The sequence below is a fragment of the Esox lucius genome, chromosome 15 (assembly GCF_011004845.1).
Source record: "Esox lucius isolate fEsoLuc1 chromosome 15, fEsoLuc1.pri, whole genome shotgun sequence".
In the NCBI taxonomy this organism is placed as follows: Eukaryota; Metazoa; Chordata; class Actinopteri; order Esociformes; family Esocidae; genus Esox; species Esox lucius.
Genome location: NC_047583.1, coordinates 2,072,456 through 2,130,839, shown reverse-complemented (window position 1 = coordinate 2,130,839; position 58,384 = coordinate 2,072,456). Strand labels below are relative to the sequence as shown.

Sequence of the window (58,384 nt, the reverse complement as noted above, 5' to 3'; positions counted from 1 at the left end):
CTGAGAAGTGTGATCCCCCTGTAGTTGGAACACACCCTCCGGTCCCCCTTCTTAAAAAGAGGGACCACCACCCCGGTCTGCCATCCCAAAGGCACTGTCCCCGACCGCCACGCGATGTTGCACAGGCGTGTCAACCAAGACAGCCCCACAACATCCAGAGACTTGAGGTACTCAGGGCGGATCTCATCCACCCCCGGTGCCTTGCCACCGAGGAGTTTCTTGACCACCTCGGTGACTTCAGCCCGGGTGATGGACGAGTCCACCTCTGAGCCCTCATCCTCTGCTTCCTCAATGGAAGATGTGACGGCGGGATTGAGGAGATCCTCGAAGTACTCCTTCCACCGCCCGACGACATCCCCAGTTGAGGTCAACAGCTGGCCACCTCTACTGTAAACAGCGTTGGTAGGGCACTGTTTCCCTCTCCTGAGGCGCCGGACGGTTTGCCAGAATCTCTTCGAGGCCAGCCGATAGTCCTTCTCCATGGCCTCACCGAACTCCTCCCAGGCCCGAGTTTTTGCCTCCACAACCACCCGGGCTGCAGTCCGCTTGGCCTGTCGGTACCCGTCAGCTGCCTCAGGAGTCCCACAAGCCAACCAGGCCTGATAGGACTCCTTCTTCAGCTTGACGGCATCCCTTACTTCCGGTGTCCACCACCGGGTTCGGGGATTGCCGCCTCGACAGGCACCGGAGACCTTACGTCCACAGCTCCGAACGGCCGCTTCGACAATGGCGGTGGTAAACATGGTCCACTCGGACTCAATATCTCCAGCCTCCCTCGGGATCCAGTCGAAGCTCTGTCGGAGGTGGGAGTTAAAGATCTCTCTGACAGGAGACTCGGCCAGACGTTCCCAGCAGACCCTTACAGTCCGCTTGGGCCTGCCGAGTCTGTCCAGCTTCCTCCCCCGCCATCGGATCCAGCTCACCACCAGGTGGTGATCAGTTGACAGCTCCGCCCCTCTCTTCACCCGAGTGTCCAAGACATGTGGCCGCAGGTCAGATGAAACGACAACAAAGTCGATCATCGACCTGCGGCCTAGGGTGTCCTGGTGCCATGTGCACTGATGGACACCCTTATGCTTGAACATGGTGTTCGTTATGGACAAACTGTGACTAGCACAGAAGTCCAATAACTGAACACCACTCGGGTTCAGATCAGGGGGGCCGTTCCTCCCAATCACACCCCTCCAGGTGTCACTGTCGTTGCCCACGTGGGCGTTGAAGTCCCCCAGTACAACGATAGAGTCCCCAGTCGGAGCACTTTCCAGCACCCCTCCCAGAGACTCCAAGAAGGTCGGGTACTCTGCACTGCCGTTCGGCCCATAGGCACAAACAACAGTGAGAGACCTATCCCCGACCCGAAGGCGCAGGGAAACGACCCTCTCGTTCACCGGGGTAAACTCCAACACATGGCGGCAGAGCTGGGGAGCTATAAGCAAACCCACACCAGCCCGCCGCCTCTCACCATGGGCAACTCCAAAGTGGTGAAGAGTCCATCCTCTCTCAAGGAGTGTGGTTCCAGAGCCCAAACCGTGCGTAGAGGTGATTCCGACTACCACCAAGAATATGATGAATCAATCAAATTTATTTATAAAGCCCTTTTTACATCAGCAGATGTCATAAAGTGCTTTTACAAAACACCTGGCCTTAAACCCCAAGAAGCAAATAACAGTAGTGTTGAATTTCTGTGGCTAGGAAAAACTCCCTAAGAATGCCAAAATGTAGGAAGAAACCTAGAGAGGACCCAGGCTCAGAGGGGTGACCAGTCCTCTTCTGGCTGAGCCAGGTGAACATATTAAGATTACAATTATAATAATTAATAAATAGGTGTGGGCTGAGTCCAGAGTATATTTAAACTTAGTCCAGGTCAGAAGCATGACCAGATGTACAAGGACAGGGACAACACAGGGGAGGGGGAGGTGTCAGCACAGTGGCAGCTGAAATCGTCAGGCATCCTCTCGATCTGCAACACAACCAGGAGGACTCTGGACAGGGAGAGCAATGGGTCCCCCAAGCAAGGTACTCCGCAAATGTGGGCCAGGACCTCATGCCCTCCTACGTTCAAAGCAGGAGGAGGCTGGGAAAATTCAGATAATGCATTCCTCATATCAACAAGGATTTATAGTTGAGAAGGAGAACAGACCCTATACTCCTAGCACAATAATATAGCGGCATAAGAACTTGGGACTGAGACAGGGGGGTCCGGCGACACTGTGGCCCTACCCGGGGGAGGCCCACCTGACAAGACAGCAAGGGTGGACAGTATCAAGCCTACTGGTCACCTTCACGCCCCCGGGCCAGGCTACACCTAATTATAAACCGTGCTGTAGAGATGAGTTTTTAGTAGACACTTGAAAGTTTGCACTGAGTTTGCATTTCTAACCTTAATTGGCAAATCAATCCACACTAGTGGAGCTCCATGAGAGAAGGCCCTGCCTCCGGCTGTTTGTTTAGAGATTCCAGGTACAATTAAAAGGCCTGCATCTTGTGATCGTAGGTTATGTATGGCTGGATTATTTCAGCGAGGTAAGTAGGAGCAAGTCCATGTATTGATTTATAAGTTTACAATACAATCAGCCCTAACCCTAACAGGCAGCCAGTGTAAAGAGGCTAGTACAGGAGTAATGTGTTCTGTAATGTGTTCAAAGTGTTTTTTGTTCTAGTTAGGATTCTATCAGCCGTGTGCAGCACTAATTTAAGTTTATTTATTGATTTGTCAGGGTAACCGGAAAGAAGAGCATTTCAGTAATCTAGTCTAGAAGTAACAAAAGCATGGATTAATTTTTCTGCATCAGTTTTTGATCAAAAGTTTCAGATTTTTTATGAAAATATATGAAAATAAGCAACTCTTGAGACATATGTTCTTCAAAGGAGAGGTCAGGGTCAAGGGTAACACCAAGGTTTCTTACAGTTTTCTGGGATATGACCATGCAGCCGTCGAGGTTCACAGTGAGATCTGTTAACAACGCTCTTTGTTTCTTGGGTCCTAAAACTAGCATTTCTATTTTTCTTGAGTTCAAAAGCAAGAAATCTTTGGTCATCCACTTCTTAATATCTGAAACGCATGCTTCCAAAGTAATTAATTTTGGGGCATCTCCAAGCTTCATTGAAATATATAACTGTGTGTCATCAGCATAACTGTGAAAGTTGACATTGTAATTCCGGATTACATCACCCAGAGGGAGCATATATAGTGAGAACAATAATGGGCCCAGAACCGAGCCTTGAGGAACACCAAAACATACCTTTGACTTGTCAGAGGATATGCCATCCACACTAACAAACTGATATCTTTCAGATAAATAAGATTTAAACCAGGCTAGAACATGTCCACGTAGCCCAATATGGGTTTCCAGTCTCTCTAAGAGAAGGGAGTGATCAATAGTGTCAAAAGCAGCACTAAGATCAAGAAGCAACAGGACGAAGGCAGAACCTTTGTCTGAGGCCATTAGAAGGTCATTTGTTACCTTCCCGAGTCCAGTCTCAGTACTGTGATGGCCTCTGAAACGAACTGGAGCATTTCATAAATGTTATTTGTCTTCAGGAGTGCTTTCCAACACCCCTTTCTCCTTAAATATCGTGATAAATTCCATAGAATTTATCTTGAAGGCAGCAACATATTACAGCCATCTAAAAAAATATTTACCTCATTTTTCAAGAACAATTCCTGTCTGAGTTGTTCAGGGCAATTCTTCCTGGCTGTGTTGTTGGTGCATTTGACAAATAAACCTTGAAACTTATAATACATATAGACCACGAGGTAGGTCTATCTCCTATCACTGTTCTGAGAAAGATGTGTCAATCACATTTAAAAGGATCAGCTAATATCAATCTTTTTTTACTAATTAAACTAGCGCTTCAACAGTTACTGAACTGGTTATGCGCATCCACCTTTGCGCGTATGCTGATCACACACAACAACTGAGGTGTGCAATTGTTATTTTGGTTCAAATACGTAACTGTGTTTTTAAAAACAATAAATAAATAAAATCAAGCATGCAACTTGTCATCATTATTTTGCACACCTATTCTTTTTCAATTGAAGTAATCCAAATGTAATCATTATTTTTTTCAAAAGTATCCGTCATCTGATTTCAATATTTTGGTTGGTAACGCAACCGATTACAGTTTTTACATACTGTAATCTGTTACACCCCAAATCTGATTATATGTTTGGAATTTGTTAGATCATAATACAACTTTGGTTTGAAACCAAATTGTTGTCTCTGCAATTTATCTACTTTCCAGATGGAGAAAATATTCTACATGGGAACACTTTAATTTTGCAATGGCCCTCTGTGGGAACTTCAATGCAAAGAGGCTTTTTATCTGTGAACAATCATCACACAAGATTAACAGCAAATAGATTAGATTCATCGTTATTGTCACTGAACAAGTCCGAATACAGTACAACAAAATGCAGTTAGTGTCTAACCAGAAGTGCAAATAGAAGAGGGCAGAAAATGTACAAGTATTAAGTATATGTATATTATATACAGCTCTGCACCTTTATCTTTCCTTTCCAAAAAACTCAAAAATGAAGGTTTTGAGTGAGGAACAGAAGGGTTAGAATTAAGAGACCACTGAAAATTGAACGCTTCTGTTCCTCACACAAAACTTTTCTCTTCAACTTTTTTGGAAAGGAAAGAAAAAGGTGCAGTGGTCTCTTAATTTTTTCCGGAGCTGTCACAATTACTTGGCAATGAAAAGATAACTAGCAGTGCTACAAACTGGTTTTCTATTGGCTATCTAGTTTGTTTTTTTGTCTACCATTGGATAAGAGGTGTTTGGCAAACATACTACTGAAATAATATCTGATGTACAAGGTTTTTCAGACCCATGCACACTAAGTTCACCACACCAGTCGTCTTTGGATGAGACAGCCCAACAAACGTTTCATGAACTCTGACATATTGTTGATATTTGCATTTGTTCCCCTTTAATTGTTCATGTGTTATATTTTCACTTTTTTGTAACATTCTGAAAATCAGCAATGTTCTTGTAACAATTGTGCAGTGAATGTATGTGTCTATATAAACAACAAGAACAACAACATCAATGACTAAAAACCAAAAGCAAAGAGGTTTTGGCAGCAGAATAGGACTCTACTGCCCCCTGTTGGATTTGCAATTAAGCAAATCAGGCCTGGTTGGTCCCCTGGTAGGGGCAGTAGGGGGCACTCTTCCATCAGATCTAAAAAATCTATCCCAGAGTTGTTACATTTTGGTCATTTTGCATGTAGTGAAAGGATATATTTGAAATGTTGAAAACATTTCTTCATAACAGATGATTGTAGCGGTTAATGTCTTCTGACAACATCTGCAATTATCTAAAGCTGTGTTTTAGATTTTAGATCGCCTTGCATGTTTAAGATCTCTCTGCTCTATCACACCTGATTCAAATGATGAGCTCATTGTCAAGCCGTTGATGAGCTACATCAGGTATGTTTGGGCAGAGAGAGACATAAAACATGCTGGGCAGGGTGCCTCCAGGAGCAGGGTTGAAAAACACTGATCTAAAGCCACCACAATGCAACACTTTGGTGAAGAGCTTGTTCTTAAAGATGTTCATGGATGTTGACACAAGACAAGACAAAAACTCTCATCTGTAATGCACATCTACTTCCTGCAAGAATAGTGGCGTCCCAGGCAGGTCAGGAGGAGTCTCAGAGCAGTGTTCTAGACTTCAATTGCAAGAAATTAATTTGGATTAATCTTCTCACCAGTAACTGAGCCTCAATGTGAGTGCCCTTGTGTTCAGGAGGGTACAATATTTATTTTTAAAGGTTAATGGATGTTACTTAAAAACACAGTGATGTACTGTAGTATTCCAGGGCAAGACAGTGCTGTGTAATGATTGTCAACATCTTGTACAGTAGCAAGCAAGCTGGTTTATTTATCAAGCACAATTCATACATAGAAGCAATTCAATGTGCTTTACAAAGACAAAGACAATAAAAAAAAATACTATAGAATAAAAACAAATACTAGAGTAAAAACCTCAAATAGATCCTTCAATGTACTTTACGTAGAATAAGGAAATAGAAATAGAATAAAAACGAAATAAAAACATAGCTGGTAGAATCTGTAGTATATTCCATGAAGTAAGCTGTAAGGCTAACAGTGCGGTCAAATTCAAGAACTCAGTCACAGGCACGTGCAAAGAGAAGAGTTTTTAACCTCATACAGACGTGCTCAAATTTGTTTGTACCCCTCCACAAAAAATGAAGAATGCACAATTTTCCCTGAAATAACTTCAAACTGACAAAAGTAATTGGCATCCACCATGGTTTATTACATATTTAATAGAAATGCTTTTTACATTTTTTATTCAACATCATTTTGTAAATAAGAAAACAAATGAAAATGGCATGGACAAAAATGATGGGACCGGTAACCTAATATTCCGTTGCACAACCTTTAGAGGCAATCACTGCAATCAAAGTTTTCTGTAGCTCTCAGTGAGACTTCTGCACCTGTTAACAGGTAGTTTGGCCCACTCCTCCTGTGCAAACTGCTCCAGCTGTCTCATGTTTGATAGGTGTCTTCTCCAGACTGCAAGTTTCAGCTCTTTCCATAGATGTTCGATAGGATTCAGATCAGGAATCATAGAAGGCCACTTCAGAATAGTCCAATGTTTTGTTCTTATCCATTCTTGGGTGCTTTTAGCTGTGTGTTTTGGGTCATTATCCTGTTGGAGGACCAATGACCTGCGACTGAGACCGAGCTTTCTGACACTGGGCAGTACGTTTCGCTCCAGAATGCCTTGATAGTCTTGAGATTTCATTGTGCCATGCACAGATTCAAGGCACCTTGTGCCAGGCGCAGCAAAGCAGCCCCAAATCATAACCGAGCCTCCTCCATGTTTCACTGTAGGTATGGTGTTCTTTTCTTTGAAAGCTTAATTTTTTCGTCTGTGAACATAGAGCTGATGTGACTTGCCAAAAAGCTCCAGTTTTGATCAGAAACTGATGTGCCTTCACCTTGGAGTTCAGCTTGCATCTCTTTGGCAGTTATCCTTGGTTCTTTTTCTACCATTCGCATTATCCTTCTGTTCAATCTGGGGTCGATTTTCCTCTTGCGGCCGTGCCCAGGGAGGTTGGCTACAGTTCCATGGACCTTAAACTGTTGTCACAGGGACATCAAGCTGCTTGGAGATGGCCTTGTAGCCTTTACCTTTACCATGCTTGTCTATTATTTTCTTTCGGATCTCCTCAGACAACTCTCTCCTTTGCTTTCTCTGTTCCATGTTCAATGTGGTGCACACAATGATACAAACAGCACAGTGACTACTTTGCTCCATTTAAATAGACTGAATGACTGATTACAAGATTGGAGACTGGAGGTGATCATTGGAGGTGAGATACTAATTAAAGAAACGTTAGTTTGATATTTAACTATGATCCAGTTATTTATTATCTTTTGTAAGGGGTACCAACAAATGTATCCAGGCCATTTTAGAATATCTTTGTAGAATAAGCAATAATTTGCTTTGCTTTATTCTATGACATACCAAAGGCATGCAAGTATACATGATAAAAAAATCACACCTATGGGTTCAGAATTAGTCAGTAGTTAAAGTGTACTGATAACCCTGTATCATACTGTGTTGGTTAACTGTACGGACAACCCTGTATCATACTGTGTTGGTTAACTGTACTGATAACCCTGTATCATACTGTGTTGGTTAACTGTACTGATAACCCTGTATCATACTGTGTTGGTTAACTGTACTGATAACCCTGTATCATACTGTGTTGGTTAACTGTACGGATAACCCTGTATCATACTGTGTTGGTTTACTGTATTGATAACCCTGTATCATACTGTGTTGGTTAACTGTACGGATAACCCTGTATCATACTGTGTTGGTTAACTCTACTGATAACCCTGTATCATACTGTGTTGGTTAACTGTACTGATAACCCTGTATCATACTGTGTTGGTTAACTGTACGGATAACCCTGTATCATACTGTGTTGGTTAACTGTAAGGATAACCCTGTATCATACTGTGTTGGTTAACTGTAAGGATAACCCTGTATCATACTGTGTTGGTTAACTGTACGGATAACCCTGTAACCCCTGTATCAAAAATGTGTCTTTGTCCCCTGATTTAGAAAAACTGGATCCAGGCTAAGCCCCTGGTGTCTTTAAATCCCAGGAAAGAAATAGTCCCATCACATAATTCTGGTTCATAGACTTTTGATTTTCTATCTGGCAATTCTGGGCCTGCTTCATATACACCCATCAGCCATAACATTATGACCACTGACAGGTGAAGTGAATAACACTGATACACCCATCAGCCATAACATTATGACCACTGACAGGTGAAGTGAATAACACTGATAATCTCAAAAGAAAATACACTTTGAATACCTCTGTTTTACAACATTTTGTTTTTAACAGATTTACAGACCTCCACGATGTTCTGCAGATTTTATTAATGATTTTGCTGAACTACTCACTGTTATATCAGTTGATTATTAATTGTTTATTATTACAGGGGATTTCAACATCCACATAGACAATAATATGGACAATAATGCCAAATCACAACTTGACACTTCTGATCTCACTCAACATGTGAAAGAGAGTACACACACTCAAGGCCACATTCTAGATCTGTTTAAAGGTCTCAATATTTCCTCTGTCATGGTTAAAGACATGGCCCTGTCTGATCATTTCTGTGCCTTTTTTGAATCACTGATCACCGCAAATGTTCCAGTAAACAATAAGTGCTGAGTCAGTTGATGTATTCCTGGACAATTTTAATGCCAAAATATTGAGTGGCATGGTTTGTGTTGCACCGGTAAAGGTAAAGAAAACTATGTGCAAACAGAAAACACCATGGAGAACCACCATGATGGTAAGAACCCTGAAAAGAGAATGTAGGAAAGTGGAACGTAAGTTTAATTTCACTATGACATCTATAAACAAAGCCTTGGTAGCTTCAACTATGAGTTATGCAGGGCCAGACAGCAACATTTATCGGGAATGATTAACAAGAATATCAACAATACCCACACTCTATTTGTCATGGTCGACAAGCTTACAAACCCAATAAAGCAGATAGCATCCAAACTCATGTCCACTGCGAAAGGTAATGAATTTGCGTGTTTCTTTAGTGAAAAAAGTATAAGTATTAGACGAACCATCAGAACTACAGAGTCTAACAAGGACACTGTACCGTCACCACAACCACCAAGGCATAACTTGATTATATTTTATGTCGCAATTTAATACAATTGAACAAAAATCCCTAGAAGAAACAGTTCAACATCTTAAAGCTTCAACATGTTGTCTGGAGACACTGTTCAGACTTTTTTTTTTTTATTTTGAACACGGTAAAAATGGACCTACAGAAAATAGTTAATAGCATTTTCCCCATGTCTCTAAAACAGCTGCCATTAAGCCCCTTTTAAAAAAGAGAACACTGGATGCATCTATATTGAACAACTATAGACCAGTATCTCCCTTCTATAGCCAAGATAATTGAGAATCAATCAACTTCAATCAACTCAGCAATTTTGTGACTTCAAGTGGTCTCGTAGACAAATTTCAGTCAGGCTTCCGACCTCACCACAGCACTGAAACGGCCCTGATAAAAGGTAATAAAAAATTAAATCAAAATAAAACAGAGATTATTGTATTTGGCAACAAAAATGAAAGAACTAGTATTAGTAAAGAGTTGGATTCTCGGGCCCAAAAAACCAGGGATCAAGTGTGTAATCTTGGTGTTCTGATAGACTCAGACCTTGTATTTAAATCATATCACAGTGGTCACTAAAACAGCATTCTATCATCTTGAAAATATAACCAGAATCAAGGGCTTGGTGTCCTAAAAAGACCAAGAGAAGCTCATCCATGCTTTTATCTCTAGTAGGGTTGACTACTGTAATGGCCTCTTAACTGGACTCCCCAAAAAGACTGTAAAACAGCTGCAGCTCATTCAGAATGCTGCTGCTAGAATGTTAACCAGGACCAAGAGAACATGCTTTGCACTGGCTTCCAGTCAGTTACAAAATATATTTTAAAATTGTGCTTTTAGTTTATAAATCCATGAATGGTTTAGGCCTCAAATACATTTCTGATATGTTTGAAGATTCTAAACCAAGCAGGGCTTTTAGATCCATGAACACAGGTCAGCTAGTAGAGCCCAGAGTCCAAACTAAACATGGAGAAGCTGCATTTAGCAGTTATGCTGCACACAACTGGAAAAAACTACCAGAAGATCTTAGACATGCCCCAAACGTGTACATTTTTAAATCCAAGTTAAAAACACGTGCCTATGACTGAGCACTTAAACTTAACCACACTGTTTAGCCTTACTGCTTTTATATCTTCCTATATATATTCTATTTTCTCATTCTATGTTTTATTAAGATGCTTCCATTTTAGTATTTGTTTTTATGCTATTGTATTTTATATGTATATTTTTTTTTATTGTTAAGTACATTGAATTGCTTCTATGAATGAATTGTGCTATATAAATAAACTTGCTTGCTTTGCATTGATTTCTATTCTATGCTCTCTCCTGAACAAATCCTGCAAAAATATTGCTAAAAAAAAGCTTCCTCAAACCCATCCCTTCCTGTCAGATCATCTCGAGACGTCTTCAACCATTATTCACAAAGCCCCCACTGACACCAAGACAGAATTGCTCCCCTCCTCAGTAAATGAATATGTGATTTCCTGTGGGCGCAGTAAGAAACTGCAGAATGGTGTCAACTCCACAACAGGTGAAGGACGTTAAATTGTGCAGTTACTAATCCAGGTCATACTCTCAAATTCACTCTTTGTAGGGATCCATGTTTGTGCTAACAAACTGCTGCAACTTATCCAGTTGTAAATCCAGTTGTTCTCCCATGTCACCCCGCTTCTCTCAACAACCCAACTAGCTTCCAGTTGAGGTTTGCATGCCCTAGAAGATCATGGTGCTTTCTTCAGAACTCTGCAGGCTCTTTCAAGGTTGTTTTTAGTAAACTGAGGCCACAGAGCTTTTGGTGCTAAAATTAGCGTTTTAGCAACCAAATTAAATTAAGCATATTTAATTTCACTCAGTGTTTAATATAAAATCAAGCAGACACTTTTCCACAGCCTTTTTTGCTAATATTTGCCAGATTAATTTATAAAACACTTGCTATGTTAAGGGAATAATAATTGCAGAGAGGTCTCTTCTGTAAGTGCCCAACTTTAAAAATTATATAATTCTGTCCCAATGCTTTTTAAATAGAGTATGTATAAGGGGTTATAAAAACAGTCAAAACCGCTGAAGAACCTAAGATGTGGAGTGGCTGATAAGACGGAGTGAAACTACCCACTGCATCTCTGCATCTCTGCATCACTGCATCTCTCCTAATCTGTTCATCTCCCAACCATGACCACATCCCCATTCTGATCGAGCCATTTGGGTCATTGTTGTTGCATAAATACTTTTCTGTGATGCATAATTTATTTCATAATTCATGTTTTAAATCAGGGGTGTCCAAACTATTCCATGGAGGGCCGTTTGTCTGCAGGTTTTCGCTCTCTCCTTGTACTTGATTGACTAATTAGGTTACTAATTGGTTAGTTTCTACCCTCACCTGGTTTCTTAGGTGTGAACTGGGAACCAATTTATAGGAAAAACCAAAAACCTGCAGACACACGGCCCTCCGTGGAATGGTTTGGACACCCCTGTTTTAAATAAATGATTTGTAAAAAAATATGTATCTTCTGTTTATTGTTTATATTGGATGGAAGTAATGTTCTCTGTCGTTTTGAGGAACTGTGTACATGAAACGTGTGTGAATGAAAGCAGATAGTCAAAAATACTTTCAATGATTGCAGTACTCCCTTCATTGAACAGCGCAAACTGGCTCTAAACAGAATGGAAAGAGGAGCGGGAAGCCCTGATGCAAATAGCAGGATGACAAATACATTAGAGTGTCTAGTTTGAGAAACAGACACTTCACAGGTCCTGAACTGGCAGCTTCATTTAATAGTAACTGCAAAACTCCAGTCTCAATGTCAACAGTGAAGAAGCATCCATTGTCTGTGTTCTTTTGTCCATCATAATCTTTTCTTTTTATTGGCCAGTCTGAGACATGGATTTTTCTTTGGAACTCTGCCTTGAAGGCCAGCATCCAGAAGTCACCTCTTCACTGTTGATGTTGAGACTGGTGTTTTGGGGTGGGACATACCAGTAAAGCTACAAAACTCCCTCCTGCTACTGATGTGTTAATTCAACACATCAACAAACAGCGTGGCTCCACAAAACACTTTTAATGACAGAGCGGCTTGCTTCTAACAGGTGTTGTAGTACACATACTGGGGGAGGGAGAGAGAGAGAGACAGAGAGAAACCTTCTTGTGTAATTGTTCTCCTTCTCTTTCACACACTTGTAAAATTACCACTGTCACATTTACAAACCTAAATTAGGAATGCAACCAAGCTCAGAACCAATGTGCCTACAGGGCCGTACGCGAACAGCAATGAGCTCTACACCCCTGAAGGCCACAAAAGGAGCGGAAAGACAACTTTTTAGGGGTACAGATCCATTCTAGGACACCAACCTTAATAGATAAGCATGGACACACTGACACTCGTTACCATCTATATCAATCGATCCAGCACCAAAACATGACAGATGCACGGACCAGCACCACAAAGGCAGGATGATAAAATATGCTTTCACTCACCAACGCCAAGTCCTCTCTGACTCGGATGTCGTCATTGGTGTTGTTATGATAATTTTCAGCAGAGTGACGGTCTCAGCAAAAGCCTCCTCTAGGTTGTTCTCATGGATGGATCTTAACAGAGACAGGGCCGTCTTACCAGTGTGAAGCTCAGTGTGGCGGTACAGTGGTCAGATCAGACTTCAGTTTTCCTTGTTTCCTAGAGGCCATAATTTCACCGCACAGTCAAGCTCAGATGTAGGGAATGACAGGACAAATTGTGGGAAGAGTGAGCTGTCTACCAGCTTGGCAGCGATCAGGTGGTCACTTTGTGAAAACCTCTGCTCCACTTGGGAGATGACTGTGTTGCATGCCTCCTTCATTACCGGCGCTGTGTTGGTTACTCGGCCTGGCTCCTCTGTTCCATCGTGAACAGTGGCAGCCAAATCATCAGTTTGCTTCCGCATATTCTGGACATTCTCCTTGAAAAAGGGTGAGCGCACTGCTAATCCCAGATGCATCGATGCTCCGTTTTTGCAGTGTTGTATAAAACATCCAACTTCTGGCATAAGGAAGAAAAACAATTCCAGCAGCTGCAGAAAGACTCGGTCCCAGAGTTTTTTTGACAGGCCGTATGCCTCACTTATGGGGGCCTCATCCCATCCTGGCTGTGTGCCTATGTCCTCCATACAGAGGAGCAGCGCATTGCGGTTTTCCCAACTGCATTGACAGTTCTACTTTTAAAGCTCCATCGTACAGCGGATGGCCTTGGAATGCGTCTCTGTGTTGCCTTAGCAAGTGCTGCAACACGTTTTGGAGCGCCAGAGAAAAGGTGGCAAAAGCAGTTAAATGGGCAAAAAAAACACCTTGCTCATCCTTGCTGAACAAAGTTGCTGCAAGGTCAGGTTCAGCTGGTGAACATAGCAGTGAACAAACTGGGCATGTGGGTATGTCTCTTTAATTAGCGTCTGTACCCCTCGGACGTTTCCATTCATTACGGCCGCACCATCATACGTCTGAGCGATCAGCTTTTCTCCCAGCTTCAGTGGTTCCAGCACACCTTTGATGCTATTAGAGAGGCCGAGTCCAGTTTTATATTTGACTTCCACAAACTCCAAAAACCTCTCTGTCACTGAATTGTCAGGCAACATGTATCGCAACACAACCACCATTTGTGATTTACAGGAGACATCAGTTGTCTCATCTGCCTGTATGGCAACAAATGATGTATTGTCCACTTGCTTGGCTATCTCCTCCCTGTACACTTCCTACATACAGTCTAACAGTTTGTTTGGAAAGTGCTAGATGGGCACCAAGTCGCTTTACTTCAAGTTTATCCTCCAAATTAAGGGGTTCAATCCGATGCTCGAATATGTAATCCACTTTATTCATGTTCTCAAGTTAACTGGCGTGTGATGCTAATAAGCTAGCTACGACATAACCTCCTCGCTCTTCTTGCCGACTAATGTTGGCGCCAGACAGACAGCCAATCAGGTCTGAAATACGATTTTGTGTGGTCACACTAACCTTCTGAGCATGCGTATTAATATTTTCACACGTACAATGTACATTGCATTGTGAGAGGGGCTAGCCCCACATTCACACTTAGCCTATGGCCTATTACTGCAAACTCGAATCGGCAGAACGCAGTCTGAAGCAGCAAGGCAGGGTACAATGAACATGAAATAAAATCCTAACACAAATAACACAAATGATATGCAATTTAGGAATATGCTATATTCATAGATAATAAATTATAGGAAGTAATCTTCGAGAAATAAAAATAACATAATTTTGTTGCAGTTCGTTCTGTTGACAACAGGTGGGGGTGTGCCTACTGACCAGTCGCCCCTGGAGGTGTCTGTTTCTCAAACTGGACACTCTAAAGCATTTGTCCTCTTAGTTGTGTATCTTTCTATTATTGTTAGAGCCAGTTTGCACTGTTCTGTGAAGAGAGTTCTATGATATAATACAACATGTATTTCCATTTAAATGTATTTCACCATTGGTGAAATCAAGGTTTTTTTGTGCGTCTGAAAAATGCTTGTGTTGTCGGCCTACCCACACATTCACCTACTGTACATATAACAGATATATAGCTCCAGAAAAAAATAAGAGAACACTGCTCTCTGTTCCTCACTCAAAACTTTCCTTTTCAAATTTTTTGGAAAGGAAAGAAAAAGGTCTCTTAATTTTTTCCGGCGCTGTATTACACCTTGTTGGTAACATTCCAACAACTTCAGCATTAACTTGCAGGAGCAACACATAGATTTTTTTATTCAGAAACATTGATGCCACATTTATTGGCACCCCTACATTTAACACTTTGAGCACCCGCCCTTCGCCAGGATGACAGAAAAGAGCCAATAACTGTGGAGGACCTTATTGTTCCGGAAGCTTATAAGAGGATTCTAGAGTAGGGCTTCCCAAACGTTTCCTCAAAGGCCCCGTTTCCACTTTTGACAATATCACGTTTATTGAGTTAGCCTATATTAAATACACCAACGTCACAATGTTCTAGTTTTTGTTTAAGCCAAATACCTGTGATAAAGTCTGTGGCAGCTTTAAGTGGTCAAGATATCATTGATATGTATAAGAATGTGATGTTAGCATACTCAGCAGGTGTTGGGCCAATTTTTTAGTCATAGTGAAAGACTGACGTGTTTGTAGATATCTTGAGAAAACTCTTGTAGCCCACCCAACACCTTACCCAGTAGAAACAGTTAATGGTGAGAGGAAGGAAGGAAACCAGAGTGTGAGATTGTTTTGTCTTCACAAGTTCACCTCAAAAGAGTCTCAAAGTTTTGCTTTCCACCTCTACAGTTGCATGGGAGATGCAGGGGCAGTAGACAGACCTGGGGAGACATGACGCTATCTCGGCGTGACCCTCACTTCAGTCAGTTAGTCTGTTAATTTTGGTAGGAATCATGTCCAAAACGTGCTACTAAACATATTCCCCCCAAAATGACAAAAATGGGGGTCAGCCTGTGTAGGGGAGAGAAAGGATGGAATGTTCACTTGACTGTCCTGGGTCACGGGGTCAGACATTAATCGTGTGCACGTGAAACTAGTTTAGATAAGTGAAGCAGACCTGAACTCAATAAGTGGAACCTTCACACGCTCCCAGACAAGCTAGCAGTCATCAAAAGATGAAAGCGGCAGTAGCAAATGTACTACTTTATACTATGCACACAATTCTCTCACTCAGGGGGGGCAGGCTTTCCCTCCAAGCCCCCACTACTTACTGGCATAATTAACTCCTCTCTCCCCACAGAACTTGTACCATCTACTCTGAAGATACAGCTGCTGTGACCACTATCCATAAAAACCAAATGCAGTCCCTGAAAACATGAATAAGTTCTGTCCCATCTCCAACCTTTCCTAACTCTTCAAAACGCTGGAGAGGGCAGTGGCCCTACTAAGATTCCATTTGCAATCATACATTATAAGTTTACTAAAGTATGAAATAAGTGGTTCCATTTTAACACACTGAAGTATACTTACTACAATTAGAACTTAAATTCAGTTTTAATACTATTTAGTGTACTATATTCGAAAATCAGTGGTTCTAAATTCATAAGTATACACTTAAAGTATACTGCTTTGTTGGCTTGGATTTTTGTTATTATGAAAATATTAATCGTCATTATCCAGACAGTGTCTAAATGCTTGAAAATGTTTAAAGTGTTCCTTTTTCAAGTGTTAAGAGGACGTTCATCACTACCCTATCTTACTTAAAACCACAATAAATACTCATATCTGTGTCATCCTGTTGGTTATGTATGGGGGTGTACAGAGAAACGCCACTATAAATAACATTGTGTGAAGGCACTTGATCAAACACCTCTTCAGGTCTCTGTCTCTGCACATCATGAAGACATCTGTGATCCTCCTTGCCTTTGGGCTGCTGGCTTGTTCAGGTGAGCTTTCTATTCTCAACTAACGTTATGAATGAAAACTATAATATCAAAAAGCTGCTTCATCGAATACCAGAGCCACTCAGAGCAAATGTAAATGTGAAATTGAAAATAGATTCGATTGGATCTGGATGTAATAGGATTTGTAAAAGGGAGGTTTAAATTAACTACAATTAAAGCATCTATAAAATATTTGTTCCTTCAGTTTGTGAACACAGCCAAGACTTTGATGACCAGGAATCAATAAAATCACAGCCAGAGGAGCGCATGGTAACAGCATTGGTTAAATGTTTTAATTTAGCATCAATTCCACCTTTCAAATGTATTGAAACCACAAAACTGAATTTGTCTTGTCAAAACACGTCTTTTCTTGTCTTGTTTTGCTTTCTAAAGGAGCAACAGCTACCAGGAACTTGCTGGGCCTGTAAGTGGGCACTGAACAAAGTGAAGAAAAATCTCCCAGCTACATCCAACCAGGTAACTACCATCACCCTTCATGAGTGTCCTTTCAGGAAACTGCACTTTTCACTATTAATTTTCTTTCACCTGATGTTGTGTGTGCTTCTCTTATAGGAACAGATAAAAGGAAAGCTATTAGCTGTTTGCAACAAAGTAGGCTTACTTAAGTCTTTGTGTAAGAGTTTTGTGAATAAAAACTTGATGGTGCTGATTGAGGAGCTCAGTACAACTGACGACGTTAGGACCATCTGTGTCAATATTAAGGCCTGCAAGTGAGTACAAAACACTGTTTCTACAGACAAGACTATCAAAACGGTTTCTTGTTAAAACACTAGTCACATAAATGAACTGTCTTCCTTAAAAATCTGGGTTTTGCCTCTCGCATTGTCTTCTGTTTCTTTTAGACCGAAGGAAGATTTGGACCTGAGCTACTGATCAAGCAGCCAGGATTTCCAAATTCCATAATGAGAAGGTGACAAGACAATGCAACGCCACCAAGAGTACAATCTTTCAACACACAGGCATACTGTTATTCCCTGTTTATAAACCGCACCATTACTTTTATAGCTTTGTATGTATAAAAACCTGAGTATTAACTACACCCGTAGCCTATATAAACCGCATTTGCCCGGAGATTTATGACTCAAACATACATTCTACATTAATATTAAACATCTGTCATACGGCGCTACCAAAATGTATTTGTTGAAGAATAAAATGTTTTTGAATGAGTTTCTGAGACCTCTACATTATTAAGTAATCGTCTGTGAAAAGGTTTGCTGGTGGAAATGGTTTTAAAACTATAAAATCATGTATTAACCGCACCCAAGGATTAACCGCTTTAGAAGAAAAGGTTTTCAAAAAACGTGTATAAACCACAGATTTTAAACAGGAAGTTACAGGAATGCATGATTAAATTGCTGAAATTATTAATCTTTGCAATAATTCCACGTTTTAAAAGGCTGTATGTCATTTGCAGAACATTTTATTTACTTAATTTTCATTATAATGGTTGAAACAAGTGCTAATTTCAGAGTGTTTGTGTGTTTTTGTGAGGTGTTTGTCAACAGTTTATCTAGATTGCTTGAGTAGCTACTTTTGTCCAACCAGAATCCACTTTTTGAAAACTGTAAAATTGCAGGCTAGAACTGAAACACTTTTAGTCAAGTGGGACATTTCATTTCCTAAAGACTCATAAAAAATAAAATGCACAAAATCAACCACTTGCATCTCATGAAGTTACTTCAATCAATCTTTACACAATGGCCCAATATATTCAAACAACTATCAAGAACCCCCAAAATGGTGTTATGTCTGTGCCAGTTGATGATTCCATAATTACAGTACACACGAAAAGGGCAAGTAAGCATTATTATAGATTTGGCTGTCTTCCTTTCACCTAAACTTTTTTTAGCAAACATGATTAATGCACAAAGAAAATCACTCAAGGGCATGAGTATCCACAAAACCAAATACTTTATTTTACATCTTTACAGTGTTTTATGTCAGAATGTAATGATGCTGTATATACAACCTAGTTTCCCTTAAAGTTCAGACGCTGTGATAAATGTGAAGAAAAACCGAATCCAATGATGTGCAAATCATTTAAACCCTATATCCAATAGAACATAGTACATAGACAACATATCAAATATTGAAACTGAGAAATGTTATTGTTTCTTGAAAAATATATGCCCACTATTAATTTGATGCAGTCAACACTTTGAAAAATGCTGAGACATGGGCAACAAAAGACCTCGAAAATTTGCGTAATGCTAAAAATAAAAACCTGGTGGAACATCTCACAACTAATTAAGTTAATTTGCAAAAGGTCAGTAACATGATTGGGTATTAAAAACCATCTCAGATGGTCTGTGAAAGACTGTACAGGCAAACAGTGCAACAATTTGAGAATAACATTTCTAAATGTAAAATTGCAGAGTTAATGGATCGCATCATCTAACAAACATAATATTATTAAAAGATTCAGAAAATCCGGAGAAATCTCCGTGCGCAAGGGACTAGGCCGAAAACCAATATTGGATGGCTTTGATCTTCAGGCCCTCAGGGGGCACTGCATTAAAAACAGAAACCATTCTGTATTGGAAATCACTGCATGGGCTCAGGAACACTTCCATAAACCATTGTCTGTGAACACAGTATGTTGCTGCATCCACAAATTCAAGTAAAATCTCTAGCATGCAAACAAGAAGCTATATACAGTGGGGAGAACAAGTATTTGATACACTGCCGATTATGCAGGTTTTCCTACTTACAAAGCATGTAGAGGTCTGTAATTTTTATCACAGGTACACTTCAACTGTGAGAGACGGAATCTAAAACAAAAATCCAGAAAATCACATTGTATGTAAATAATTAATTTGCATTGCTCCTCCATAATTTGCATTGATCCAGAACCCAACTGTATAAACAAGATCCAGAACCCAAGATCTCTGGGCCCAAGCTAATTTAAGATGGACTGAGGCGGAGTGGAAATCTGTCCTCTGGTCTGACAAATCAAAATGTGAAATTCTTTGGGAATCATGGACGCTGAGTCCTCTGGATTGAATAATGCGCAACAGAGAGACAACAAGCCAGTGACTCTGCCCCCATGAGACATTGGAGGGAGGGCATCCCAATGGCGATGAGAGCCCACCTGGCAAGACAGCAAGGGTGGACAGCCTTTCTGGTGACCTTCACACCCCTGGGCCAGGCTACACCTTATCATAGACCATGCTGTAGAGATGAGTCTTTAGTAGACACTTGAAATTTTGCACTGAGTTTGCATTTCTAACCTTAATTGGCAAATCGTTCCACACTAGTGGAGCTCTATGAGAAAAGACCCTGCCTCCAGCTGTTTGTTCAGAGATTCCAGGTACAATTAAAAGGCCTGCATCTTGTGATCATAGGTTACGTGTAGGTATGTATGGCTGGATCATTTCAGAGAGGTAAGTAGGAGCAAGACAACTGCCACATCATCAACAACCTTGTCCTTTATTTCCACAGAGCACCGAATATACTCTGTGATGTGCTTCAGGTCCCTGCTATTGTGAAAATAGCAATGCCGACTGTTTTGAGTACAAGCTAGGATCCAGTATCTCTATTCCTGTGTTGATTAGAAATAGAAGAAAACGTGAGCATGAAACCTATAAAGTAAACTTGTCTAATCTGTTAACTGTAACATGTCAACCTACTAGTCCAGGAACCCCTATTATATCTATTAAGCTGTCTTTACTTAATATCAGATCTCTCGCCAACAAATCATTCTTGGTAAATGACATTATAATATCCTACAACCTAGATTTTATGTTTCTCATTGAAACGTGGCTAACTTAACGAGAGAGCACCTGAAAAATGTGGCTATATGAATACGTGTCAAAATGGTGGGAAAGGAAGAGGAGTGGCTGCCCTATTCAAAGAAAATACACTAGGTAATTTTATTTCTTTTGAATACCTGTTTTACATTGAACGGTACCCCCAACATTTCGTTTAACCATTTACAGACCTCCACGATATTCTGCAGATTTTATTGATGAATTTGCTGAACTACTCTCTGTTATATCTGTTGATTATAACTTGTTTATTATTACAGGGGATTTTAACATCCATATACACTGAACAAAATTATAAATGCAACACCCCCATTTATCACCTCACTTTTTGAGCTGAACTCAAAGATCTAAGACTTTTTCTATGAACACAAAAGGCCTATTTCTCTCAAATATTGTTCACAAATCTGTCTAAATCTGTGTTAGTGAGCACTTCTCCTTTGCCGAGATAATCCATCCACCTCAAAGGTGTTGCATATCAAGATGCTGATTAGACAGCATGATTATTGCACAGGTGTGCCTTAGGCTGGCCACAATAAAAGGCCACCCCAAAATGTGCAAAAAAAGGGTTAAAATCTATAGACCACTGCAAATTGAACGCTTCTGTTCCTCACTCAAAACTTTCCTTTTCACCTTTTTTGGAAAGGAAAGAAAAAGCTGCAGTGGTCTCTTCATTTTTTCCGGAGCTTATATAAGGTTTGCATATAGGGAAGTATAGGGAGGGATAAACGATTTGCACATTACTGCATTCTGTTTTTATTAGCATTTTACGCAGCCTCCCAACTTTTTAGAAAACGGGGTGGTACATCAAATTAAAAAGAAATACACCAAGGTAAAAAAACTGCTTCATGTAGTCTAGTATTGTAACTTAAGTATTATCATGCTTGAATGTTTGTATTATTGATTCAGACCTGTTTTTCTGTTTCCACTGGGCTGAACCCATTGAACAGCTTCACTCATGCAAGGGCGTAGGAGTGACTCTGATATTGGGGGGGGGCACATTTGACTACAGTGGCAATGTTAATGTATTCACCAAAATGTCTATTTAATATGTAGTTCTATGTGTTTTTACACTTCTAGGATCCACTTCTATTTCGATTCACTTTGTCCATGACCATGTTAGATATAGACAGGCTCTGGTTAAAACGGGTGTTGGTGTTATTGACCAGTGAAGTGCGAAAAGGACCGGTGTGACCGACACAGTTTCGTTCTGAGGTAGTCTGGTTGACAATACTGGGGGCGATAATTGTTTCCACAATGCTGGCTCACAATACTCACTACGTCTGGAAAGGTTGTAGCAAATAGACATTCACCTCAAACAATGTTGTCTTTCTGTACCAAGGCCTTGTGGGTGGTGACTCAAGCGTTCAGTGTGAAAATTCCAGGTTGACTTTAAGTAGTGATTTCTGAACATGCAATAGTCCTAACTAGCATTGGTAAATTATACTGTGTGAATTTTTTGCATGGTCAGACTTTTCAGCTGGAAAGGCATTTCAGATAGATGATAATGTAACCAGAGTGTATGTTTTAAAATGACTAATACTACAATGATGTTGGTAACATCTCAGTCAGGCATGTTATTCCAGCTTTAAGATTTCCAATCTGTTCCTATAGACCGCCTTGAACTAATATGTCTCACTATCTTACCTGTTGGCTTGTGGCCTCTCTCTGTCTGCCTGCCTTTCTGACCAGTGTTATTATGACAGCCTCTCTTCTGCATAAAGGAAACACACAGTACACCCCTAAATTCAGATGCGGTCCTTTTATCAGAGATCCTATTCAATGACTCTGATTGATTTACATGATGACAGATTAACAGTCTATCTTGGTGTGGCACTAATCAATGATTTACCTGTTGGTTTGTGGCCACTTTCTCTCCCTCCTTGCCTGTTTGTTCATGTCTATCACTTTCCTGCCATGATCATATGTAAATCAGCATAAACCAAATTCTTAAAATACTGAACACATTTAGCTATATCTAGATGATTCAAAACACCTAGTAAGTAAAAGAAATTGCCAGCTGTTGTATTGAGATTGTTACCAAGAACCATAGTTACGTACACTCCATTCTTGACTGGTGGTGGCTCGTCCATTACTTAGCTAACTACTTGCAGACCCTCTGGTGAAGACTAAAACACAGATTGTGAAAATCACTGAACTCAGTGTAATCTAGTAAGCAAGCTAATACTGTAACGTTTGTTGGATTTAACTTGAAAATAAAGGTAGCTAGCTTACTATGTCTTAACTATTTTGTGGCCAGAAGAAAGCTTATATTTTATCACGTTCGTTCGTTCTATAGCTATGAAAATGCATTGAGGCCGTAGCCATGGAGTCAACATTGGGGGAAATCTGCCAGGTCTAAAGCACCAGAGCACCAGAGTAAATAAATATTATCAGTAAACAAGTGGTGTTTCTTGCCATGAAGTTCAGAAACAGATTACTAACCATTTCTGATCTGAATGGCAATGATTATTGTATCAAGAAACATAGACTCATATCTTGTACTACTGTATAGTTCTGTCATCTCACTGGCACTCATTTTCTCACTGCTCTCAACTTTTCTGAGGTTGCTCAAAAAACTGACGAATGCACACTGCCGCGATTCCTCTAGCTCATTATGACAATCACGTTTAATGAAAGCTGACTGGAATCAAACTGCTTGCACTTTAATCAAACAAACATGAATAATGCTATTTATCATTAGCAAGTACAGCTATACAGTATAATATGAGTATACAATAAATGAAAGCTACTACTGTCTACATACATTTCACATGCAGCGCAACACTTTACTCAGACTTCACGTGGGCTTCTGACAAATATAACGTAATAAAGACATTACCGTTAGCTGAATACACCCGTGAGCGCCGTGCCTGTTTGCTGGGTGAATGTGTGGATAATTACCTTTCCAGGTAACTTAACTATGATAGCTAACGTTAGTGATGGTTGATTGATTAGCACTCGCAAATCATCCAGTTTTCACAAAATAATTTGTTTCCACATACAATTAATGACACATTATTTGTTTCCACAATTAGGCTACAGTTCCAGCAAAATGATATATTGACATTGTCGTTAAAACTATCACAGTCGACAGTGATATAGCCTACGTAACACATATTACATTTTTTTCCCAACTTTTTAATACAACTGAAAATAATGAAATAGAGAGACAGTACAGTGTTTGACATTAATGGTTGTATCTACTCACAGCACTCAAGCAACCGCTTCTGCTGGGGTACGGCAACACCACTTGGACAAACCGCATGCAGAACTGAAGTACACCACAATACTAATTGTAGTATAATGGCAATTTGTTATGATTATGATTACATTATATATATACATTATATTTTTTATTATTTTGGACGGCAGTGCGTGGTTGCCTGTCGTAGCACAGGACATTTGTATTTTATATCAATATCAATATTTTTTATATCAATATATTGGGGGGGAGGTTTGGGGGGGGGGGTATTTGGAGCATATTTGAATATTGGGTGGGGATGTGTGTGTCCCAATGTATATTATAATTACGGCCTTGACATTTATGCACGTTGTAATTACTGTGAAAGTAACTAATCCACTTAACCAACCTACATCATTATGATTTAAAAAGGACCAAATAACTATGTGATAATGAATTGCTTCATATGATCACTATCCTTAAATTAAAAAAAATAAAAATCGATGCCAAACCTTCACAGTATCTGCCAAGTAATGCAAACATATGTGCACAACTGTATCTATAATATTCAATAATTCTACCAATTGCCTCTAGTTTACACTGTTATGTATATTTCTGCCATACTTGCCATATCTAATTGTTCAATAATGCTACCCAGATTGCTGCTAGTTTACAGTGTTATGTATACTTTTGCTTTATTTTATTATTTTTGGACTGGCTATATTTTTGCTTATATGTTTTTCTTCTTTATTCTCACTATGTGTCAGGTGCCGTGTCACAAGAATTTCACTGTGCAGGTTGACACTGCGTTGTTCGATGCATTTGACTAATAAACCTTGAAACTGAAACCCCTCTCTTCCCCTTGTCTGAATCCATCTTCCCTTCTCCCTTCTTCCTGTCTTCTCCTACCCTTGCTTGGTCCATAATGTTATGGCTGATCGGTGTATGAGCCAGACCTTGGATTAGGGGGAAGATGTAATGTTATGGCTGATCGTGTATGAGCCAGACCTTGGATTAGGGGGAAGATATGCCGTTAAACAAGATGATGATCCAGAAACCAGCAGCCAAAGCTGTACTGCACCGGTTTTAAAACAAGAAACAATATGCTGCCCAGTCAAAGTCATGCCACAGTCCAATTGAGAATCCGTGGCGAGAAACCAACCGTGCCAATCCAACTTGCATGGTTGGTTTCTTGCCACATCTTAGATTCTGGTATGTAAGAAGAGCAAGTAGAATTTATCTGTCTCCAACCGATGCCATCATTAAATGCTGGCCAAATACCAAGATCAAATGTGAATCATTCAGGGGCAGGTTGGAAAACGACCCCCACTGCTCTCTGGGGTTTCAAGCTGGATCGACTCAAAAGGTGACCTGGTGTGACTAGGAACTTACCTACAGTGTTGTGCCCCCACCCAAGGAACTTTGCTGAGAACATCATGACACCTACCCAACACGTGAGGCCCACTATTGGAAACGAATTCAACAGAAATAAGACCTCTCACAGGGTTAACTATAGAAGGAAACGACAGCTACTGTGTCATTACAACACGTTCACACCAAGTAGAAGGAGACAGTTTTGCTCATGACACCCCACCCCCAGAGAAACAGCAGCAGAATAAGGTGAACAATAATTTCTCAGCTTGACTGTTGAGAGGCAGTTACATTTAGGGAGGATGGGTGGAAAAAACACAGAATGGTAATAAGCACAGTCCAAAAACACTGACAATAAGGTTCACTTTATTTTTTTTACATTTTTTTCCACAGAATACTTACAAAAACCATAGACAATACAAATGCACAGTAAAGACCCACAAGCAAACAAGGGAATCTATCTACATGATAAATACAAAACATGAATTCAGAGCCCCTCACATAATGATGCTTCAAATTAAGCAGCAACGTTTAAAAAGGTGTGAGAGTCCTCCTCACAGCGAGGGGGCAGCAGTGAGTAGGCACTTGGCGTCTCTGGAGAGGAAGCGAACTCCGGGCCTTGAGCCCCAGGTCTGCTGCAGCATCTCACGGTCCAGTTTGTTGAGCCTCTGGGAGCACAGCCGCAGGTCCTGGACCAGTTCTGACAGGCCATCCAGACCAGCGCTGTCCCAGGGACCCACTACCTGGCAACCTGAAACAGTGACAGATTATATAAGCCGTTTGGAAGACCCTTTTCTCCAACATCACTAGTTCTGAAGGCAGCCATTTCACATCTTGCGGGCCCCAGGAATCATACCCCAAATCCTGAGGTTACAGGCATCCAAATTCGCCAGAAAAAGCAAAGGGTCACAGAGAGAATGAAAGCCAGATTGAGAACCAATAGACCGTTTCCTGTACCTTGGAGGTTGAGATAGGTCAAAGGTCGCTGAGCATCACGAAGGGCGGAGAGGAGGCTGTGTAGCCCCGCTGAGGTCACCGCCGGGTTCCCCGACAGGTCCAGTGACACAATGGAGGGACAGACGAGCAAACACCTGGACGGCAAGACACAGAGACCAAGCCGAGGTCACCACTCAGGTCAGACAATCTGAAAACACTGGCGTCACCGAAACACGGGATTACGACGGGAATTCACACCAACAACACCAACCTGGCGAGGGTTGCCATGCCGCCGTCTGTCAGTCCGTTTCCAGCAAGACTCAAATGGGTCAGGGAGCACTCACCCTGCGGAACACACAAACAGTCAATGAGAAGAACCGTATCCACCGTAACCCCTCCTCCATTTTCAACAAAGGGTCAGATCATTAGCGACAGGGGTGTGCTGAACTCTAACAGTCATATTCATAATTACAGTGGGGAAAACAAGTATTTGATACTGGTCACCCCTCTGAGCCTGGGTCCTCTCTAGGTTTCTTCCTAAAATTCGACATTCTTAGGGAGTTTTTCCTAGCCACTGAAATTCAACACTACTGTTGTTTGCTCCTTGGGGTTTAAGGCCGGGTGTCTCTGTAAAGCACTTTGTGACAACTGCTGTTGTAAAAAGGGTTTTATAAATACATTTGATTGATTGATTGATTTGATAGGAAGCCCCGACAGCAGATACGATAAGGCCCAGGGAGGCCCGACAGCAGATATGTTAAGGCCCAGGAAGGCCAGACAGCAGATACGGTAAGGCCCAGGGAGGCCCGACAGCAGATACGATAAGGCCCAGGGAGGCCAGACAGCAGATACGGTAAGGCCCAGGGAGGCCCGACAGCAGATACGATAAGGCCCAGGGAGGCCAGACAGCAGATACGGTAAGGCCCAGGGAGGCCCGACAGCAGATACGATAAGGCCCAGGGAGGCCCGACAGCAGATACGATAAGGCCCAGGGAGGCCCGACAGCAGATATGTTAAGGACTAGGGAGGCCAGACAGTGAAGTAGAGGAAAATACTGCTGCTAAAATTATCAATTATTATTGTGTAATTGATACATTTCAGTTTTGCAGCAGGTAAGTGAATACGGCTCATTCCATGTCAAGCTGTGAAAATGTTCAACATGCCTCAAACGTGTGGTTAGAATTAATTTGAAACAACACAGACCACATTACCCTTTACAGACAAAACAGCAGTGTTGACTATAAACCACAGTGACATCCTCTGCGTTAAAACTGAACATGGCGGTTTCTGATAAACCTTACAGCCAGATGGCTGGACATCAGATGTCAAGTAATCAGCTGAACAAGTACATGGTGACGTGTTTTGCGGTAATAATTCTGTTAAGAATCAGCATTCATATGACGTCCATTTGTCTTGGCGTGTTGAAGATGTGTGAATAATTTAGTTGTCTTGGCGTGTTGTGGATGTGTGAATATTTCTGTTGGGGATCAGCATTCATATGACATCCTTTTGTCTTGGCGTGTTGTGGATGTGTGAATAATTCAGTTGCCTTGGCGTGTTGTGGATGTGTGAATACTTCTGTTGAGGATCAGCATTCATATGACTTCCTTTTGTCTTGGCGTGTTGTGGATGTGTGAATAATTCAGTTGTCTTGGCGTGTTGTGGATGTGTGAATACTTCTGTTGAGGATCAGCATTCATATGACGTCCTTTTGTCTTGGCGTGTTGTGGATGTGTGAATAATTCAGTTGTCTTGGCGTGTTGTGGATGTGTGAATAATTCAGTTGTCTTGGCGTGTTGTGGATGTGTGAATATTTCTGTTGGGGATCAGCATTCATATGACACCCTTTTGTCTTGGCGTGTTGTGGATGTGTGAATAGCAATGGAATCATTGGAATCATTGGTTGGAACATCATACAATAATGAACAAACAAAACAACATTCACCTGCTATTGGATCGACCATCACCAAACACCGGATTCATCACCAAACACCGGATACATCACCAAACACCGGATACATCACCAAACACCGGATACATCTTATTCCCTGAACTCTCTAACTCTGCGCTCGAATCCCAGCGACAACGGTGGCCCATTTGGTCACGTGGAGATTTGATGCTTGAAAGAGACTAAGACTAAATGTTAACAAGAAACCCGGCAAGCCTGGTTCTGCCGGCCCGCAGCAGAAAGTGTTGACCGTGATTGCCCTCTCGAGATTCGAACGCGAGTCGCCCACGTGAAAGGCTGTGTCGTTCACCACTGCACCACAGAGATATACACTCACCTAAAGGATTATTAGGAACACCATACTAATACTGTTTCACCCCCTTTCGCCTTCAGAACTGCCTTAATTCTACGTGGCATTGATTCAACAAGGTGCTGAAAGCATTCTTTAGAAATGTTGGCCCATATTGATAGGACAGCATCTTGCAGTTGATGGAGATTTGTGGGATGCACATCCAGGGCACGAAGCTCCCGTTCTACCACATCCAAAAGATGCTCTATTGGGTTGAGATCTGGTGACTGTGGGGGCCATTTCAGTACAGTGAACTCATTGTCATGTTCAAGAAACCAATTTGAAATGATTCGAGCTTTGTGACATGGTGCATTATCCTGCTGGAAGTAGCCATCAGAGGATGGGTACATGGTGGTCATAAAGGGATGGACATGGTCAGAAACAATTCTCAGGTAGGCCGTGGCATTTAAACGTCTGCCAAGAAAACATCCCCCACACCATTACACCACAACCACCAGCCTGCACAGTGGTAACAAGGCAAGATGGATCCATGTTCTCATTCTGTTTACGCCAAATTCTGACTCTACCATCTGAATGTCTCAACAGAAATCGAGACACATCAGACCAAGCAACATTTTTCCAGTCTTCAACTGTCCAATTTTGGTGAGCTTGTGCAAATTGTAGCCTCTTTTTTCCCTATTTGTAGTGGAGATGAGTGGTACCCGGTGGGGTCTTCTGCTGTTGTAGCCCATCCGCCTCAAGGTTGTGCGTGTTGTGGCTTCACAAATGCTTTGCTGCATACCTCAGTTGTAACGAGTGGTTATTTCAGTCAAAGTTGCTCTTCTATCAGCTTGAATCAGTCGGCCCATTCTCCTCTGACCTCTAGCATCAACAAGGCATTTTCGCCCACAGGACTGCCGCATACTGGATGTTTTTCCATTTTCACACCATTCTTTGTAAACCCTAGAAATGGTTGTGCATGAAAATCTCAGTAACTGAGCAGATTGTGAAATACTCACCAACAACCATGCCACGCTCAAAATTGCTTAAATCACCTTTCTTTCCCATTCTGACATTCAGTTTGGAGTTCAGGAGATTGTCTTGACCAGGACCACAAACCTAAATGCATTGAAGCAACTGCCATGTGATTGGTTGATTAGATAATTGCATTAATGAGAAATTGAACAGATGTTCCTAATAATCCTTTAGGTGAGTGTATATATGCTGGGTGTTGGTTTATATTCATATTTCATTAGACACCATTAACCATTGTGTTAAACTGAGTAATGTTTCTTATTAAGTTTACTTCCACCACAAATAATATCTATGAACTGCATGACTTTTGTCACTGGCCATTTTAGAAGCTTATTAGCCAGTAATATGTCGCTAGACACCATTAAGCATTGTGTTAAACTGACTAGTGTTTCTTAAGTTCACCTCCGTCACAAATAGCATCTATGAACTGTATGGCTTTTGCCACTGGACGCTTTAAAAGCTTATTATCCATTCGTGAATGACATTGATACAATAACTACTGTATCAATATAGGTAATAACAGACTTTCGTCAAGTGAAAAGATGAGAGAATCGTGTAGCCAGCAAAGTGTTTGTCTATCCAGAACAAATCCTAAGACATCCACCAGAAATAGTCGCAATATAACAGTAACCAGTTTCATTTTAGGCTTTGTGATGGCAATTCCATCCATTAGAACTCCTTCTAGGTAAGGCAGAGATCAAAATACTCTTTAACACAAATACAGGTCATTAATATTTGCAAATAGAGACAGAAAGACACTAAAACACTAAGACACAGAAACACCTCCTTTTGTATGGCAAGAAGGTGAGACAACATCTCACAAAATAACTGACCTTTGAGCAACAATCAGCCTAGTCTTGTTCCTTTGATTAGTTTAGCTCTGTATTAACACATCTTGCATTTTGCTACTGTCTATATACATGAACTCAGTACTTTACTATCAACACAGCATGTAGCTAGTGCTTTTTCACTCTAGTATACAATGGTATAATTAATAAATACATCAGCTCAATACATTTCCTCCATAGCTTCCTATAATGTAGCTACTGAAGGTTGTAGACAGCAAAGTTTTTGTCTGTCCTGAACAAATCCTCAGGCATAACGTGTTTTGTGGCGGGAGTCGAACGCGGGGCCTGCTGTTCGTAGCCTGCATCTCCAACCACTACGCTATTTAACAAGAGGTCAGTCAGTCACTCAGTAAGAGACATTCGCTCTTTTAGGCCGGCTCCGCTTACACGGTCCGGAAAAAAAAGATGTACACATCTAATGGCTGAAGCCAGACTCCCTTTCTGGTCACTTGACACCTCTACAGTACATAACCCGATGGTCACCAAAAACCATTTCAAATTGAGTGAGGTTAAGCTGCGCAAGGCTTACGCTCCAAACAGATTTTGAGAATCAAGCCTTCCTTCTTCCGCCACGAGCTTGATGGCAAGAATAAAGAGAGGAGGCCGCAAAGCGCTTTTCTTTACCTGAGTCACAATCTACGACGCCTACGCCAAAACATACAGAGCATAGGTGGCATCTGAAGACAACAGATTCTCCTAACAGCTTTTTACAACTGCTACCAAATAACAGATTCAATTCAGGACATTCCAGCTCCAAACTACGTCTTCCAGACAGCTCCACAACAAACTGCAAATATATACAGTCATCAATAACTTCTCTCTCAAATGACGCATGTTGTGTATGTGATCTTAGTAGGACTGTGATGTGGCTCAAGTTCTCCACCAAGGGACTACTGCTTTCTGGCAGGGTATAGTCTACCCCACCCAGTCAGGACACAGCCACGAAGAGTCAACGCCAACCCATCTCACTGGGATCAGTTAACCCCTGCATACATGCATTCGTTGTCGTAACTGTAACTGAGTAAAAATCGAGCACAGCTTTACTAAGAAACACGTGTCTGTAGCCAAATGTCATTATGGACCATCCCCTGTAAAACAAAAACTACTTCCTGCTACAAATGAAGGTACATTTTACGTAATTGGATAAATCATGGCCTGAGACACACAGAGCTATATTTAGTTTGATCACAAGATTGTTTAGTAATGTCCACACAAGTATAACAATTCCACAGGTGTGTGTGTGTGTGTGGACATTCATACCTGAGACAGGACCGACATCAGTTGTTCTAATGACGGTTGATCAGCTGACCCACAGCGGATGGCAGACAGGTGAAGGTGTGTGAGACAATGAAGAGGCAAAGTCTTTAGAACCAGCTCAAAGCCTGTAGAGCCCAGTGCATTGTGGGACAGATTCACTGACTTCAAGTGACCGGTGCCTGAAGGACAAGAACAAAACAGCTTAGAAACAGACATATTTATCCCCAGTAAAAGACTCACTTATCCCCAGTAAAAGACCCACTTATCCCCAGTAAAAGACCCACTTATCCCCAGTAAAAGACCCACTTATCCCCAGTAAAAGACCCACTTATCCCCAGTAAAAGACCCACTTATCCCCAGTAAAAGACTCACTTATCCCCAGTAAAAGACCCACTTATCCCCAGTAAAAGACCCACTTATCCCCAGTAAAAGACCCACTTATCCCCAGTAAAAGACTCACTTATCCCCAGGTAAAGACCCACTTATCCCCAGTAAAAGACCCACTTATCCCCAGTAAAAGACCCACTTATCCCCAGTAAAAGACTCACTTATCCCCAGTAAAAGACTCACTTATCCCCAGTAAAAGACCCACTTATCCCCAGTAAAAGACTCACTTATCCCCAGTAAAAGACTCACTTATCCCCAGTAAAAGACTCACTTATCCCCAGTAAAAGACTCACTTATCCCCAGGTAAAGACCCACTTATCCCCAGGTAAAGACCCACTTATCCCCAGGTAAAGACTCACTTATCCCCAGTAAAAGACTCACTTATCCCCAGTAAAAGACTCACTTATCCCCAGTAAAAGACTCACTTATCCTCAGTAAAAGACTCACTTATCCCCAGTAAAAGACTCACTTATCCCCAGTAAAAGACTCACTTATCCCCAGGTAAAGACCCACTTATCCCCAGGTAAAGACCCACTTATCCCCAGGTAAAGACCCACTTATCCCCAGTAAAAGACTCACTTATCCCCAGTAAAAGACCCACTTATCCCCAGTAAAAGACCCACTTATCCCCAGTAAAAGACTCACTTATCCCCAGTAAAAGACTCACTTATCCCCAGTAAAAGACTCACTTATCCCCAGTAAAAGACTCACTTATCCCCAGGTAAAGACCCACTTATCCCCAGGTAAAGACCCACTTATCCCCAGTAAAAGACCCACTTATCCCCAGTAAAAGACTCACTTATCCCCAGGTAAAGACTCACTTATCCCCAGTAAAAGACTCACTTATCCCCAGTAAAAGACTCACTTATCCCCAGTAAAAGACTCACTTATCCCCAGTAAAAGACCCACTTATCCCCAGTAAAAGACCCACTTATCCCCAGGTAAAGACTCACTTATCCCCAGTAAAAGACTCACTTATCCCCAGTAAAAGACCCACTTATCCCCAGTAAAAGACCCACTTATCCCCAGTAAAAGACTCACTTATCCCCAGTAAAAGACCCACTTATCCCCAGTAAAAGACTCACTTATCCCCAGGTAAAGCGGCACCCCCCCAGTATTTCACTCCAGGAAATATGTTACCAGACATCTCTCTGAATGTCCTGGATCAAATTAAGATCAAAATAGTTTTTACTATAGTTAACTAAGTAGGGAAAGTGTACCAATTATGACCAAAATCTACATTTTAACACTTATATGTACCGCATGTTTTTCCCGCAAAACAAAGTGGAGATGAATTTCCCATTGTTTCTTGTCAGGCAACTTTTTCTATTCAGGTGTGTCACAGTCACGTTCCTGTAAGATGTGCGTTAGTGTTGCACAAACTTTGTTTTCTTACATACTTAATTAGCATGTTTACCTGCAAGGGCACCGGCCAGCAACAGGCGATGTAGCTGTAAGCACCGGGCGGTGAGGTTGCAGGCCTGAAGGGACAGGCTGGCCAATAGGGGGCAGGCAGACAGGAGACAGGACAAGGCCTGGGACAGACCATCACCCAGAGGGTTCACACTCAGGTCCCACTCCTCCAGACACTAGAGAGAGATGGAGGGAGGATCAGATCCAAAATGTATTCAATGGAAGGTATTTGTTGGTTAAAGGAGATGATTGTCTGAAGAGGCCGGGGGTGGTGGGTGGAGGCCAGAGGGTGGTGGGCGGAGGCCGGGGGTGTGGGTGGAGGCCGGGAGCGGTGGATGGAGGCCAGGGGGTGGAGCCCAGGGGCGGTGGGTGGAGCCCAGGGGCGGTGGGTGGAGCCCAGGGGCGGTGGGTGGAGCCAAGGGGGTGGTGGGTGGAGACCTGGGGTCGGAGACCGGGGGTGATGGGTGGAGGCCAGGGGTGTGGGTGGAGGCCGGGAGCGGTGGATGGAGGCCAGGGGGTGGAGCCCAGGGGCGGTGGGTGGAGGCCAGGGGCGGTGGGTGGAGACCGGGGGCGGTGGGTGGAGGCCAGGGGGTGGAGCAAGCGCATGCCCCATTACTAAGGTCATCAACACATTGTTTGGTCAGGGGGTGTTTCCAAGCGGCTGGAAGTCAACCATAATAACAGGCATCTTTAAATCAGGTGACCCTGCTGACGTGAGAAACTACAGGCCCGTTAGTATTATCACCTGTGGTGTCGAAGGAGGCCGGAAAATGTGTAGCAGAGCAACTGACTGCCCACCTCAACAACAGCCCCCCCACAACAACAGCCCCCCCACAACAACAGCCCCCCCACAACAACAGCCCCCCCACAACAACAGCCCCTCCACATTACACTCCCTGCCGTTTGGCTTTAGAGCAAAATAATCCACAGAGATGGCCAACTCCTTTCTTCTGGAAACTGTGAAGTCCAAGATGGACAAAGGGGGTGCTGTTGTGGCTGTATTTGTAGACCTGAGGAAAGCTTTTGACCCTGCTGACCATGTGGTTCTCATCACAAAACTGTCCACGTTCAACTTTCCCCCAATGACTTGCGATGGATGAAATCACACCTTTTACCTTGTTTCACCTTAAATGATTTTTTGTAATGGAAGTTCTGCTGTTATCAGAGGACTAATGCAAATGTAACAATTGTAAAAGTTATTAATAACCTGCCTAGGGACTGCGGTTGAACATTATCCAGACATCAGCTGATGCGTCGCTAAGCCAAAGTATACTCAGGTTTCCTGGCTGAGCTGGCTGCAATCATGCAATGGTGGGAAATGTTTTCCTGGCTAACAACAACTAAGCAAAGTTTGGACGTCAAAGTGTATCTGATCATGTGTTTGCCGACTGGCTACAGTTCCCCCCCACGTAACACAGACACTTCCAGCAAGATCAGACATGATGTCAAAAAAGAGTATTGTCTCAGAACAGAGTGCGAAACAAGACGTGGATTTCAGTTTATTTGGGTGGCCTGCCCAGGCCCAACCCAATCGTCCAATCAGCAGCAGCTCTTCTGTGGCAAGCCACAAGAAAACGTGAACATGAATTTGTTCTGACTGACAGAACAATAGTGTTGTTCATCATTGTCAGATAACACGTACGCACGGTGGTTCTCAGAAGACAAGACCCTTGCAGAGTGTCAACCTACTTCCCAACCACAAACACCTTTCGCACACTGTCCTTCCCACACACATCTGGCAGTGAGGCAGAGCAGGTAAGGGGCTTTGACAGTCACTGAACAAGAGCCATGGGCCCACGAGAACACAGCTCATCCTGAGGGGTCGTAGCTCAATGTTTACCATGAACTGTCATTGTCTAAGTGGGGTGCATTTGCTGTTTAAAAGGACATAAGTGGTGCAAAAAAATAAAAACATTGAAATTATATATAAATGATCTCTGTTTAGTTACCGGGAAAGCAGGTTGAGGTTGCCCTGCCAAGGCATTTGCTGCTTTCTTAAGCCCCTCCCCTGTGATGTCATTGGAGGACACATCTAGCAGGCGGAGCCGGGGCATCGTAACGGCGGCAGCAACCAGCTCGGGAAAGAGGTGGTCATGGAGTCGGTTCCCAGACAGTCGTAGCTGCGTGAGGCCGGCCTGCAGCTTGAGGGCGCGGAGGACAGGGGTGAGACTGGAGGGGGGCAGGCTGAGGCCACACAGAGACACAGAGGGACTCCCGTCCTGCACCTCACAGAGACGGAGCACGCGCTTGCTCTCCTCTGGCGACAACAAACACATCACAGTATGAATAAACAATGCACTCCAGTGTTACTAATAGGAGCAGTTAGGGTAAAGTGCTTTGCTCAAGGGTACAGACAGATGTGTCACCTTGTTAGCAAAGGGATTCAAAACAGCAGTGTCTCAAGTGAGTACCTGGACCTACCTCGGCCAACATTCTTACCTACGAGTCTGATACTCAAAGCAGAGCTCAGAAAAACAATTACAAAAAGGGAATTTCGTGCCATTCTTACATGTTTTTGTTATTAGTCAGGTGAACAATTTAATTGCAGGTAGCCTGCAAATATCCTATGAAGTGTTCTGTTATTTCAATGTTGGCTCCTTCTACCAAGCCCTGCCGATATACAGGTGTGAATTCAGTCTCTAGGATTATTGTGAAGTACAAAAATACTCTAATGTAAGTGGAGACCACTTGGTTTGGGGGGGGGCCTGTGACTGTCCTCTGATTTGGGGCCTCCACATCACTCAGTCCACCCCTGGATATGGTCATCAGGTCACCCACCCACTGCCAGATTATGACAGGCCTTCTTGTAGCGCTCAGGAAGAGGAGGAAGATCCCACGAAGATACCTCAGCCAGGACCTGCAGAGGACATCATCATCATCATGTGTCTTCACCCTCCTACTTCAGAGAATAGCTGCCCTGACCCACAGATCTCAGACCACCACATCCTCACAATTAAAGGTTATAATAAAAGTGAACAAGGCAGGGCGACAATTCCATTATTATCGTTTTAGAGTTTATTATTGGATTACTTTATCAGTAATCCAATAATGAAAAGAACATAATTGTTCATATTGCAATATGCTAACTTTGCTGATAATTAATTCAGAATAATAAACTATATTTAATTTGGGATGTAGTTATAATGCTGCATGCCAGTGGTATTTTATTTGCACTATTACAATTTCTATTTTAGAGAATACTATTAATAAATAGTTGTACAAAACAAAATCAGTTGTTTTCTTTCTCGAGCTCTTGCATTTAACTTTAAGCTTGAACAGTATATAAAAACTAAAGGTTGTGTTTCTGTAAAGTATATTTTAAGATTATAATGACGACATAGAAATACAAATAAATATATAATCATTAATATGGTATTAAGGGTTTTGTTTGGCCTCACTTCTTCATTGGAGTGGAGAACGGCCAGCAGGAGGTCTTGAGGGGAGAGGAGAGCGCCCTCTTTCTGCAGAGAGAGGCGTGGCAGGAGACCACAGGCCTGGTAGTATCGCTGGGAGGCCTGTTCACACAACCACAATACCGTGCACGAGTCTGCCTCACTGGGATGGACAAACACACACACACAAAGACCCACAAACACACAAAGACCCACACACACACACGTAAAGAGACAAGACACACACACACACACACGTAAAGACACACACAAATAAAAGATCAATGGGTCATGGTATTTTACTATTTTCTTTTAGGGGGGTGCTAAAGTATTCCGGGTGGGGTCATGAACAGCCTGTAATATGGGGGGGGGGGGGGGCTCAGACCCTCCCTGAGCACACAGATACTCTCTCCATATAGAACCTGGGGTTATTAAAGTTCAAACAGGGCCCCAGGGGGTCGACATCCTTTCAAATGTTCCTCTCTTCCCAACATGCAGGAGCTACAACACAGACACACCCACCTATGAGGAACTGGGATCAGAAACACGTTGTCTTGAACTCTGACCCGCATCCTGATTGGTGCAGGCATTGACCTGCCCACAGGCTGCTGAGGGACCTGACAGAAACAGGAAGAGATTTTACAAAAAGAACAGCTAGAACAGATATTTCCCCCTCAACCCAATGATCTTTGATAGGCAAAATGGTCTACTAATTATATTTCTATACTAAAAGCTCCCACTAGTTCATATACTGACTAGGATATTACACAAAACATTCTAAAGGCTAAAAAGTTTACTACTTGGCAACAAAGTATGTTGCAGTATGTTTGCAGTGACATTTCTCTGTCCAAAACTTGAAGATGACCGTTGAAGAAGGTTCCGGTAGTAATCTCATCCATCCTACCAGAGTGAGGTAACGAGTCTCAGAAGTGGGTTCAAGCAGCACTAGAAATATTAGATAGCCTACACAACACTCAGGTACTTGGTGGATTGGAAGTGGTATTTCTGCCCAGGTCCTGCTGGGCCTCTCTAACCTGCTGAGAGTCGGGGTGGTTCTGGGGCGGCCTGGAAACTCGAGGGACATCATCTGATGCAGTGGGGCTCTGTGACCTGCTGACCTCTCGGCGGCCCAGCCTAACCATGCCCGAGAGCTGAGTCATCTTCACCTGCCGTGGCCTGGAGGAGGAAGAGGTCGTCTTCATCGGAGAGAGATCCTTCCTGGAGGATGGCAGCACTGCAGGACGATAGAGAATATAAATTTAAAGTCCCATTCAGGAAATAAAGACGCAACGCGGCAAGGAAAACAGAAACGTCATCTAGCAAAATGTCAGATGACAGAAAAAGGACAAGGACTGTGTCTGAACACAGAGAAAGGACAGGAACGGGATGATCAAGCTTGTGTGCGGGTTCTTCGAGGAACAACAGGGTCATCAGTAAAAAGGTGTGTGTGTGTCATCTGTACAGGTGTGTGTGTGTGTGTGTGTGTGTGTGTAACCCACCACTGTTTGCCGGCTCAGTCGTATCTGAGTGTCGTATCCGAGTTCCGGCCGCCGACGATGTCGCACTCGAGCCCCACGATCCATTCGGACCCCCCCCCACTCTCCTTCTCTTCTTTGGCTGAACATCGCCCATGTCATCCTCCAGCCAATCGTCTATCAGATATTCCTCCTCGGGAACAAGCGCAGGCCTGCCATTGGATGAGATCGCCGGTGTGCTGCTGAACTGTGGCTGCGATAGGTTCTCGGCGAGGAGGCGGGACTTGGCGCTGCCCAGGCTGCGAATGGCACTGTGGTACTCTTCCCTACCAAAGGCAGGGGGCGCCCCAGTGGCCCTCACCTCAGAAACAGACGTGCTTACTTCCTGGCTGGGGGCCACATCTTGTGGAGTGGGGGCTGCTGGGAAACGGCGTGGGCGGACAGGCCTCAGGGGGCTGACAGAGGCGTCCAAATCACTGTGGTCGGAGGAGCTGCTGCTGTCATGCTGAAGAAAAGATACACATCATTTGTTAATCGCTCATGAGTCTCAAAATGACAAAGCTTCAAACACTTGCAGAAGTGCTCTTCTTGACTTACATTAAATACCCACCCTGAAGTGTTTGGTCTTAGAAAATCAGTTAGAAATTAATCGGATTCCCTAGGTTGTAAAATCAGTTTGACCTTAATCTCCTTCCCAAGGTTGTAATTCAACTAATACCCCAAAGAGGACAGAGGCCTCGGTCCCTCTGTGTCGTTGGGGGGGGCGTGGTGTGCCGTTACAGTGCCTCTGAGTGGGGCTCCGTGGGCTGGCACTGTCCTTGGGGCTCCTGGTTCTGGGCAGGCTTTCGGTGGACGGGTGGCGCCCTCTGGTGGGGATCAGAGGCTCTGAGTTCTCCGCGTCAAAAAGCTGACTGTCCTGCAGAGCATCACAGGGCTTCGGGGGCACGGGCACGGCTGTAACTACAATAGAGTAGAAATGGTCACTACATGGGGTAACTGTTAACGGGCTTATGGCAACATTACTATACATTTACACACACTTCAATAAACTGACATAAGGCTTACATCAATGGGGATACATTACAACTCAGAATGTACTACAAACCAAACCTGATTAGAGCCCTCCGCATCAATGCCCTCCTCCTTACCAGGCTAGAACCCTCCTCTCCTAAACAGGCTAGAACCCTCCCTCCTCTCCTAACCAGGCTAGAATCCTCCCTCCTCTCCTAACCAGGCTAGAATCCTCCCTCCTCTCCTAACCAGGCTAGAATCCCCCCTCCTCTCCTAACCAGGCTAGAACCCTCCCTCCTCTCCTAACCAGACTAGAACCCTCCCTCCTCTCCTAACCAGACTAGAACCCTCCCTCCTCTCCTAACCAGGCTAGAACCCTCCCTCCTCTCCTAACCAGGCTAGAACCCTCCCTCCTCACCTAACCAGGCTAGAACCCTCCCTCGTCTCCTAATCAGACTAGAACCCTCCTCACCTAACCAGGCTAGAACCCTCCCTCGTCTCCTAATCAGACTAGAACCCTCCTCACCTAACCCTGCTAGAGCCCTCCTCAGCAGTTTCTCCGTGCTGGACAGCTCCTGTCTGGCCTCCTGGTCCAGCTCTCTGCTGTACATCCTCTGCCACAGACGCAGGCTATCCAGGGCTGTCTCCCCCTGAGACAAACACACAGAACGTATACAGATCCACACACACACACACACAGAACATATACAGATCCACACACAAACACACAAACACACACACACACAGACAATGTATACAGATCCACACACACACACACACACACACACACACACACACACACACACACACACACACACACACACACACACACACACACACACACACACACACACACACACACACACACACACACACACACACTTCTGCTCTTATCACTGGGTACCAAAATGTCTTTATACTGAGTAACTATACTGTGTAACCAAGCCCTGAGATTAGTGAGTAAGGTAGGAGATGAACTCTAACCCAATCAAGACAGCAGGCTCATTGGATCCCAATCAGATCCTGCACAGACATTTAGCTAACAAAGTCGTTTTTTTAGCAAACAGTGCCTCACACTTTTGAAAATTAGACCACCTCCCCCCAAATTTAATAACACAATAAATACAAATCAAAAAAGACTATCACCCAACCCTTCATCAATCACCCAACCCTTCATCAATCACCCAACCCTTCATCAATCACCCAACCCTTCATCAATCACCCAACCCTTCATCAATCACCCAACCCTTCATCAATCACCCAACCCTTCATCAATCACCCAACCCTTCATCTACTAGACCTAGTAGGTCACCAGACTTAACATGACCATCCACTGAAAACTTCGGAAGCGGAGGGGGTTCGAGTCGACACGGCCGTTGCTAACTCCAGCACCCGCCACGCCACACCACGCAGTGCCAGACCACACCATGCCACGCCACGCACCACTCCACCCACCACACCCGCACCACCACTGGGCTGACCTTGGAGTTGCGGAGAGTGACCGATGCCCCCCTTTCCACCAGCACTCTGGCCACCTGGAAGTGACCACAGGTCAGGGCGTCATGCAGAGGCGTGACTCCCTCACACAGGGACCCCCCCGGGTCGTTGATGTTAGCCCCCCGATCCAGCAGCAGAGCCACCACGTCTGGGGGCGGGGGCAAAGAAGCTCAGAGTTATAATCCCGCTGACCTCTGACCTTGCTTCAATGATTTACAACCACAGGGCAAAAGCAGGTCACCTGTGTGGCCATGATTGCAGGCTTCATGGAGCGGCGTCCAGCCACAGTAGTCCCTGGGGTTGACAGGATGACCCTGAGGAACAGACACACGGCTTAAGGCTACTACAGACAGAACCAGGGATGAAACTTCATCTAAACCCCCAGGTCCATTTACCTGCTCCAGCAGGAACTGAACCTGCCTCAGGTTCCCGTCTATACAAGCTCTGTGGAGGGACGTCTCGCCCTTCTCATTCCTCTTGTTCCACTGAAAAAGAGAGCAGACCGACTGATGTGACTCTGATGCGACCCTGATGCGAGTGACCGAACACAAGTCAAACATGTGATGCTGATGTTGGCACCTACACGACCTGGCTTCCTCCTGCCGCCGGAGACCATCTTGTCATACTCCTCCAGATCATCGTCTATGAAGGAGACAAGAGACGCTCCAAGCAATCAGCCAGACTAAAGTGATCGGTTGAAGCAATGCCGCTTCACATAGCTGTGTCCAGGCAAAACGAGGGATGTGGAACTAAATGACCGTTAGCTCAAACCGTTAGATCAAATTTTGCCATAGAAACCAGCTATGTCTGCCTGCAGTGGAACAAACATATCTACCAGAGTCTGAGAGCTCTATGTCGCTGTCCTCCATCTGTTCACTGTTCTCTGTCTCATCTTCATCCTCCTCCCCCTCACTCCCACCCTCGGGACTCCAGCCTTCGGTCCTACGCAGCTCCTCCAGCCTGGCCTGTGTGTCATCAGCCTGCGACAAACCACAGCGCCTCTGGGCAGCCAGCCACGCCTTCAGGACTCGGCTCTGATGAGGAAACACAGAGGAATAGAAAGATACAGAGACCCAGAGGGACAGAGACCCAGAGAGAGAGACCCAGACCCAGAGAGACCCAGAGAGACCGAGACCCAGAGAGAGCGAGAGAGACCGAGACCCAGAGAGAGCGAGAGAGACCGAGACCCAGAGAGAGCGAGAGAGACCGAGACCCAGAGAGAGCGAGAGAGAGAGACCGAGACCCAGAGAGAGCGAGAGAGAGAGACCGAGACCCAGAGAGAGCGAGAGAGACCGAGACCCAGAGAGAGCGAGAGAGACCGAGACCCAGAGAGAGCGAGAGAGACCGAGACCCAGAGAGAGAGAGAGAGACCGAGAGAGAGACTGAGAAATAGAAAAGTCGATACACACGCGGTTTCTGTCGTTTGACCAACGTGGTGCTTTCTATTTCACAGACCAACAGGTGGTCTCCTCCGTCAGCGCACCTCCATCTACCCACCTGTAGTTTGGCTTGGCATGACCTCTGAGCACATCGCAAAGCTGTGTCATAGCTAATATCCACTTCCTCCAGGCTCTTCCCACTCTCCTCCTGGGCCGCAGCGATGGTCAGCCAAGTTTTACACTCCTGACAGACAGGCAGAGACAGGCAGAGACAGGCATAAATACCACATGTAATAAGGAGCAGTAATGGGCAGTCTTTAATATACTTCAGGGGAAAACGTTATATATTTCAATTGGATATGAAATCCTGCCCCGTCCATCTGATCAGTCACCCCAGGATAGTGTCACCTCTTTGGGGTTCCCGTGTCTGAGGGCCAGCTCCTGTCGGTAGTGTTCCACAGCCTGGTCGTAACGCCGAAGGTCTGTGTAGGTGGCAGCCAGAGAAACATGAATCACGGCCAGCTCCCGAGCTGGCTTGCCCAACGCCTCAGCACGGGACAGCTACACCGCAGAAACCACACAACACCCAGGTTCAGTCTGATATTACGGCGACAGAATGTCAATACATTCAAACGGACCTAAAGCCCAGTGAACAATAGCTGTGGAAAAAAAAAAACTCCATAGTTTGCGACAACACTCGTGAACCGTACGACCAGGAAGTGACAAGGAAAACTAGGTTCCCTGTGTGTGTCTGTGTCTGAGTGTGTGTGTGTCTGAGTGTGTGTGTGTCTGAGTGTGTGCGTGTCTGAGTGTGTGCGTATCTGAGTGTGTGCGTGTCTGAGTGTGTGCGTGTCTGAGTGTGTGCGTGTCTGATTGTGTGCGTGTCTGATTGTGTGTGTTTCTGATTGTGTGTGTTTCTGATTGTGTGTGTGTCTGAATGTGTGTGTGTCTGAGTGTCTGAGTGTGTGTGTGTGTGACTTACCTGCATGTGGTATGCATCCAGAGCCTTGCTATAGCAGCCGACCTTACAGTAGAGGTCCCCAAGCTGCTCGGCCAGCCCCACGGCCTCCTGGGAAGGCACGTCACCACCCAGGTCCCCCAGTGCCTCTTCCAGCTGACCACCCCTAATCGCTATAGCAACAACACAAAGACAGAATAAACAGAAAAATCTACGAAAACGCCATCTCGACCAGTCTATATAACGCCCCACCCCTCCCCCGTGAATATAGACCCAGAAACACATCGCTCTCATCCGGAGTTCCCTGGTGGTCACCTTGTTTGAAGGCCTTCTTTACTGCCTCTCTGTCCACAGCGTGCTGGGACCCCAGGGAGAAGGCCTTCTTCAGAGAACGCCTGGCCGCCACAAAGTCCCCCAAAGACAGCTGAACCTTTGGAATAAAGAAACAGACAAGCACTTATAGCTGGGATGGTTGAGTTACCATGTGCACAACAGTGCCAAAGATCAGAGAAGATTTATTTAGGGCTGGACTCAGGCACCCAAACTGACCCAAATGGAGCACGTATCGGTGATGATATTGATTAGAACCTCACAAATCAAACCTGGATTTTACATTTTTCAGATCAAATTTTTTCTTTCTTTCTATTTTACAGAGTAACTCATATTTAATGACAAATGACACGTCGTCCTGCTCAGCATTCCATTTCTGCCTCATCTACCTTGCCGATGGAGTGGAAGCACTCGCTCTCAATGAACTTGTCTTTGATCTTGCGGGCACACTCTTTGGCCTGCTCCAGGCTGCGCATGGCGTTGGAGTGGCGACCATTGCGGAAGTAGATGTTGCCCAGGTTGAAGTTGGCACGATACAGATCCTCCAGGAGCTGGTTCTTCCTAAACAGACACGACGGTGGGACACCGACACACTTAAAGGGACGCTGCAGAACTATCACATGATTTCAGACACATTTCAGCAGCAGAGCTCACAGGCCACCAGGAGCTCAATAAGCTTAAGAACAGTGTTGCTACTTGACAGTTTGTCTATATACCAAGACATGCAATCCATGTGTCCAACAAAATAATAATGCCCAGAGGTTATTTTTCTCCTGCTATGGTATCGCCACGATCTGGCTTTTCAGACAATAACGACAGATCCCAGATCAGCCCCTGGTAAAGGTGAGCTCTTACTCTGCAATGTAAACGCTGAGGCGGATGTATTCACTGCAGCGCTTGGGCTCCCCCAGGTGGTCACACACGAGACCCAGGTTGAGGTACAGCCGAGCTCTCATCTCACTCAGCTCACGATTACTCACTGTCCCTGAGGAGACACCAGGAGAGACATTAGAGTTTGTAAGGAAGGACAAAGTCTCTCGGTTCATCTCAGGACTAGGCAATGGGGTTTCTCCTGATTAAGAGGCTAATCTGGGCCAAACATATGGATTAACATCAAAAAATCTGAGACACACATAGCAGTTCGCAACAAATGGTCGGGCGCATGGACACACACCTTCCAGTTGGCTGTCTACAATATCCATGCTCTTCCTGAAGGCGTCTTCTGCCTGCCTCAAGCTCTCCTTTGAAGAGTCGGACTCGTAGCGGAAAAGGAAGGTTCGGCCGATGGTGGCTAGCGCTCTTTGTTCCTCGGCATGGTCGCTGACGGAGCGAGCCAGATCCAGGTGACATCGCTGGTGCTAAAGAAAACCCCAGCGAAATACTTCATTAATATCCTTGGTTTTTGCATGACATTCAACAAGTGGGACGGTGACGATTTACTATTGACAAAATCTAAGGATAAAGAATTAAAACTTTTGATTGTTCTACTTCTGACGTACAGGATGAAGAGAAAAGTGGATCAAAATGTGTTACAAAAGAGTCTAATCCGGAGATCTGATACAAGATGTTGAAGACTAAAAGCCATTTACGCACCCGTAAAGCAGCTTCTATGTTTCCCATCTCTGCATAACACTCCCCTATCTTACGATTGGCCACTGCACGTCCAATTACATCATTTATTGCCGTGGAAATTTGCAATTCCTGCCGATGTTCCTCAATGGCTGCTTCATAATCACCTGAAAACAAAAAGGTAAATAATTGTTGACATGAGTCACAAATAGATTACGGGACATTTGTTAAAAAAGAGATATGACAACACTGATATTTTCTCTATACAATAACAAAAGAAAATCACAAAGAAAGTCACACTTAACCATTTCTTGACAGCACTTCTCCCAGTTGATTGCAAAGACTGGCCTCTTCTCTGAAATTATTGCTGCTCTGGGCTTTGCTCTTTGCTTTTTGCAGTTCTGAAAAAATGTGACAACACAACAAAAGAAGGCCATTATAACCAGTTGCCAAATACCTTGATATGAAACATATTTAGTCATCAAAAGCAATCAGATGTACAGTGAGCAAAAAAAGTATTTGATCTCCTGCTGATTTTGTACGTTTGCCCACTGACAAAGAACTTATCAGTCTATCATTTTAATGTAGGTTTATTTGAAGAGACAGAATAACAACAACAAAAATCTCCAGAAAAACGAATGTCAAAAATGTTAAATTGATTTGCATTTTAATTAATGAAATAAGTATTCGACCCCTCTGCAAAACATGACTTAGTACTTGGTGGCAAAACCCTTGTTGGCAATCAGAGGTCAGACGTTTCTTGTAGTTGGCCACCAGGTTTGCACACATCTCAGGAGGGATTTTGTCCCACTCCTCTTTGCAGATCTTCTCCAAGTCATTAAGGACTTGGTCATTAAGGATTTTCTATGGGATTAAGCTCTGGAGACTGACTAAGCCACTCCAGGACCTTAATGTGCTTCTTCTTGAGATTGCCTTGGCGGTGTGTTTTAGGTCATTGTCATGCTGGAATACCCATCCACAACCCACTTTCAATGCCCTGGCTGGGAGAAGGAGGTTCTCACCCAAGATTTGACAGTACATGGCTCCGTCCATCGTCCCTTTGATGCATTGAAGTTGTCCTGTCCCCTTAGCAGAAAAACACCCCCAAAGCATAATGTTTCCACCTCCATGTTTGACGGTGGGATGGTGTTCTTGGGGTCATAGGCAGCATTCCTCCTCCAAACACAGTTGAGTTGATGCCAAATAGCTTTATTTTGGTCTCATCTGACCACAACACTTTTACCCAGTTCTCCTCCGAATCATTCAGATGTTCGTTTGCAAACTTCAGACGGGCCTGTACATGTGCTTTCTTGAGCAAAGGGACCTTGCGGGCGCTGCAGGATTTGTCCTTCACGGCGTAGTGTTACCAATTATTTTCTTGGTAACTATGGTCCCAGCTGCCTTGAGATCATTGACCAGATCCTACAGTGTAGTTCTGTGCTGATTCCTCACTGTTCTTATGATCATTGCAACTCCAGGAGGTGAGATCTTGCATGGAGCCCCAGACCGATGGAGATCGACAGTTCTTTTGTGTTTCTCCCATTTGCAAGTAATCGCACCAACTGTTGTCACCTTCTCACTAAGCTGCTTGGTGATGGTCTTGAAGTCCATTCCAGCCTTGTGTAGGTCTACAATCTTGGAATCTGATTGACTGATTGCTCTGTGGACAGGTGTCTTTTATACAGGTAACAAGCTGAGATTAAGAGCACTCCCTTTAAGAGTTATCTGTATAAAAGACACCTGGGAGCCAGAAATCTTTCTGATTGAGAGGGGATCAAATTTTTGACGTGTTTTTCTGTTTTTTTTGTTGTTATTCTGTCTCTCACTGTACAAATAAACCTTCTATTAAAATTATAGACTGATAATTTCTTTGTCAGTGGGCAAATTTACAAAATCAACAGCGAATCAAATACTTTTTTTCCCTCACTGTACATGTTATGACAAAGAACGTTTTGGGAAACTTGTTCCAGTCACTTTTGTGGAGTAAGGCTTAGATGATAGTCACTTTGTTTGTCAAAACCTCAATAACTAAACAGCAGAATGGCAGAAGGGTAATATTCTCCATCAGCTGACCATAGCAACTAAATGACATGCCTCTTGCTTTTCCGTATTGGTGATACTTTGTTTTGTAGCCAAAGTGTTGATCTCCAACACTTCAAAGGTTAAGGGGCCATCATAAAACTGCACTGCCTACTAATGAATGCTAATGGAGATTGTTTATGTTTTTGTACTTGGTTGCATACTCTTTGCATGCAATGATGAAGTCTAAAGCCCAGATGATAGTAATCTTCCCTGGCTGTGCCACGCCTGAACATCAGCAATTTTAAGTTCCTGCTTGTGCTAAGACTGTTTGCCTTCAGGCGTTTCTTCAGAACATGAAAGGCTCAGTCTGATTCAGAGTGGTTGACAGGCCTTCGGCCCTGAAGATCTCCCAACTTGCTATGACAGTATGTTTGGGGTAATCCTCTTGCTGTTTGATTTAGGAGACAAGGTTTTCTCTACACCAAATTAATTCTGCTGCCATCAGCAGTTAGATCACCAAGAAAAGTGATTCAGTTCCAGTGGCAGCCACACATGTCCAAGCCATGACACTACCTACACAATATTTCCCAGATGAGGTGGTAAACTTTGGATCAGGTACAGTTCCTCTTTTTCTTCACCCCTTTCTCTTTCCATCCTTCTGGTACGGGTAAATCTTTTTATTATTATCTGCCCATAAGACTTCGTTCCTGCATTATACATGATCCTCAATGTACTTATTCAGCCAACTGCGATCTGGCCTTTCTATTCTTGGGACTTACTGTATATACGTATTGTACATTGCTTTCTGTCATTGTACCAGGTGCAATTAAAGAGGAGTTTACAAAGAAACAAACTTCACAGAACCATTATTCTAGTCCTACTCATTGGACGTAAGATCGAAGGGGAACAACTTACGTTTTATCTCCCGGGCAGCGCTCATCTTGTTTCGTCTGACAGCGTAGACAGAAATGACAATCCAAAAATAAATCTAAGCTCTACCTTATCGATCGACTGCTAACCATCATCGAGGTTAAGGTACTGTATTTACGTACAGGGCAGTCTACCCAGCAAAACAACTACGTTACGTTTGCTGCCTAAGAAACAATTGTGAAGACTCTAGCTAACGTTAGCTAATAGCTTCCGCTTTCTACTCGCTGCTTATATTTTTTACTGCATACATCATAGCACTGTCTCTATACTATGTTATTCTTGATCGTAATCCATAGTTTCCAAGTGATCCGAATCATAACATTAAACCGGGTTTGTAGGTACGATCGCTTGTTTTTCTTTCTATAACTTTCCATAAAGCCCCGCCAATGTTTATGCCAATCCCGGCTCTGCAGGTTGCTCATTGGCTGACGGTCTGGCGCTTGAATGTGACGTAAAGTCTAATCAAAGTGCATCTTTGTTTATAAAGAACAATAATAATGATTATACTACAAAAGAAAGCGCGCCTTGTATGTAAAGTCTATTTCCATGCTCTGTTATGTTTTTGTAATGAAGCAATTCAATATGCTCTCCCACAAAATGCTTCTGAGTCAGGGGCGTTTCTAAGATTTGTCCCAGGTTTTTCCCAAAGCCAGTAGGGGGAGTCTGGATTCATACCAAAAGCTGCAGGTCTGAAACTCTTCCATCTTGTCTTGTCCTGGGCTAACATTTGAAAGGTTTTGTCTAGAGACATACAATTTTAGAAATTGGACAACTTTGTTTGGCTTCTACAAGGGCTCATCAGGAACAGCAGTAGAGCAAAAGTCCACAAATTAGACCTGCTCAGCAAACAGTTCCTATAGGCCAGGTGAGAAAAAATTTACTAATTGTGACAACAGCACCATGAATGCATCTGTCAAGAAGCACAAAAATGTATGTAACAACAACACAACAAAATATAGAAACAATTCCCTGGAATTTTCCTTATATGGTGTTGGTTCATTGGACACTAGTTGTGTAACAAGTGATTTGAAAATGCCCTGAATTAAAGCATTTATGTGGAGCGACAAACAAACCAAAACTTCAGTGGTGAAAATGAATCATCTTAGTGGAAGCATAAATGCAATCTGCTTATTTAAATAATTTATTAAAGGGTCAAATATATTACAATTAGGCCAGGCGGTTTGGTCATTTTGCCAAATGATATTGCCAACAGCCAAAACATCTGGCCTTCTTTATTAGACCATCATAAACCCTGGGACTAGCCCTCAGGTCAACAACAAGTCCCACAGATGCCACCACAGTAGCAGGAGAGTCAGTGCAGCAGGAGAGTCAGTGCAGTAGGAGTCAGCGTAACAGGAGTCAGTGCAGTAGGAGAGTCAGCACTGCAGGAGAGTCAGTGCATTAGGAGAGTCAGCGCAGCAGGAGAGTCAGTGCAGTAGGAGTCAGCGTAACAGGAGTCAGTGCAGTAGGAGAGTCAGCACTGCAGGAGAGTCAGTGCAGTAGGAGAGTCAGCGCAGCAGGAGAGTCAGTGCAGTAGGAGTCAGCGTAACAGGAGTCAGTGCAGTAGGAGAGTCAGCACTGCAGGAGAGTCAGTTCAGCATTCAAGATTTGAAGCATGGCAGAGCTGAAGCAGTATTTGTGTTATGACTGAGTGTCAATGCTAACTTCTCTGTTGTCCTGATGCCCTCACCTTTAATGAGGACCCTAATGAAAACAAGGCATGTACTTTATTGTTTCTATCCTCCAGTTTGAGGTCTGGATCTGTTGCTTGATGTAATGTTTTTCATGTATTTTGTGATTGTCAAATAATATAAAAATCATGAATTAACATGAAGAAATGTATTCATAATTTCTGCTTAGTGATATCAGAAAACAATCTGAAGTATTAAATCTTGACAAAAACCAGTGTGATCAAGTTCAGATGAATACAGAAAGATGACTTTAATAGAATAACAACTGGGAATGAGATTAATATAAATCTGATTTTACAACCTAGGGAATGAGATTAATTTCTAACTGATTTTCTAAGACCAGACACTTCAGGGTGGTTATTTAATGTAAGTCAAGAAGAGCACTTCTGCAAGTGTTTGAAGCTTTGTCATTTTGAGACTCATGAGCGATTAACAAATGATGTGTATCTTTTCTTCAGCATGACAGCAGCAGCTCCTCCGACCACAGTGATTTTGACGCCTCTGTCAGCCCCCTGAGGCCTGTCCGCCCACACCGTTTCCCAACAGCCCCCACTCCACAAGATGTGGCCCCCAGCCAGGAAGCAAGCACATCTGTTTCTGAGGTGAGGGCCACTGCAGCGCCCCCTGTCTTCGGCAGGGAAGAGTACCGCAGTGCCATTCGCAGAGAGTCTGTGTACTCAGGGGGAGGATCTGAAGAGTACAGTCATAACCCCCCCCATATTACAGGGTGTACTTTAGCTCCCCCCCCAAAAGAAAATAGTAAAATACCATGACCTATTGATCCTTTATTTGTCTGTGTCTGTCTTTACTTGTGTGTGTCTGTCTTTACTTGTGTGTATGTGTATGTGTCTTTACGTGTGTGTGTATCTTTATGTGTGTGGGTCTTTGTGTGTGTGTGTGGGTCTTTATGTGTTTGTGTCTGTGTGTTTGGGGTTCTTTGTGGGTCTTTGTGTGCGTGTGTCCCAGTGAGGCAGACTCGTGCACGGTATTGTGGTTGTGTGAACAGGCCTCCCAGCGATACTACCAGGCCTGTGGTCTCCTGCCACGCCTCTCTCTGCAGAAAGAGGGCGCTCTCCTCTCCCCTCAAGACCTCCTGCTGGCCGTTCTCCACTCCAATGAAGAAGTGAGGCCAAACAAACTCTTAAAACCATATTAATGATTATATATTTATTTGTATATCTATGTCGTCATTATAATCTTAAAATATACAAAAACACAACCTTTAGTTTTTATATACTGTTTAAGCTTAAAGTTAAATGCAAGAGCTCGAGAAAGAGAACAACTGATTTTGTTTTGTACAACTATTTATTAATAGTATTCTCTAAAACATCATTTAGAAATTGTAATAGTGCAAATAAAATACCACTGGCATGCAGCATTATAACTACATCCCAAATTAAATATCCTCATTTATTATGAATTAATTATCAGCAAAGTTAGCATATCGCAATATGAACAATTATGTTCTTTTCATTATTGGATTATTGATAAAGAACTCTAAAACGATAATAATGGAATTGTCGCCCTGCCTTGTTCACTATTATTATAACCTTTAATTGTGAGGATGTGGTGGTCTGAGATCTGTGGGTCAGGGCAGCTATTCTCTGAGGTATCTTCGTGGGATCTTCCTCCTGTTCCTGAGCGCTACAAGAAGGCCATACATACCTACACGTAACCTACGATCGCAAGATGCAGGCCTTTTAATTGTACCTAGAATTTCTAAATAAACAGCTGGCGGCAGGGTCTTTTCTCATAGAGCTCCACTACTGTGGAATGATCTTCCAATTAAGGTAAGAAATGCAAACTCAGTGCAAACTTTCAAGTGTTTATATTTAGGTGTAGTCTGGCCCGCGTGAAGGTGACCAGTAGGCTTTATACTGTCCACCCTTGCTGTCTTACCAGGTGGGCTCTCGTCGCCACTGGGATGCCCTCCCTCCAATGCCTTTCGGGGGAAGAGTCACTGGCTTGTTGTTGACACTGTTGAGCACTTTTGCAATTGGGCTGTACTCTGCTGACAATACTTTGCCCTCATTCAGAGGGTTTGCGGTTGGTGGGTGTCCCTTTGGTTGATGCCTGGCAATGTGGGTGGATTGATTTCCTGCCTGTTGGGCCCTGTCCGGGGCCTCCACTGGGTAGGGCCACAGTGTCGCCGGACCCCCCCGTCTCAGTTCCAAGGTGTTACGCTGCTATATTATTGTGCTGGGGAATATGAGGAATGCACTTTCTAACTTTTCTCAGTCTCCTCCAGTTTAAAATTTTAGGAGAAGATGAGGTCCTGGTCCACACCTGCAGAGTACCTGGTTTGGGGGGCCCGTTGCTGTCACTGTCCTTGTCCACCTGGTCATACATTTGACCTAGTCTAAAATCAAATAGACTCTGGATTTAGCCCAGAGAAATGTATTAATTATTCAAATTGGACACTTAATATCTCACCCAGCACAGCCAGAAGAGGACTGGTCACCCCTCTGAGCCTGGGTCCTCTCTAGGTTTCTTCCTAAAATTTGGCCTTCTTAGGGAGTTTTTCCTAGCCACTGAAATTCCGCCTGCTAGATGTGTCCTCCAATGACATCACAGGGGAGGGGCTTAAGAAAGCAGCAAATGCCTTGGCAGGGCAACCTCAACCTGCTTTCCCGGTAACTAAACAAAGATCATTTATATATCATTTCAATGTTTTTTTATTTTTTTGTGCAGAATTATTGCACCACTTATGTCCTTTTAAACAGCAAATGCACCCCACTTAGACAATGACAGTTCATGGTAAACATTGAGCTACGACCCCTCAGGATGAGCTGTGTTCTCGTGGGCCCATGGCTCTTGTTCAGTGACTGTCAAAGCCCCTTCCCTGCTCTGCTTCACTGCCAGATGTGTGTGTGTGTGAAGGACAGTGTGCAAAAGGTGTTTGTGGTTGGGAAGTAGGTTGACACTCTGCAAGGGTCTTGTCTTCTGAGAACCACCGTGCGTACGTGTTATCTGACAATGATGAACAACACTATTGTTCTGTCAGTCAGAACAAATTCATGTTCACGTTGGCTTGTGGCTTGCCACAGAAGAGCTGCTGCTGATTGGACGGTTGGGTTGGGCCTGGGCAGGCCACCCAAATAAACTGAAATCCACGTCTTGTTTTGCACTCTGTTCTGAGACAATACTCCTTTTTGACATCATGCCTGATCTTGCTGGAAGTGTCTGTGTTACGTGAGGGGGAACTGTAGCCTGTCGGCAAACACATGATCAGATACACTTTGACGTCCAAACTTTGCTTAGTTGGTGTTAGCCAGGAAAACATTTCCCACCATTGCATGAGGTCAGCCAGCTCAGCCAGGAAACCTGAGTATACTTTGGCTTAGCGACGCATCAGCTGATGTCTGGATAATTTTCAACCGCAGTCCCTAGGAAGTTTATTAAGAACATGTACAAGTGTTACATTTACATTATTCTTCTGATAACAGCAGAACGTCCCTTACAAAAAATCATTTACAGTGAAACAATAGGTAAAACATAAAAAAATTAAATAGAAATAAAATAAAAACATAACCGGTAGATTCCATAATAGATTCCATGGGGAAGCTATTAAAGCTGTAAGGCTAGTTTCACTGCTTAGTGATAGGCACATGAAGAGTAAAGTGTTTTAACCTAGATTTAGAAATGGATATGTTTGGGGCACGTCTAACATCGACTTGTAGTTTATTCCAGTTGTGTGCAGCATAACTGCTAAATGCAGCTTCACCATGTTTACTTTGGACTCTGGGCTCTACTAACTGACCTGCGCTCATGGATCTTAGAGCCCTGCTTTGTTTATAATCTTCAAATATATTTGGGGCCTAAACCATTCAGTGATTTATAGACTAAAAGCTCCACTTTAAAGTCTGTTCTGTAGCTAACTGGAAGCCAGTGCAAAGATTTAAGAATCAAAGTGATCTTGGTCCTGTTTAACATTCTTGCATCAGCATTCTGAATGAGCTGCAGCTGTTTAACAGTCTTTTTGGGGAGTCCAGTTAAGAGGTCATTACAGTAGATAAAAGACTACTAAAGATAAAAGCATGGATGAGCTTCTCTTGGTCTTTTTGGCACAACAAGCCCTTGACTCTGGTTTTATTTTTAAGATGATAGAATGCAGTTTTGGTAACTGCTTTGATATGACTAGTGAAGGTGAGTCTATCAGAACACCAGGATTGTGCATGCACATATATCACTGTATCCTCTGCATACATTTAAACTACAAACCCAGTACAGAGAGAGGGCAGATCATTAATGTACAAACTGAACAGGAGGGGCCCCAGTATTGACCCTTGGGGCACACCCACACCATATCTGAGTGGGGGTGACAACTCATTGCTCACACTGACACATTGAGTTCTGCCTTCAAGGTGTGATTTCATCCATCGCAAGTCATTGGGCCACTTGAAGTTCCGCTCGAAGCACTGCATGATGGTGGAGGCCAGTGCTACAGGGTAGTCGTTCAGGCATGAGTTGGAAGGTTTCTTTGGTGCAGGGACGATGGTGGTCTGTTTGGAACAGGTGGGGACTACATGGAGAGACAGGGAGAGGTTGAATATGGAGGTGCTAGCTGGTCAGCGCTCCCTCTGAGGACACGGCCTGGAATGCCACCTGGCCCTGGGGACTCTCCTCACGTCAGCTGTTAGGGACAGAGTGTAGTCGTCCTGGTCCTCTGCAAGCCTCACCGAAGGAATAGTGTTGGTCGCCTCAAACCGTGCATAGAAGGTGTTGAGCTCATCAGGGAGCGAGGCGGCGGGACGGGCATCATTGCTATTTCTCTTTTTGTATTCTGTGATGTGTCGCAATCCTCCCCACAGGCGTCTGGGGTCATAGCTGTGGTAGTTAGACTCCAACTTATCCTTGTATTCTTTTTTTCCATCCCTGATTGCCTTCCATAGGTCATATCTGGATCTCCTCAGAGCCTCTAGGTCCCCATAGCTATAGGCGGAGGACTGTGCTCTGAGTTAACACAGACATTATTATTTACCCAAGGCTTTTGGTTTGGGAAAGCCGTCATATTGATGTGTGATCTGCCTTACCAAATGCAGGGCGTGGGACAGGTTTGTAACCATTTCGTATTTGTGAATAACAATGGTCAAGAGTCTGTTCGCCCCGGGAAGGAAAGTTAATTTGCTGGTGGTATTTTGGTAACAGATGAGGGTAAAGGAAAGGGGTTCAGATAATGGGTACAAAATAGGGGTGCAGGTGATGGGAAGAGTAGAGGGGTGCAGGTGATGGGAAGAGTAGAGGGGTTCAGGTGATGGGAAGAGTAAAGGGGTTCAGGTGATGGGAAGAGTAAAGGGGTTCAGGTGATGGGAAGAGTAAAGGGGTTCAGGTGATGGGAAGAGTAGAGTGGTTCAGGTGATGGGAAGAGTAAAGGGGTTCAGGTGTGTGGTGGTGGAGTGGCTCAAAGAGGAGTAAAATAAATTACAGTTTTAGATTAAATTTGTTCCAGTAATTCTTCATGTTGTAAATCAAGGCCTTTCATGAGTGCAAGGGCGTAGGAGCCGGTGGGGGACGGAGGGGGCATGTATTAGAAACTGGTTAGTGACCCCCCCCAGTAATGTTGTTTTGCATAATACTTTTATTTTGAAAGAATGAGGCTTTGGAACTTGTGTATAGGTTGGCTAAGTGGATTACTTACTTTCACAGTAAGTACAACGTGTATAAACGTCAAGGCCGTAATTATAATATACTTTATTGGGGACACATCCCCCCCAATATTCAAATATGTTCAAAATGTCCCCCCCCAATATATTGATCTAAAAAATATTAATAAAATAAAAATGTGCTATGCTACAGGCAACCACGCACCACAGTCCAAAATAACAATTTGCAAATGTAATCATAATCATACCTAACCTCAACAAATTGCCATTATACTACTATTAGTATTGTGTACTTCAGTTCTGCATGCGGTTTGTCCAAGTGGTGTTGCCGTACCCCAGCAGAAGCGGTTGCTTGAGTGCTGTGAGTAGATACAATAATTAATGTCAAACACTGTACTCTCTCTCTATTTCATTATTTTCAGTTGTATTAAAAAGTTGAAAACAAAAATGTAATATGTGTTACGTAGGCTATATCACTGTCGACTGTGATGGTTTTAACGACAATGTCAATATATAATTTTGCTGGAACTGTAGCCTAATTGTGGAAACAAATAATACTTGTCAGTAATTGTATGTGGAAACAAATGATTTTGGTGAAAACAGGATGATTTGCGAGTGCTAATCAATCAACCATCACTAACGTTAGCTATCATAGTTAAGTTACCTGGAAAGTTAATTATCCACACATTCACCCAGCAAACAGGCACGGCGCTCACGGGTGTATTCAGCTAACGGTATTCAGCTAACGGTAATGTCTTTATTACGTTATATTTGTCAGAAGCCCACGTGAAGTCTGAGTAAAGTGTCAGTCATGTTGCGCTGCATGTGAAATGTATGTAGACAGTAGTAGCTTTCATTTATTCTATACTCATATTGTACTGTATAGCTGTACTTGCTAATGATAAATAGCATTATTAATGTTTGTTTGTTTAAAGTGCAAGCAGTTTGATTCCAGTCAGCTTTCATTAAACGTGATTGTCATAATGAGCAAGAGGAATCGAGGCAGTGTCCATTCGTCAGTTCTTTGAGCAACCTCAGAAAAGTTGAGAGCAGTGAGAAAATGAGTGCCAGTGAGATGACAGAACTATACAGTAGGACAAGATATGAGTCTATGTTTCTTGATATAATAAACATTGCCATTCAGATCAGAAATGGTTAGTAATCTGTTTCTGAACTTCATGGCAAGAAACACCACTTGTTTACTGATAATATTTATTTACTCTGGTGCTTTCAGAGTAAAGTGAGAGAGGGACACGAGGATGCCGACAGGGCAGGTGACACGGAGGTCAGCGAGAAAAGAAGCAAATATTGATGACTCACCTGATATCACCGTGTTGGAATTGTTCCTACAACATCATAGTTAATGTTGGCACAACTGAGGTTTGGCTTAGGCACAGGTGCTACTGAGGTTAGGTTTAGTCACAGGTGTCTCTGAGGTTAGGGTTAGGTCAAAGGGTGGGGGGCAGGGTAATATTCTGTCTTTGGACTGGGGTAACCAACTAACTACAGGTCAGTTAGAATGATGGTCCTGGAGCAACATGATGGTGTTTTAGAAACATCAACACAGCATTATCAGATTGGGGGGGGGGGGCAGATTTCCCCCAATGTTTACTCCATGGCTACGGCCTTGATAAACATCAATACATTTTCATAGCTATAGAACGAACGAACGTGATAGAATATAAGCTTTCTTCTGGCCACAAAATAGTTAAGACATAGTAAGCTAGATACCTTTATTTTCAAGTTAAATCCAACAAACGTTACAGTAGTAGCTTGCTTACTAGATTACACTGAGTTCAGTGATTTTCACAATCTGTGTTTTAGTCTTCACCAGAGGGTCTGCAAGTAGTTAGCTAAGTAATGGACGAGCCACCACCAGTCAAGAATGGAGTGTACGTAACTATGGTTCTTGGTAACAATCTCAGTACAACAGCTGGCAATTTCTTTTACTTACTAGGTGTTTTGAATCATCTAGATATAGCGAAATATGTTCAGTATTTTAAGAATTTGGTTTATGCTGATTTATATATGATCATGGCAGGAAAGTGATAGACATGAACAAACAGGCAAGGAGGGAGAGAAAGTGGCCACAAACCAACAGGTAAATCATTGATTAGTGCCACACCAAGATAGACTGTTAATCTGTCATAATGTAAATCAATCAGAGTCATTGAATAGGATCTCTGATAAAAGGACCGCATCTGAATTTAGGGGTGTACTGTGTGTTTCCTTTATGTAGAAGAGAGGCTGTCATAATAACACTGGTCAGAAAGGCAGGCATACAGACAGAGAGAGGCCACATCCAACAGGTAAGATAGTGAGACATATTAGTTCAAGGCGGTCTATAGGAACAGATTGGAAATCCTAAAGCTGGACTAACATGCCTGACTGAGATGTTACCAACATCATTGTAGTATTAGTCATTTTAAAACATACACTCTGGTTACATTATCATCTATCTGAAATGCCTTTCCAGCTGAAAAGTCTGACCATGCAAAAAATTCACACAGTATAATTTACCAATGCTAGTTAGGACTATTGCATGTTCAGAAATCACTACTTAAAGTCAACCTGGAATTTTCACACTGAACGCTTGAGTCACCACCCACAAGGCCTTGGTACAGAAAGACAACATTGTTTGGGGTGAATGTCTATTTGCTACAACCTTTCCAGACGTAGTGAGTATTGTGAGCCAGCATTGTGGAAACAATTATCGCCCCCAGTATTGTCAACCAGACTACCTCAGAACGAAACTGTGTTGGTCGCACCGGTCCTTTTCGCACTTCACTAGTCAATGACGCCAACACCCATTTTAACCAGAGTGTGTCTATATCTAACATGGTCATGGACAAAGTGAATCGAAATAGAAGTGGATCCTAGAAGTTTAAAAACACATAGAACTACATAATAAATAGACATTTTGGTGAATACATTCACTGTAGTCAAATGTGCCCCCCCCAAATATCAGAGTCACTCCTACGCCCTTGCATGAGTGAAGCTGTTCAATGGGTTCAGCTCAGTGGAAACAGAAAAACAGGTCTTAATCAATAATACAAACATTCAAGCATGATAATACTTAAGTTACAATACTAGACTACATGAAGCAGTTTTTTTACCTTTGTGTATTTCATTTTATGTACAACCCCGTTTCCAAAAACATTGGGACGCTGTGTAAAATGCAAAAACAGAATGCAATGATGTGCAAATCATTTACCCCTATACTTCCCTATATACATACTTCCCTATATATTCCCTATATAAGTCATACAAAGACAATTTATCAAATGTTGAAACCGAGAAATGTTATTGTTTTTGGAAAAATACATGACCATTTTAGATTTGATGCCAGCAACATGTTTCAAAAAACATGTTTACCACTGTGTTGCATCACCTTTTAACGGTACTCTGTAAGCATTTGGGAACTGAGGAGACCAATTGCTACAGTTCTGAAAGTGAAAATGTTTCATTCTTGCTTGATATTGAATTTCAGCTGCTCA

The 58,384-nt window shown here is 43.2% G+C and overlaps 2 protein-coding genes and 1 long non-coding RNA gene across 3 annotated transcripts; 2 read left to right on the top strand and 1 right to left on the bottom strand.

The window, feature by feature from the left end:
• The first annotated feature begins 16,469 nt into the window (after nucleotides 1–16,469).
• LOC105016042 (antimicrobial peptide NK-lysin) lies at nucleotides 16,470–18,253 on the top strand. Its single transcript, XM_013137652.4, has 5 exons — nucleotides 16,470–16,577; nucleotides 16,780–16,844; nucleotides 16,968–17,051; nucleotides 17,148–17,305; nucleotides 17,438–18,253. The coding sequence occupies exons 1-5, from the start codon at nucleotides 16,529–16,531 to the stop codon at nucleotides 17,466–17,468; spliced, it is 387 nt and encodes a 128-aa protein (XP_012993106.2). The 5' UTR covers nucleotides 16,470–16,528; the 3' UTR covers nucleotides 17,469–18,253.
• Nucleotides 18,254–25,266: 7,013 nt separating this feature from the next.
• On the bottom strand, nucleotides 25,267–48,005 carry tonsl (tonsoku-like, DNA repair protein). Its single transcript, XM_029125339.2, has 28 exons — nucleotides 47,579–48,005; nucleotides 44,947–45,042; nucleotides 44,666–44,808; nucleotides 44,247–44,430; nucleotides 43,928–44,057; nucleotides 43,462–43,633; nucleotides 43,058–43,172; nucleotides 42,767–42,915; nucleotides 42,193–42,345; nucleotides 41,903–42,028; nucleotides 41,241–41,439; nucleotides 40,989–41,047; nucleotides 40,801–40,890; nucleotides 40,647–40,719; nucleotides 40,390–40,553; nucleotides 39,435–39,558; nucleotides 38,616–38,857; nucleotides 37,922–38,402; nucleotides 37,457–37,656; nucleotides 36,945–37,039; nucleotides 36,429–36,585; nucleotides 35,809–35,887; nucleotides 34,980–35,287; nucleotides 33,035–33,206; nucleotides 31,234–31,409; nucleotides 26,125–26,198; nucleotides 25,875–26,008; nucleotides 25,267–25,668 (listed from the first exon to the last, which is right to left on the bottom strand). The coding sequence occupies exons 1-28, from the start codon at nucleotides 47,601–47,603 to the stop codon at nucleotides 25,472–25,474; spliced, it is 4,317 nt and encodes a 1,438-aa protein (XP_028981172.2). The 5' UTR covers nucleotides 47,604–48,005; the 3' UTR covers nucleotides 25,267–25,471.
• A 281-nt stretch (nucleotides 48,006–48,286) lies between these two features.
• On the top strand, nucleotides 48,287–50,459 carry LOC105016039. The gene is made up of 3 exons (XR_828420.3): nucleotides 48,287–48,458; nucleotides 49,743–49,886; nucleotides 50,251–50,459. It is a non-coding gene; the product is annotated as an uncharacterized LOC105016039 (long non-coding RNA).
• The last annotated feature ends 7,925 nt before the right edge of the window (nucleotides 50,460–58,384 follow it).

Excerpts from the sequence above, each read along its gene's own strand:
- LOC105016042 (XM_013137652.4), top strand. The coding sequence starts at position 16,529 with ATGAAGACATCTGTGATCCTCCTTGCCTTTGGGCTGCTGGCTTGTTCA. Across the intron at positions 16,578-16,779 it reads TGGGCTGCTGGCTTGTTCAG|TTTGTGAACACAGCCAAGAC; the intron begins GTGAGCTTTCTA and ends TTGTTCCTTCAG. Across the intron at positions 17,052-17,147 it reads TCCCAGCTACATCCAACCAG|GAACAGATAAAAGGAAAGCT; the intron begins GTAACTACCATC and ends CTTCTCTTATAG.
- tonsl (XM_029125339.2), bottom strand. The coding sequence starts at position 47,603 with ATGAGCGCTGCCCGGGAGATAAAAC. Across the intron at positions 39,559-40,389 it reads TCACTCTCCGCAACTCCAAG|GGGGAGACAGCCCTGGATAG; the intron begins GTCAGCCCAGTG and ends TGTTTGTCTCAG. Across the intron at positions 38,858-39,434 it reads GAGGGCTCTAGCAGGGTTAG|TTACAGCCGTGCCCGTGCCC; the intron begins GTGAGGAGGGTT and ends ACTCTATTGTAG.